Below are 72,089 nucleotides of genomic sequence, written 5' to 3'. Positions count from 1 at the left end.
TCTCATATTTCAAATGAGTACATTTAGTAAGTAAAGATACAATGATCAAGTTTCCCGCTAATTTCTTTTGAAGAACAAACATTATGTCTATCTTGCTAGGTAATTTCTGCCACAAAAAACCAACACAGATAATTCTTCCTTTGGAGCGGTTGATATCCAGTTCTCTATAAAAATCGTGATATCTTTATATTCATTCCCCTGCAATCAATAAGACTATTTAGTTAGAAGAATTGAATGCAAATCAACAAAGGTTATGTTTCAGTGTATTAGAAACTTTTATGAAGGGTATCAACTTCTTGATGATTTACAACCTCTTCTTCATGTTTTCTTTAATATTCATTGACAAAAAATAAAATCATTCTCTGTTTACGGTCAATGTGTAGTTCAAGTTTAAAATACCACTACAAATGTAAAGAGTGTATTACTATTACCAGTCTTCAGTCTCATGGCTTTTAAAATAATTCAAATCCACTATTTCAAATTGGAGATTTGAAAACAATAAAGCATTTTAAAGATAAATTGGATTGGAAAAAAAAGAAGAGAGAAGGAAACTGTCAAATGGCATTAGTCATTACATAAACATATAGAACTTAATTGGGAAAGTTATAGAAAATATAAGGCACCAGTAATGAAGTAAGCATATTGGTGGTTTACCTCAACTTAATTAGTCCCTGTCATGTATAACCTACATAGGTCCTTGATACACCAACCTCTGAACAAACAATTATATAGAGGTTAAAGACATGTGACAAAAATTGAATACCAATATATTGTAAAGCAATCTTTGGCACGGTAATGCAACATACTTATTGAACCAAATAGAGATCACTTTATAATAACATGCTATGAAATCATGGAACTATGAACTTCCAATTTAGCTAATCGTTTTCCGCGCTCTTAGCCTTTTGTTGTGACTGTGTTCGTGTATTTAGATTTGTAACAAAGCAAATTGTACAAATAGAAAAAATTAAACTGATAAATCCTTAGATTTACCTGTTATAATTGTCTTCCGATGATATCCACTGAATTTTGTTGCCTAGCTACATTACCTAATCACCTATCACTGTATCAAGCATTCAAAATATCTTGAAATTGGACCAGTGACTTTAAATTAAATTTAAAAGGCAGAACAGTGGAAAAATAATCACCTACCTATTATTATTGAATCAAACTTACCAAATCAACTATTATCAAGCATGCTCAGTGTCATATCTATACAATTGTACAAATTTGGGTCTGTAACCTTCATTCGGCTAATATTTGTACACGAACTTTGAATTTCCATGAATCACACCCAGGAAGAACATCCCACAACATGTCAAATTGGGTTGCCATTTCAAAGAGCAATGAATAACTGATTGAGCCTCAAATGCAATGGACAATGTAAGCAAATAATCGATATTTATAGGCGGAAATCATAAACAGTAACATACTATTGAAAATATTCTTATTCTACCAAATACAGGGAATAAAAGAATAAGAATTGATTCTTACCAAATCAAGTTTACAAAACAATAAAGGGGATTCTTGCAAAGATTTACAAAACGAATCTCAATTAGAAAGGATCCAAAACCATTGCAAAGTAATCCAAGGACGCCACGCAAGAAGTAGATACAGAAAACCCCAAAATCGTGTATTCCAACAGTGATATAAGCAACGAAAGGATTTTGAAAAATCCCCCGTTTTGGCACTCTACAGTGTTCTTCGAAGCGGTTAATATTTTAAAAATTTGTATAAATAAGGACACAATTTCTCTAACATATCATAACAAGTTAATAACATCTTTAATTTTATTTATCGAGCAGGTTGAGTTAACATGGAATCTTGTTTGAAGATGGTGTTGAAGATAGTGGTATTGCTTTTTGCTGTTATGAGCACACTACTACTTGGAGTTGGAGGTGCTCAAGGGACTGAAATTTCAAAGGATGAACAAAAGGCTTGCTTGCCATTTTTACCATGCTATAGGCCAGCCCCATGTTGCAAACCTTTATTGATGATGAAAATTGCCACGACAGAGAGTGAATTTCCTTCAAGAGACTTCTCAACTGCAAAATCGGAAAAATCCTAAGATTCTCCAAATAATCTCACTCAAGAGATTTCATTTGCATTGATACACTATCATCAAAATCATCATCCTCGTCTCCAGAATCAACATCAGAACCAATATCCGATGACAAATCATCTTCTGCATCCTCAGCTTGCCCCACACCATCTCCACCCTTTAAGTCTCCACAAGCATCCTCAACATAAGCTCGAGTTACTTGCCCCATCTCATCATCTAACTTGCTCCTCCTATGCCCAATCAATTCCCTATCAACCGTAGCTTTCCGTGGGCTCAAAATCACAAGCTCGGCAAGCTTCCGCCGCGCCAAATATAAATCATTAGGCTCAACTAACTCACCTTTCCTATAAGCCTCCCTAAGAAAAACAGTGTGAAGCTTCCCATTATTCCCTCTAGTGGAAATATAGAAAATCCCCTGATGCTGAAGTAAAAACTCCTTCAACTTCTTCGGCAAGTTCATCGCCATCCGAAAATGCGCAATCCTCTCCAAAGTAATCTTCTTCTCCACAGTTAAGGATAACAATTCATGAATGGTAGCAACAGCCCTTTTCTCCATTCTCTTTTGTGCTTCAATGGACCTCAAATCATAGCCAGAAACATCCTCATAAGGTGACCAATAAGGTACCCTTTGCCACTTCCACATTGCAACTCTAAAATACTTGCCAATCTTAAAACCAGGTGGAAAATCAATCAAAAATGAAAACCTAATATCTTCAGCTTCACTACCTCTCTCTCTATAAACTCTCTCCCTAGCATCTTCAATTGCACAAGTTGCTAACTTAGGGTCATATTCAACAAGCTCAATGTACTTGTTTCTAGTTTCTTTAGCATCAACTAAGCGAAAAAATTCAGGATACCTCAAAACAACCGAGTATTCAAAATCATCCGGTAATCCAAGGGCAGAGCGCGCAATCCTCACGTGCTCCAGGCGCAACCGGCGATCATTCGACATCATGAGCATCTTACGGAGGCGTGTGACAGCGTGTGAGAGCTGATCCGCAAGTGCAAGACGCTCCTGTTCAATCTGGAGGATTGCTTTTCGGGTTAACCTGCAGAAGAGAATCCGCTGAACCGGGTGCTCGAAGATTTCGAACACATGTGGGAATTTAAGAATAAACGCGCTTGATTCATGGCGCGTGAAGCCAATTCGAAAAGCTAAGGTTTCAAGACGAGGAATTGCGATTGATTGGTTTGGTTCAGAGAGTATAAGGCTCTGAAATTTGAGAACTTTACGAGTTTTCTTCTCGATTTCCATGTAATTATCGTAACCATGATCGCGAATTCGTAGTTGTTTTTTAGGGATTGATGTGGATTGAGACATTTCTCTAATCGAATTGAAATAGGGATTGGGATTGTATTGCTGGTGATGAATACATTGAGAATTTTCGAGATTTTGCTTTATGAATTTGGTGATTCGAAAATTGAAGATTCGCATTTTTAGGGTTTTAGGGATTTAGGGTTTATGTGATGATTCGGCTATGGAGTGTGAACTGAACTGTGAAGTGAGGTTACTGGTTAGAGCGGAAGGGGTATTTTATGAAATAATTAGAAGTATAGGGGATGTAGAAATATATGAAGTTTTGAGGGGGAGATTGTAAATAATCTCGATTTGTTTGAATTTTTCTCGTTACCCCCTCTTATGTTTCTTTCTTTTCGGAATCTATTTTCTGTAGCGAAAAAATTTCGGATTCCATTTTCTCCTTTCAATCTTTTCAAATTTTGATTTCTTGTTGGTTGGTTTGTACACACCGCTCATTTTGCAACCTAGCATAAAATATTATTTTCTTCTAAATGATCGTAATCAGATTTCTCTATTACAAGAGTAAATTTGAACTTTGTAGCTTCACCACAAACCCAATTAATTATTTCATCTCAATCCTTAGATTTTTTATTCATTGCAAATTGAGCACCCGTGTCTACAACATGCACCTCAGGTTGAACAATTTTAGGCTTCAAATCAACGACCACCTCCGATTCATCAATGCCAGGCTTCAAATCAACTGAATCTTTATCAATTTCAGGTTTGAAAATAGCCACTTTCATTTCATATGACGCTTTGATTCACCAACCATAATACAATTGTAGGGATGGCAATGGGTAGGGTATGGGTAGGGTACTATAGTACCCATCCCCATACCCGCGGATTGAAAAAATACCCGTACCCATCCCCATACCCGCGCGGGTAACAATTTTTGCTCCCGTCCCCATACCCTATGGGTATCTAGGTACCCATACCCATACCCGTTACCCACATTTTTACTAAAAATAAATTGATCAATCATAAAATATCATATAATTTTAATAGAATTAAAAAAAATTAAAGATTTTAATATTGACTAATGAAAATTATAAACAAAATTATTACTAACCTTATGTTAAAGTCCATATTTATGTTAAATATTCACATTATTTTTATATTATGTTATAGATAAACATTTTTATTAAAAATATGTAATAGTTTAGTAGAGTTGTATTGTTTTAAATTGATTTACATATATTATAATATACTAATATAAATAAAATAAATAAATATATATTATGCGGGTATGGGGCGGGGTGGGTACTAAGGTACCCGTACCCGCACCTATACCCGTTCATTTTTGCGGGTACCCTCTGGGTATGGGTCAAATTGCCATCCCTATACAATTGAATGGCTAAACATACAATTAAATGACCAAAATTGGGTTCCAAATATATGTTTCCCGCAGAATTATGCAGCTTCTGCATATTTCAATTCCAGTTTGAAACGTAGAATCCGAAGAAGTTTCGAAAAATAGAAACCAAATTAGTAATTTTGGAAAATATTTTATGAAGTATACCGGTGCAAATTATGAATTTTGAAACTAATAATTTACAAAAAAATATGTTGAAAATGCACATTACCTTATATTTCAAACGAAATTCAAGCCCGTATCTGAGGGAGGGCGACGACCCTAGGTCCATAAAAATAAGTCTAAAATTTGGGTCCCAAAAAAAAAAATTTAGGGGATTAATAGGCCCGACAAAAAATATATACGAAATTCTTAGTTTTTTGTCTGCTGCTTTCTCTCTAGGTGAACATATAATTGTATCAAGTATCAATTATTTTTTTTTTTTTCACCCTCTGGTTCCTAGAAGAAGGGGGCCCTAGTAGTCCAGAGTTCGGGGTGAGTTCTGACATCAATATCAATTATGAATTTTGGTACAGTGATATTTGATATGGTTAATAATTGATGAATTGATACAATGATACGTAAAAGTGTCAATGATTAAATTCTCTATGTGTGTGTATCTCTTACTAATATCAAGTATTCAATTCTCCGTCAAACGGCCTTCGTACTACTTTTTCTGTTTTTCATTACTACAGGCATGCAAATTCTTTTCTTCTCGTAATCTCGCTGCATATCAACACATACACATCGTCTTCCTCTATTTTTCTCTCTACAAGTCTGCAACTCATCAGTCATCCCTAGTTTTCTCTTATATACTCCATCCGTACCACAATATATGTCACTTTGGTACTTTTACGCATAGTAAGAAATGTAATTAATGTTGTATGAAAAAGAAAAATTCTGAGTTGATTTACAAAATTGTCCTTCATTTATGATTAGGAAAAAATAAATTGAAGAATTGAAAGAAGAGGGAGTAATAAATAGTTGAGGGTATAATAGGAAAATAACATTAAATGTTTCATTGGTAATGTAAAATAACTTATAATTTGATACAAATTTTTTTCCTCAAAGTGACGTATAATTTGGTACGGAAGGAGTAACATATTGATGTAAACACAATTATTAGTGACTTTTCATGATTGCATTTAGAAATGGTGGTAGAAATTGATTTGTAAGAGTCACTAGTAGAAAAATGACTTTTGGTTTGGAGATACCACTACCGGTATGTGAATACCAGTAGTGAAATACATTTGACCAAAGGATTCCACTACTGATATTTTGAAAACGGTAGTGGAAAGTTCAGAGACAAGGGATTTCACTACCGGCTTTGCTAAATCCGTAGTGGAAAGTAGACACGGTGGCAATGTCGTAATTACGTGCAAAATTGTTTTAATTATCTTCCACTACCGATCTAGGATTCACCGGTAGTGGAATCCTAATAGTGTTATTAGTTTTTTCATATTCCCACTTTCCACTACCGATCTAGCTTATCACCGGTAGTGGAATCCTAATAGTGTTAATTATATTTTTCATTCTTCCCAATTTCCCTCATTCTGCAAACGCGAAGAAGAACACACTCTCCAATCCAATCGTCCCAATTCTAGTTCTCCCTAATTTGTTCCTCAAATCGTCCCAATTTCTTCAAATCAAACACTCTCCAATCGTTCTCCAATCATTCTCCAATCTCTCCAATCTCCAATCGTCCCAATTTCATTCGCGGTTTCATTCTCCAAACCCTAGACGGAACGACGAACCTGCAAACGCTTAATCGCCTCCAAATCTCTTCGTTTTCATTCGGTAAAGGTATGAATAAATCAAACTTCCCCCAAATTTCATTCGTTTTCGTTTTCATTCGTTTTCTGTTTATGGTTGATCTTGTTTTCATTCGTATTCGTTTTCATTCGTATTCGTTTTCATTCTTTTTCTGTTTATGGTTAATTGCTGGTAAGAAAAACACGCATTTTTCTCATTCAGTACATTTTGGTAGCATTGAATGAAGATTGGATATTCTAAGTTCACGTTTTAAATTGTGAAGGTTTTAAATTGGATATTCGTTTTCATGTGTTTTGGGTTCCTGTTCTTCATCTCTTAGTAAGTTGTTTATGGTTATGGTATCTCTAGCTAAACAATGGTTAAAAGAAGTGAAAAGTATTAAGCAGAAACAGAAAATAGACAACATGTGATTAGAAGAAAGTTAAGGATAATTTTCCTTCTGGTCTTTCTATGTTAATGTTTGTTATGTGACAAAGAAAATGGTTAGTGTTTTTTTTTCCTGATGCTATGTGTTACTGATAGTGACCCAATTTTGGGAGGGTTTTGTGTTTTTTTCTTCCACTAGTTGAATTCAAAGGTGATCTTAAGTAAAGTTACTTTTCACTTTAACACATAATAGTCTGCTTTTGGTATTTATTGGTTGAATAATTGACTTATATTTAGGTAGAATTAATACATAATTGATTCTATCGGCGTGTAGGTAGAATTTGAATTGAATCTTCTAACTGTTTGGTCCATAATTCCATACATGTTCAGCATTATTTCGAGAGATTAGTTTCCGCAGTTATATGTAGAGAATATTGTATTTATTTGGTTTGCTTGAGCCCACTGAGTAGGAGTTTGTCTAGTCTAATTCTATTTTAAAGAGTTTTTGTTTGAGCAATAACAATCCTTTTTATTTTTTCAATTGTTTTTCTGTCAGCAGTTATCATGTAGTTCTGGTACAAAAACAACCCAGATCATGTATGAATTGAGGGTTGATGCTTTTCTTAGATCATGTATGAATTGAGGGTTTCAATGCTTGTGCTTTGCAGGGGTGGAGCTGTTTTCTGTGTTAGGCGGTGGTTGCTGCTCCTACGTGTTGACTGCTGCTGTTTAGGGGCTGGTGTTGCTGTTTTTTGGTGTTGTCCTCTTTGTTTGAAGTTAGAAGGTTCAATCACGGTCTCATCTACAGGTACCGATTCTATTTCAAAACATATATAGAAGCTATAAACTTAGATGCAATTCAAATTACTATGTAAAAATTCTGCTATATGCAAATTCTGTTATAGGCTATGAATTTTTATTAAAATAGGGCGAGAGAATGTTTCGCAATAGTAACAACCTAGTCATTCCTTTAACTTAGAATGCATAAATTTCGAAACGTAGGTATGGACCGTAGTTGGATGAGAGCTAATCGATTAAGTACTGAGTACAGACATGGAGTGATGGAATTTCTACAGTTTGCGGAAAGTAATGCTGAACTAGAACGTCCTCCTCCTGAATTTCCTCCACTTTTTCTATGTCCGTGTATAAATTGTGCAAATAAAGAACCAAAACGTACTAAGAAAGAAATCATGAATCATCTAATTTGTGACGGGATTTGTCAAAATTATACACAATGGATATGGCACGGTGAAGTAGTAGCAACGCCAAGTGTGTCCCATAGAGAAAGTGGTAGTGTGGATATCGATGATCGACTAGAAGACATGATGCGTGATATTGGAGAAGATTCGTTTAAGAGGGCGCATGTGTATGAAACTTTATGCAGTGACAAGGATGAACCATTGTATCCGGGATGCACAAATTTTACCCGTTCTGTCAAATTTGAGATTCTGCAGGGTGATGAGGAATTGGTTATTAGCTTTAGTTTGAGTCTTGGAAGCAGATCAGGTGATGGAATTGGTAATTTGGCTCGGGTGCATCCCACTGTTTTGGACTTGCTGTTTTGGACTGTCATGGAATTGGTAGTTTGAGTTGCTGTTTTGGAATTGGATAGAGCTAGTTTTGATTTTTGTGTATATTAGGGGGCTGTATGCTTGGAATTAGAATAGATATAATTAGTGATAATGTTAAGTTTTGTGATTTTAATGTATTGAATGTGTAACTTGTTAGGAATTGACAATGAATTGTGGAAAATAATATTCGAAATTATGACAATTTTCTTTTGCGTTATTACCTACTAAAAGAACGTATAATTTATGCGCCGGAAGGGCGCCATATATTAATATGCAGGCACAGGAATTAAAAAAAACAAAAAAAAACAAAAAAACAAAAAAAAAAACTAACATACCACTACTGATATTTATAACAATCAGTAGTGAAAACCATACATACCACTACGGGTATTTGTAAATACCCGTAGTGGTATCCTCAATTCTAAAAAAAAAAAATTAAAACCACACATACCACTACCGGTATTTACAAATACCGGTAGTGGAATCCCAGACTCTAAAAAAAAAAAAATGAAAACCACACATACCACTACGGGTATTTGTAAATACCCGTAGTGGTATCCCAGATTCTAAAAAAAAAAAACTGGAAACAATACATACCACTACGGGTATTTGTTAAATACCCGTAGTGGTATCCCAGATTCTAAAAAAAAAAAACTGGAAACAATACATACCACTACGGGTATTTGTTAAATACCCGTAGTGGTATCCCAGATTCTAAAAAAAAAAAACTGGAAACAATACATACCACTACGGGTATTTGTTAATACCAGTAGTGGAATCCTCAATTCTAAAAAAAAAAAATTAAAACCACACATACCACTACCGGTATTTACAAATACCGGTAGTGGAATCCCAGACTATAAAAAAAAAAAATGAAAACTATACATACCACTACGGATATTGAAAATACCCGTAGTGGAATCTCATACATACCACTACGGGTATTTGTAAATACCCGTAGTGGAATCCTCATAAATTTAATTAATAATACAGTAGAAACCTGACATACCACGACGGGTATAAAAAGACCCGTCGTGGAAAGTATTGACTTACAACGACGAGTGTATTTACTACCGGCCGCGGCCAGTAGTGGAATCCCTATTTGGCCGGTAGTGGAATCCCCTTTCTGCACTAGTGAGTATTTTGATATTAAATAAAAAGTTTAATGTTTTTTGAAAATTCAAATTTTTTATACTACAATTATTAATTAGGGTCCAAATTGTAAATTCGCCCTTAGGTCACCAAAATCTTAGAAACGGCCCTGACAAAATTAGTGTAGAATATTTTTATCAAGACTCCAATATTGATTGTAGACGTACCCCCAAAACCCTCAACATAAGGGTTGAGATTGAGTGGGGAAGAAGAAGTGAAAGTATAGTGGATAAAAGTTGATGTGAATGCTTGACTTGCTTTCAAAGCCTTTTTAGGCTAACTCTTAACTAAGTCCCAACAACGGCGAGAGTTTATTTAAAAAAAATAGGTTACAAATTACAACAATTTAAATGATTTACAATTTATTTATATGTTTTTTGAATAAGAAAGATGGATGGATCAAAGAGAACAATTCATAATCAAACAATAACTTGATATTTTTAAAATGTTTAAGAATTACTTTTGAAGTATAATAATAAATTTTATAGATTTTTGTTAACTTAAAATCAAGATAAACTACATTCGTAAAAGCTCATTTGAAGCTCAAACACACATATTTTGATCAATGACGACCATGTCAAATTTATAAGAGTTTAAGCATAGATATTGTCCGTGTAAATTAATTTTATACCGACAAACCAATAAGAATGATTCAACCTTTCATATCATATCATATCATATCAAAAAAATGAAGTTAAGAAAAGTAATGTGACAAAAAACATAATTGTAATTGGTCGCCAGTAGATATTCCTTTTTCTCAATTTATATAAAACGTACATTTTAATCATTTGAAAATTTAACAAAATCATGATGTTATGTGGTTTCACCAAACTTTCTGTCAATATAATTATACACTAAAACTTTTTTCTATCAAAATCTGTTTTAACTGTTCAGACCAAAAAAAACTATTTTAACCGCATAAATTTTGCAACCAAACACAAAAACAGCACTATAACTTACCTAAGGAATCGATTTTTCTTTTATTTTTTTAAATCCATAGAAAATATTTTTTTTACGAACCATAGAAAAGGCTTAGAATATAATATCAGAAATGATCATATATCATGCATTCAAGAAGATAACAACCAGCATCAAATTCATGCAAAATATTCACTTTAGCTATAAGCAAAGTAATAAGCATGAACAACAACATAAAATCCCAAGAGATGAGACCCTTAAATATTGTCTCAGCCTTTTCCAACTCTATAATGTAAACTTTTGATATGTTAAATTTCTAAAGAAAAATAAAATTTAAAATTCTTCTACTTTCAAATTCTTCATCAATATTCATTCAACTCCAAGAGCCTCTTTGACCTTCTTAATGGTGCATGAGATGAGTTCATTAATGCTTTCAACTGATTCATATGCGAACTTACTTGTTGGCTGGCTATCCAGTAAAATTTGTAATTGTAATCCAAATGTGAGCAAGCATCCGTTGTTGTTGTTGTTGTCGTCGTTGTCGCTGCCACTACCGTCACTTGAAGTTTCGATGATGGTGTTGTTACTTGAATGGCCATCCGGAAGAATTGAAAAGCCAGAAGGAAAAAGAGGAACAGATGAAGGATCTCCACCATTCAAAAGCATGCTCAAGGATTGCATGCTGATCGGAGAATACACGATCATCGAGCCAAAACTATCGGTCCATGAATCTTGTAGATATAGCATGTTGCCCGAATTAGCCTAAACAAAAACAAAAATTATTACGACACTGAATAATTTGGTCACACACATAACAATACATATTATTTAATTATTTTAAAAAGAGAAATGTTATGTAGACACACTTTTTGAGACAAAAATACACATTTTTTAATTCTTTTTTTTTCCACTTTTTCTTAATTATGTGCATGTAACCAAATTAAATGTCTAAATGCCAGTGACTATGAAGTATTCCTCTCTAAATAAACACTAAGCATTTCATATGGTTAGTTCATAAACATAATGGGAAAAAGAGCACTTACAAGGATAGAAATTGAATTTCCAATTTCTTCTCCTTTAGCAATGTGGACCATCTCATGCTCACCATTGGACAAAACATCCCATTCACCTCTCATTTGTGCATCACAGAGGAAATCAAACACCATTTTCCGCGACACCGGCATCCAAACAGAAGTTGAAGCACTTAGCACAATGCTACGATTTTCGCCAGAGGCATCCTGAATTAAACGGGACATGAATCTTATGTCGCCATTGCGCAAGTTATTAATGGGAAGGATGTCCCATTGGGAAGCCGACGAAGGACAAATTCCAGACCAGAAGTAATCGGACATATGCTGCGCAAGCTTTGACATGGTTCTCTTGCCAGATGGGCATATGACTGAAAAAGAAAAAGAAGCATGGCCATTAAAACGGGAATCAATTTCATTTTAACCATGTTTGTGAGTAAAAAAGGGTTAAACTATAGCGTAGGCACTTTAAATTGAAGGCATGTCTGGTGTGCAGCATGTTTCAATGTCCTACACTGACGTGACACTGACACATGTTGCATTCAATTATTCCATATTCTCAAATTATTACCAACGTGTCAGTGTCATGTCTATGCTTCATAGATGTTAAGTGAAATAACAAAGTTGCATACCTTCAGGGTCTTGAGACGGTACGGCAGACATGAGGATGGCATGGGATTCACAGTGCCTCTTGAGAGTTGCAACCCATCTATGAGCACCAAATGCCATGCCGGAGTTAACCAATGGACGATAGATTTGGTGGACAGGACTCTCATCATATTGAGAATGATCCACCCAAGTTATCTGCAACATTTTGTAAATTAGGTTCAGTCAATTTTGTTTATTACATAAGTTAGATAAACCATAGTTCATACTTGACAATAACAGAAATGATGAAACCTATGATACACATTTTAAAAGAGCTCTATTGAAAAGATTGAACAGAAAGTTAAAGAAAAAACAAATTTCAAGAAAATACACAGCATAGTTACATGATTACACAGTATAATTAAACAGATATTAGGAATATGTGAAATGTAACCATTTAATTTTGAAAAGTTTTTTAAGAAAAATGATTTATTCATTGTTGTGCATATTTCATTTTGATTTATTCCTGCTTGAAGAAATTTAAGTATATATCAATTGAAGAAATTAATAATATCATCTAAATAGGTTACTTATTTAAAAAGATAAAGATTTGATTCAAAATGAAAGCTCAAGATACATGTATCCGCGCGTGCGAGAGAGTTAAGTAGTTTTGTCATTTTGCGAGAAAAGAGTGCCACGTGTAGTTAAGTCATAAATAATAAATAAAAACGGGGATTTAAATTTAGAGAAATGCTTTTTGCCGCGAAAAACAATCATGAGTTACATAGCATGCAATTTAATTAACACAAACTTTATAACACCAATGCCTCCTTTATTCCACCAAATCTTTAACTTATACTGATTCAGATTGAAGCACGTCGATATTCGTGATTCTAATGAATGGTTATATGTTCGTTAGCAATGCAATTAACAAATTGTACTCTTGTGTAAAAAGTTTGTTTCATTTTAAACGAATTATCGTAAACGAAAAACAATGTATAAAATTTGATTTAGATAAGCAGTAATTAAGTTACCTTGCAAAAACCATTGGGCATGTCCTGCAAAATACAGCCAGAGGGAAGCTTCTTACAGCTCATGTTAGGGTCTCCATTGGGACAATTACGACCAAAGTCGAACGAAAAATCAACGACAGCCCATTTACCATCAGCATGCTGCTTGCAAAACCTGATGAATTTGTATTCTCGAACCGGCACCAAAGGAGTAGGCAATTGAATCTCAGCATGCATCTGAAAAGCATAATCAAATTCCTAATCATTTCCAACTTCCATCCAAATATCACAAAGTCAAGCAAAACAAACCAATACAATGAAGATCTGAAAAATACCAGTTGCATAGATCCATTTCTGGTTCCATCAATTCCATTAGATAATACATCCAATGTTTCAGCTCCAACAATCATAGACGGAAACATCTCCGCCCATCGATCCTATAAATAAATAAATAAATAAAATGTACTCAATAATCATGATCAATCATTAATCACTTCACGTCAATCATAAATCAGTTCACGTTAATCATAAATCATGGTTTAAGATAAATCTCAAATAAATCAGTTAAACTTGATATAAAATCAAGACAGTTAAATTTCATACCGCATCAAGAAATGTTTCAATCAGTGCAGCAGTGTTGGTGCATAACAGCACAGTCTCTCTTGTAGCTTCAGTTACAAAACCATTTGGTTTCGGAGAGTTAAAAGAAGAACGCCTCCGTTCATACTCGTCGTGATTAAACACTTCTTTCTCGTTGTCTGGACTCTTGATCCAGAGAATGGAATCTGGTTCTGCCAACTTGATTAGTTCCTTCATAGCATCTAAGGCACACACTCGAGCCAGTTTCTTCTTCAGTCGAGCATTTTCAGCTCTAAGCTGCTTTTCCTCACAACTGCTGCATGTGATTGGATTTTCCATAGCTTCTTCGTTCATCGTCACCATCACTGTTCTCAGCTCGCAGCAGCTTCTGGTTTTTCTTTTGGTGGTCAGATATTTATTTTGTTGGTGATTAGCCATCTCGTTTAATATTAAGTATTTATACTAGAAAAAAAGACCTAAGTATTTATTTATTAACAAAAATTAACATCACAATTTGTTGATTTTTCTCTTTAGGCCCCATCGTTCTTTTTTCTTCTGAGATTTTACTTTTTTGCCCTTCAATAACTTCGGTTGCTACGAACCAAATTTTTTTTTGTCTTAAAAAAAAAAAATTCGATTTCTGTTAACCGAATTTGAACTAGAAAAAATTTAAACTAGAAAAAACTGAAAACATCCAATTTGTTATGAATAGTTTTGTTGGTCATTGATCCATCATCCATGTTATCATAGGCCCAATGTATTATCTTATATTCTTTCTCATTTTTCTCCTTCATCTCTATTAATATTTACTTATGTTTAGAAATAGTTTTCTAAGAGGTTGCAATTGAAGAAGGTATTTTTCAAGTCCATCTCTCATGATTTGTTCCCCAATTGTATACGACAATTTCGAGTTAGAAAACAAGTATCAAGTTCTTCCAAAATTTGTAGTAGTACATAATCATCAAAATCTTTCATGCTATACGTACGATGGATAATTAATTCAACTAAAGAAGAAACTCAAGCTTGCAAATAATGTTATCAAACGTAACAAATAAAAATAAAATAGGAGTATTTTTTTGGTCTAGTAGGATCGTATTTTTTAATAAAAAAAAATCCAAAGTAAGATAAATTGTATTGTTAAAATTAATCAACAATCCTCTATAACAACCAAGTGTACCAATAATTTAAGTTCTAAAATGATCTCCATTTCTCGCCCCCGGGAGTATTATTTCTCAATCCGGGTCCCTACAAATTCTCACGGTTCCCGCAAAGGTCCATCATCAGTAAAAAAAAGGGTAAAGTAATGTTTACCCCCTCTAATATTAGTGAATTTTGGTTTACCCCCTTCTAATATATCTTTTTCAATTACCACTGGAATGTCAATATTTTTTCCTTTTAGTCTCTCATGGAATATGCTGCCTTAAGATTCCACATAAATCATGACGTAACACGCTTAGTGAAGGGGGTAAACAAAGATTCACTAACATTACAAGGGGAAAAAAGACAGTATTAAGCCACCATATTCAATTTTTATATTTTTAAGGTAGTAAATGCACAATTTTAAAGACAAAATTTTCTTTTTAATTTACTTAACTATTGCCCCAGAGGCATTGTTTAGTATTTTCCATCTTTTATTAACAAACTCACTATAACATAATGCATGTTCTTTTTTTTTTTTTACGTAAGTCTGCATAATAGAAATAAAATAGATCACACATACAGGCGCCGCTAATTATAAAGAGAACAATTCAATCAAACAATAACTTGATATTTTAAAAATGATTTTTTTTAAAAAAATAAAATAAAATTGGCATGTTAGTTTGAGAGGTAGAGTTATTCTTTTAAACTCGTCCTTAACTCTATACTCATTTTTTACCTATCTTTCATGAAGATTCCTGTGAAGATTTGGAAGGTATTGTTAAATTGCAAAGACAATACTTGTGGGGTGGTACTAAAATGGATAGTAAGATTGCATGGGTTGGCCGGAAGAATGTTTGTAAACCTAAAGCCGATGGAGGTCTTGGAGGTAGACCGATGGGTTTTAGAGCGGACTTCATCTTGGTGGAGGGATGTTTCTTTGCTTGGAGGTACAATCGATACTATTGTTGAATATTTAAATTAATTTTGGGTTTGTTAGTTTTGGGCCTTAGGAAGTTTAAGCCCAAACTTAGTAATAAGTAGTAAGTCTAAAGAATGTTCTAGAGATATGTAGAAATAATTAGTAAAAGTTATAATATGTAGTAGTAGAGAGAAGTGTGTAGAACTCTCTCATAGAATTATGTAGAACTCTCTCTTAGAAGTATGTAGAAGAGTCTCTAGGAGTATGTAGAACTCTCCCTTGAAGACTATAAATAGGGGAGAGGTAGTCATTTGTAAACCAAGCAAAAAAATTACAAACACTCAATAATATAAGTAGCATTCCCTTCCAACAAATTTCATATCCTCTCTCAAATACTTAAACACTTTCTCCACCTATTAAAGCTTCCTTCCAACAAAGTGGTATCAAGAGCTTGAAGGTCCTCCTAAAGATGGCGAATAATGGTGTTCCTCTCCAAGTCCCGATGCTCACAAAGAGCAACTACGACAATTGGAGTCTGAGAATGGTGGCTCTCCTTGGCGCACACGACGTGTGGGAGATAGTCGAGAAAGGCCTTGTAATCCCAGAGAATGAAGGTACTCTATCTCAAACTCAAAAGGATAGTTTGAGAGACTCAAGGAAGAGAGACAAGAAGGCTCTCTGTCTAATCTATCAAGGATTAGATGAAGACACGTTCGAGAAGGTCTCGGGAGCAACGGCGGCTAAAGAAGCATGGGAGAAACTTCGAACCTCTTACAAGGGAGTTGATCAAGTGAAGAAGGTACGTCTTCAAACACTAAGAGGAGAGTTTGAAGCTTTGCATATGAAAGAAGGTGAACTTATCTCTGATTACTTCTCAAGAGTTTTGACGGTTACTAATAATCTAAAAAGAAACGGAGAGAAGTATGATGATGTAAGAATCATGGAGAAAGTTCTTAGATCGGTAGATCCAAAGTTTGAGCATATTGTCATTGTCATCGAAGAGACAAAAGATTTGGAGGACATGACAATGGAGCAACTTCTTGGGTCATTGCAAGCTTATGAGGAAAAGAAGAAGAAGAAGGAAGATATCGAGGAGCAAGTACTCAAGACACGAGTCGATTCACCTAGAGAAGAGCATGGTCGAAGCAACCAAAGACGAGGTGGCGCTCGAGAACGTGGACGTGGTCGTGGATATGGAGGCGGACGAGGTTGGAGGCCTAATGATGACAACAACCAAAGAGGAGAAATCTCATCAAGAGGTCGTGGGAGAGGATCTCCAAAACCAAGGTACGATAAGTCACGGGTTAAATGCTATAATTGTGAGAAGTTTGGGCATTATGCTTTCGAATGTAGAGCTTCTGGAAATCATAGAGTTGAAGAGAAGGCCAACTATGTTGAAGAAATAAGGCAAGAAGATGGAACATTATTGTTGGCGCACAAAGATAATGAAAGAGGTGGAGATAATCAATGGTACCTTGATAGCAGTGCAAGCAACCATATGTGTGGGCGAAGAAGCATGTTCGTAGAGTTAGACGAATCAGTGAACGGGAACGTGGCTTTCGGAGATGAATCAAAAGTGGCAGTGAAAGGTAAAGGAAACGTTCTCATCCGCTTGAAAAATGGGGATCATCAATTTATTTCCAATGTTTACTATGTGCCAAACATGAAGAGCAACATCTTGAGTCTAGGACAACTCTTAGAGAAAGGTTATGACATTCAATTGAAGAATAATAACCTTTCTATAAGAGATCATTCAAACAAGTTCATTGCTAAGGTTCCAATGTCAAGAAATAGAATGTTCGTGCTCAACATACAAAATGATGTTGCGCAATGTCTCAAAATGTGCTACAAAGAAGAGTCGTGGCTTTGGCATCTTCGATTTGGGCATCTTAATTTTGGAGGATTAGAGTTGCTCTCTAAGAAGGAAATGGTTAGAGGGTTGCCTTACATCAACCACCCCAATCAAGTATGTGAAGGATGTTTACTTGGAAAGCAGTTCAAAATGAGCTTCCCTAAGGAGTCGAGCTCAAGAGCGCAAAAGCCGTTGGAGCTCATACATACAGATGTGTGCGGTCCGATCAAGCCAAGATCACTCGGTAAGAGTAACTACTTCCTTCTCTTTATTGACGATTTTTCAAGAAAAACATGGGTGTACTTTTTGAAGGAGAAATCAGAAGTGTTTGAAAACTTCAAAAAGTTTAAAGCCCTGGTTGAGAAGGAAAGTGGTCTCGTGATTAAAGCAATAAGATCCGACCGAGGAGGAGAGTTTACTTCAAATGAATTCCTTAAGTATTGTGAAGACAATGGCATTCGACGACAACTGACGGTACCAAGATCCCCCCAACAAAATGGAGTAGCAGAGAGAAAGAACAGGACAATCCTTGAGATGGCGAGGAGCATGCTAAAAAGCAAGAGACTACCAAAGGAACAGTGGGCAGAAGCTGTTGCGTGCGCTGTTTATCTATCAAACCGTTCTCCGACAAGAAGCGTGTTGGGAAAAACACCACAAGAAGCATGGAGTGGAAGAAAGCCTGGAATTTCCCATCTAAGAGTCTTTGGAAGCATAGCTCACGCTCATATACCGGACGAGAAAAGAAGCAAACTGGATGACAAAAGTGAAAAGTACATCTTTATTGGTTACGACGCCAACTCCAAAGGCTATAAGCTCTATAATCCTGATACGAGGAAGACTATCATTAGTCGAAATGTCGTTTTCGATGAAGAAGGAGAGTGGGATTGGAAAACAAGTAATGCGGACTACAACTTCTTTCCACAATTTGAAGAAGATGATGTGGAACCAGAGGAACCAAGAGTAGATCCCGCTACCCCTCCGGCTTCACCAACTCCGAGTTCTGAAGAAGGAGAAAGCTCTAGTGAAAAGACTCCTCACTTTAGAAGTTTGCAAGAGATTTACGAGGTAACCGAAAATCAAGACAATCTTACTCTTTTTTGTCTATTTGCGGATTGCGAGCCCATGAATTTCCAAGAAGCATTTGAGAAGAAGACTTGGAGAACTTCCATGGACGAAGAGATCAAGGCGATAAAGAAGAATGAAACATGGGAGTTGGTCTCACTTCCAAAAGGGCACAAGGTAATAGGTGTAAAGTGGGTGTATAAAGCAAAGAAAAACTCCAAATGAGAAGTTGAAAGATACAAGGCAAGATTGGTGGCAAAAGGATACAGTCAAAGAGCCGGCATCGACTATGACGAGGTATTCGCTCCAGTTGCTCGATTAGAAACTGTTAGACTAATCATTTCATTGGCAGCTCAAAACAAGTGGAAGATACATCAAATGGATGTCAAGTCAGCCTTCTTAAATGGGGTCCTTGACGAAGAAGTCTACATTGAGCAACCACAAGGCTACGAAGTCAAGGGAGAAGAAGAAAAAGTCTTGAAGCTAAAGAAGGCACTCTACGGGTTGAAACAGGCCCCAAGAGCTTGGAATGCTCGAATTGACAAGTATTTCCAAGATAAGAACTTCATCAAATGCCCATATGAGCACGCACTCTATATCAAAGCGCAAGGCGGAGATATTTTGATTGTGTGCTTATATGTAGATGACTTGATCTTCACGGGGAACAATCCAACCATGTTTGAAGAGTTCAAGAAAGAGATGACAAAGGAGTTCGAGATGACCGACATTGGATTAATGTCTTGTTATCTCGGCATTGAAGTGAAACAAGAGGATCATGGAATCCTAATCACTCAGGAAGGTTATGCTAAGGAGGTACTCAAGAAGTTCAAGATGGATTATGCAAACCCAGTTAGCACGCCAATGGAATGTGGAATCAAGCTATCAAAGCACGAGGAAGGTGAAACAGTGGATCCATCACTCTTTAAGAGCTTGGTTGGAAGCTTACGATATTTAACATGTACGAGGCCTGACATCTTGTATGCGGTCAGAGTTGTAAGTCGATACATGGAGCATCCAACAACAACTCATCTGAAGGTAGCAAAGAGGATTCTTCGCTACATCAAAGGTACAACAAACTTAGGCTTGTACTACTCTGTTTTTGATGATTATAAGCTCGTTGGATATAGCGATAGTGATTGGGGAGGAGACGTGGATGACCGAAAAAGCACAAGCGGCTTTGTTTTCTACATTGGAAACACAGCTTTCACATGGATGTCAAAGAAACAATCGATTGTCACTCTTTCCACATGTGAGGCGGAGTACGTGGCGGCCACTTCATGTGTTTGTCATGCAATCTGGTTGCGAAACCTGTTAAAGGAGTTAAGTCTGCCGCAAAAGGAGCCAACCAAGATATTTGTGGACAACAAGTCAGCAATAGCTTTGGCAAAGAACCCGGTGTTCCATGATCGAAGTAAGCACATTAATACACGCTATCACTATATTAGAGAGTGTGTCTCTAACAATGATGTGAAGTTGGAGTACGTGAAGACAGATGACCAAGTAGTTGATATCTTCACCAAGCCTCTCAAGCGTGAACACTTTGTCAAATTAAGATATTTACTTGGAGTAGCAAAATCAAGTTTAAAGGGGGGTGTTGAATATTTAAATTAATTTTGGGTTTGTTAGTTTTGGGCCTTAGGAAGTTTAAACCCAAACTTAGTAATAAGTAGTAAGTCTAAAGAATGTTCTAGAGATATGTAGAAATAACTAGTAGAAGTTATAATATGTAGTAGTAGAGAGAAGTGTGTAGAACTCTCTCATAGAATTATGTAGAACTCTCTCTTAGAAGTATGTAGAAGAGTCTCTAGGAGTATGTAGAACTCTCCCTTGAAGACTATAAATAGGGGAGAGGTAGTCATTTGTAAACCAAGCAAAAAAATTACAAACACTCAATAATATAAGTAGCATTCCCTTCCAACAAGTTTCATATCCTCTCTCAAATACTTAAACACTTTCTCCACCTATTAAAGCTTCCTTCCAACAACTATCTCATAATCACAATGTTACCACCGTAGTGTCAAAATTTCTGTTTTAATTTATTTAACTATTGCCCCGGAGGCATTGTTTAGCATTTTCCATTTTTTTACCAAATAAACTCACTATAACATAATGCATTTTTTTTTAACATAAATATGTATAATAGAAAAAATAGATCATACAGACAGGCGTGTCTGGCTTCTAGTAAATTATAATGAGAACTATTCAATCAAACAATAACTTGATATTTTAAAAATCATTTTTTAAAAAAAAAAATAAAAAAATACGCATAATAGGTATGTTAGCTTGGGAGGTAGAGTGATTCTTTTAAACTCGTCCTTAACTCTATACTCATTTTTTACATATCTTTCATGAAGATTCCTGTGAAGATTTGGGAAGGTATCGTTAAATTGGAAAGACGATTCTTGTGGGGTGATACTAAAAAGGATAGTAAGATTGCATGGGTTAGCCGGAAGAATGTTTGTAAACCTAAAGCCGATGGAGGTCTTGGAGGTAGACCGATGGGTTTTAGAGGGGACTTCATCTTGGTGGAGGGATGTTTCTTTGCTTGGAGGTACAATCGATACTATCTCATAATCACAATGTTACGTGATTTCACAATACTTTCCATCAATATAATCACAAACTACAACTTTCTTCAACAAAATCATTTAACCACATAAATTTTGTAACCAAACACAAAAGATGAAATAAAATCATGCATTCAAGAAGATAACGACCATTAGCAAATCCATGCAATATTCACTTTAGCTATAAGCAAAGTAAGCATGACCAACATAATAATCTTTTGGACAAATTTAATCAAAAAGGCTGAGACAAATCTCTCAAGTAACAAACAAGTCAATAAACGAACCAACCAAACACAAAGCAAAACCAATTAATTGCTTTTTCATGGTTCATTCTTGACTCACGAGTTTTTCATCACAAGAGAGACCCTTAAATTATGTTTCAGCCTTTTCCAACTATAATCTAAAATTACAATACATCCAAAATATATCAACTTTTGATATGTCAAATTTCTAAAGAAAATTAAAATTTAAAAAAGGTTCAAATATTCCATGAATGTAATAAAAAAGTTTTATTTCTAAATCAAATTCTTCATCCTCATGCAACTCCGAGAGCGTCTTTGATCTTCTGAACGGTGCATGCGATGAGATCATTAATGGTATCAACGGAATCGTTTGTTAGCTTACTTGATTGAACATTGGTCAGCACCATTTGTAATCCAGCTGTGAGCAAGCATCCGCCATTGTCATTGTCGCTTCCACTGCTGCTACTTCCGTCACTTGAAGTTCCAACGATGTTGTTGTTACTTGAATGGCCATCCGGAAGAATTGAAAAGCCCGAAGGCGACAGAGCAACAGATGAAGAATCGCCACCGCTCATCACCAAGCTCAAGGAATCCATGTTGATAGGAGAATACACAATCATTGAGCCAGAACTATCAGTCCATGAATCTTGCAGATATAGCCTATTGCCCTCGTTTCCATTCGCAGCCTAAAAAAAGAAGAAAAAAATAATCAAATTGTTGGAAAATAACATATAAGCCGTTCATCGGGTGAAATATTGAGAAAATAAGTGCACATAAAAGTCTAGGCATGAAACTCCTATGTGTCTAGACATTTTGGACAATACTGATGTTTGAGATTCGCAACGAATGATCAAATTATAAGTTACCAAACATGTTATTTATCGAAGGGTGTGCGGTTTGAGAGGTGCAAATAGTAACCTAAATAAACACTAGACATTTCAAAATCATGAACATAATGGAAAAAAGAGCACTTACAGTATTAGCACCGAGGATAGAAACGGAATTTCCAATTGCTTGTCCCGTAGCAATATGGACCATCTCCTGCATTGATCCACCACCGGACAAAACATCCCACTCGCCTCTCAATCGTGCATCACGGAGGAAATCAAATACCCTTTGCCGCGACAATGGCATCCAAACAGAAGTTGCAGCACTTAGCACAATGCTATGATTTTCACCAGAGGGATCCGAAATTTTTCGGGACATGATTCTCACGTCACTGGTGCCCATGTTATTAATGTGAAGCATGTCCCACTTGCAAGCTGACGAAGGACAAACTCCAGACCAGAAGTAATCAGTCATCCGCTGCGCGAGCTTTGACATGCTTCTCTTGCCCTGTGGGCTCATGACTGGAAAAGAAACATACATGCTCATCAAAACGGGAACCAATTTCAATTTTACAATGTTTATGAGTGTAAAAAGTGTTCAATTATTTAGCACGGACACTTTAGATTGAAGGTGTGTTTGGTGTCTGACATGTGTCAATGTCCTACACTGACATGACACAGATACATTACATTCAATTTTATCAAATTATTAATAGTGTCGAAGTGTCAGTGTGATGTCTGTACTTCATAGGTTTTAAGTGAAATAACAAAGTTGCATGCATACCTGCAGATTCATCAGATGATACGGGTGACATGAGGATAGCAAGGGATTCACAGTGCCTCTGGAGAGTTGCAACCCATCTATGAGCACCAAATGCGATACCGGAGTTAACCATTGGACGAAAGATTTGGTGGACAGCACTCTCATCATATTGAGAATGATCCACATAAGTAATCTGCAACATTTAGTAAACTTAGAAGTTAGCAGATTAAAATAGAACTTTGGATAATACTAAAACAACTAGCAAGTATAATGTGCATTAATTAAACAGATATTATGTCAAATGTAAAATGCTTAAACCATTTAATTTTGAAAAGTTTCAAAATTCGTTTGTTGGTTGTTGTGCATATCTCATATGATTTATTGCTGATTGAAGAAATTTAAGAAAATTAATAATATCATCTGATAGGTTACTTATTTAAAAAGGCGGTTAACTAAAAAAGATCTGATACAGAATGAAAGCACAAGATACATGTTTCCGCGCGTGCACGTGTGAAAAAGTCAATAATAAAGACTAGTGATTTAAATTTACCGGATTGTACTCTTATGTAAAAAGTTTATTTTCTTTTAGACAAATTATCGTAAACGAAACACGATTCTAATGACAAACTACAGCACTATCAATGCTTGGTAGTATTGTGAAGGTTATAAAAAACATATTTAAAATCATAGGAAAATCAATGTTTAAAATTTGATTTAGATAAGCAGTTAGTTACCTTGCAAAAACCATTGGACATGTCCTGCAAAATACAGCCAGATGGAAGCTTCTTACTGCTCATGTAAGGGTTACCGTTGGGACCATTCCGACCAAAGTCGATGGAAGCATCAACTACAGCCCAAACACCTTCAGCATGCTGCTTGCAAAACCTGAGGAATCTATATTGCCGAACCGGGACAAATGGAGAAGGCAATTGAATCTCTGCATGCATCTGTAAAGCATAATCGAATTCCTAATTAGTTCCATCCAAATATCGAAAAGACAAGCAAATTAATACAACGAATAGAAACATACCACTTGCATAGATCCATTTCTGGTTCCACCCATTCCATTAGTTAATACATCCAAGGTTGCAGCATGAGCAATCATACATGGAAACATCTCCGACCACCGATCCTATATATTTGACACAAACAATAAATACAACTTATTTAACTAAATTTCTTGTGTACTCGAGAGTCGAAACTAAATGTGCATCATAGTCAAGAATCATAAATCACTTCACTTTAAAAGTAACTTAAAACAAATCATGTTTATTGCGAAAGTTGTGTGACATACCGCATCCATGAATATTTCCGCGAGAGCGGCACTGTTGGTGTATAACAGCCCAGTTTCTCTTGTAGCTTCAGTTACAAAACCATTTGGTTTTGGACTGTTAAAAGGAGAACCAATCCTTGCATACTCGTCATGGTTCAGCATTTCCTTCCCGTTGTCTGGACTCTTAATCCAGAGGTGGGTGTCAGGTTCGGTCATTTTGATTAGCTCATCCATAGCAGCTAATGCGATTTCAATAAGCACAGCTCTCTCCTGCTGGGCATCATTTCCGATCATTCCCATTGGTGATCGCATTACAGAATTTGACGGTGGAGCTCCCATAACTCCATCTCCCATGTCAAATCCCATTGGCAGCGACATGTTGAAATTGCTCGGACCAACAATTCCATTCCTTCCCATACCAAATTCAAAACCTGCATTCGGATTCTGCATAGACATTCCAGTCAATGCAGAGACTGGACGGCCTAGGAACTTGTTGGACAAGGTACACACTCGAGCCAATTCCTCCTTCAGTCGAGCATTCTCAATTCTAATCTGATGTTCCTCCATTGAAATTTGTCCAGGAATTGCCGGGCCGCCACAGTTGCTGCATATTGGATTTGCCATAGCTTCCTTCATCACACTGTTCTCAGCTCGGAGCTTCTCATTTTCCTGCCTAAGAATCATGTTCTCATGACGTTCCAATTGCGTCTGATTCAAGAAAATCAATTCATTTAGTACAGTATATCAATCAATGATGGATCCTTAATTTTTTTTTTTTGTTTTGAAAATATGATGGATCCATAAATTGTAAGTTATAAAAGCAATACTTAAGTATAAATTCTAGTACGGGAACCAAATATATAAATATAACACAGAGACTAATTTCGATGCAACGTCAGTGTAAGACTTTATACATGTCAACCAATCACAAATCATCCTTTGTACGACTTTTAAAACACGTTTTCAATGCACATATGATTAAAGTCAAATTTATTTAAACCGTGTAACGTATATGCTAGAGCAATTAATATAAATCGAAAAAAGTTTGAAATCTCCCAATGTCTAAGTCATACAACCATCACTAATACCAATTGCATCAACAAGCTAAAGATTCAAATTTTACCTTCATTTGGGTTCGTCGATTCTGAAACCAAAATTTGACTTGCTTGTTCTCCAAGCCAAGCTTCTTGCTAAGATCAGCGCGCTGCTTCTCATCAGGATGAGGACACTCCTTGAAGAAACTGAAAACAATCAAGAACAAAAATCAGTATTAAAATCGTCCCTACCTAATAATTCGGTCATAAGCAAAAAACTCGTATAAAAACCACTCATAGATAATTTACAAATTAATACATGAAGTCTAGGGATCCAACTAAAAACGTTATTTCAGCGACCTACAGAGTAATTAAACCATTGATGATTACAAACCACTACCGACAAATTCACGGATCCAACAATATAATTACAAGCCACTGCCGACAAATTCACGGATCTAACAATATAATGACAAACCACTACCGACAAATTCACGGATCGATCCAATTGCAAACTTTTTAAATTCATGACCTAATTAAAAAACCCGATATAGTTATTTCAGAGACCTACAGAGTAATTAAGTAGATAATCAATCATGTAAAGACATACGACACCAACAAATTAACGGATCTAATTGCATACTTTTTAGTTATTTCAGAGACCTACAGAGTAATTAAACCGTAGCTAACCAATCACATTATAATAAAAAGATTGCATAATTGTCGTAAAAACATACTTTTCGAGCTCTTGAATTTGTTGAGGAGTGTGTCTATGATACTTCTTCTTCCTCTTGTTTTGTTGATGATCATCACCAGCATCAAATTCATCACCAGAAGCATCAAAATTTTCACTTCCAGACCTACTTTCAAAATCATCATCCCTCATCCTACCCATCAAACCAGAATCAAAATTTTCTCCAATTAGTCCCATCTCACCATTTGCTTCCATTTTCCTACAATGCAAAATAAATTCACATAAACCACATCAACATAACATAACATGCATAACCAACAAAATGCACAAACTACAAATCATACTCAAAAATCATAATCATTAAAAATAATTAAAATAAAAGAGTGATATTGAAGTATACACAAGTTAGAGATGACTCAACAATGCAAAACAGTGGCTAACAAATGGTTCTATGAAGAACTATGAACAAAAAAAAAAAAAAAAAAACATACCTTTAAACACTACCAAGCTATAACAATTTCCCAACCAAAAAGCAAAAACAAACAAAAACAAAAGTTTATGCACCCTGTTGTACCTCTCTTTTTTTCTCCAGGTTATATTCAGAATATGTCACTATAAGGCTATCACAATTTCCCAAGGCACTTTTCACTTCTGGATTCTTTTACTAAAGTTTGACTTTTTAGACTATATTGAAGACTATATTGAGTTAAAATATACAAAATATTATATTTTTATTTTTATTTTTTTTTTACTAAAATTTAATATTTAATATTATAATAAAGACAAACATTTTAATTTAATATTAATGCATCGTTCTTATCTTCTAGGCTTAATTGCAGTTTTAGTCCCTATATCACTATTTTGCAAAATTGGTCGACTATCAAAATAGGGGACTAAAACTGCAATTGAGCTTATCTTTTACTAGAAAAAATTCAATTTTTTTTATAAAAAGATATAGAATAAAAATAAAAACCGTTAAAATATATGGATAGGAACAGGACAAAAAAACCAAAAAACCCTTTTTCTGATCCAAAGTTCACTTTCATGGGACAGTGACAAATAAGAAGAAAATGGCATAGCCCCAAAATTTTCTTTTGCCATTTTTAACATAAAGACCTGACCAATTTGTCACCATTGAAATATATTTTAAGGAAGAGAACCCAAAAGTGTACCAACAAAATCCATTGCATCAGAAATCAATCAGATAGTACTAACACAAAACAATAGAATAGTTCAGATTGATCAACACTAAAACATAAAACAGAATATACAATATTAAAATAAAGAGACCATTTTACCCTTAAATGAACATAACAAAGAAAAAGAAAATGGGTATTTTTTTTATGAGATGGAAATTGAAAACAACATAGATACGGTGAATAAAATATACCTTTTACTTCGACAGTTCAAGAAAATTCTAAAAGACAATAGTTTTCAGATCCTTCTTCACAAAACAACAATGTCTCTCTGAAATCTCTGTGAAGAGAAAAAGACATAGAAAACAAATAATATATCAATCACTATAACAAAATATAAATTAAATAAACAACTTAAAATTGCTTATTAGAAAAACAAAATAACAGTGATGATTGAATAAGATTGAAATTTTTTGAGTTACATAATAACATAGCTGACTTACAATACGACTTCAACGTTGTAATATCAGAAAGTCAATGATCTTCAACCTATACAATATATGATGAACAAATATTTTTCAATTTCTCACCAACATAAATAAAAAAAAGTTTAATACAAGAAAAAAAATTGACCCTTTGAATTAAAACACAAAACCCATTATGAAATAATCAATCTTGTCATTATTTTAGTTATTTTATTTTTCTTCACACTCAATAGAATGTAAGTACCGTACCTGTCTTGTGATGTTTCTCTCTAAATATTCTTAAGACATGAATTTGTGAGATTTGATGAATATATAGCAAAGAGAGTGAGAAAGGTTTGTGGGACCCACTGACAAAGACAGTGGTGATTTGGTGTGTACTTGACCATGATAGTATTATAAACATTTTTCAATCGAAAATTTCTGAAATTGAGTTTCATGTGATAGTTGAAATTACGCATTTACGTATTCTGGATCTTGTGACTATTTTAAAACAATGTATTTTACTTTATATGTTTAATTACGATTTTTGTTCTTTTATTTCTGAAATTAGATTTTATGTGGAGTTGTAATCACGAATTTACGTATTTTAAACTTCGTTTACTCCTTTACAACAATATAAATTTGATTTGAAAAAAGGATAATTAGCCTTATCGAAGCTTAAAAGGAAACAAAATCCGAAATTTCACCTTTGTGCTTTTTTATTTTATTTTTATACATTATTATTATAATATTTGTTTTTAACTTATAGAAATTTTCAAAAACAAACTTTTAGAAATTTTCATAGATGGTAAGAAAAAAGTTACTTAATTTATTCTTAAATATCAACCACGTATTAAATGATAAGAATAAATGATAATATATTTATTGATATGGAATATTTCGTAAACGTTTTTTTTACACAGAAAAATTCTTTTTTTTTTTGTGTACTAAACTCAGAAAAAATTCTACTAGAAGAAAATGCATTGGCCCCAAATTTTATTTTGCCGTTTTTAACAAAAAGACCTGACCAATTTGTCAGCATTGAAAAATATTTTAAGCAAGAGAACCCAAAAGTGTACCAACAAAATCCATTGCATCAGAAATCAATCAGATAGTACTAACACAAAACAATAGAATAGTTTAGATTGGTCAACACTAAAACAAAAAACAAAATTTACAATATTAAAATAAAGAGACCATTTTACCCTTAGGAAAAAATTAAAGAAAAAACATAAACAAAGATAAAGAAAAAGGGTTTTTTTATATATTTTTTATGACATCGAAATTGATAACAACATAGGTAAGGTGAACAAAAGATACCTTTTACTTCAACGGTATAAGAAAATTATAAAAAACAATACTTTTAGATCCTTCTTCACGAAGCAAGATTGTCTCTTTGAAATCTCTGTAGAAAAGAAAAAGACATAGAAAACATCAATCACTATAACAAAATATAAAATTATTATACGATTAAACAAGACAAAATATAAACAATAGTGATGATTGAATAAGATCGAATAAAATTGAATAAAATAACAACATAGCTGACTTACTATGACTCCAACGTCGTAATCTCGGAAAGTCAATGTTTTTCAAACACCTATATGATATGAACAATTTTGTTTCAATTTCTCACCAACATAAAAATAGTTTAATACAAAGAAAAAGTTAAATATACCCTTTGAATTTGAATTAAAACACAAAACCCATCACAAAATAGTGTAGTACCTGTGCTGTGGTGATTCTCTCTCTAAATATTCTGAGATATGATTTTGTGAGATTTGATAAATATATAGCAAAGAAAAAAAGGAGTGAGAAAGGTTTATGGGGTCCACTGATGAATATATTGTTTTTGTTTTTATCATAAGGTGATTTTTTAGATTACGTTTTTTTTTTTAATGGTGGTGATTTGGTGTGTGCTTGACCATGATAGTATTATAAATATTTTTCAATGGAAAATTACTGAAATTGAGTTTAATGTATTTTTCGATCGAAAATTACTGAAATTGGGCTTCATGTGGTAGTTGTAATTACGCATTTACGTATTTTGGATATCGATGACTATTTAAAAACAATGTATTTTAATTTTTTCGTTTAATTATGATTTTTGTTCTTTTGTTTCTGAAATTAGATTTCATGTGGGTGTTGTAATCACGCATTTCCGTAATTTGGACTTCGCTAACCATTTAAAACAGTATATTCTAATTTTACGCTTAATGTGACATTAGTTATTATTCTATTTTTTAAATTAGTTTCATGTTGATTCAAAAAAAATAAAATAGTTTCATGTTATTATAGTTGTAATTACGCATTTCGTATTTTGGACATCGTTTATCGTCTCAAAACAATGTATATGAATTTTTAGCCTAGATTAATATTTTTGTTTTTCTATTTTTGAAATCGGATTTCATTTTGTAGTTGTAATCAAACATTTACGTATTTTGGACATCGTTGAAGTTACAAATTAATATATTTGAATTTTTAGATATAATTACAATTTTAATTCACTATTTTTATACGAGAAGAGAATTGGTTCATCCATTTTAAAATCATTTTGTTGTAGTCTTTTATTCATATCCTTGGATTTAAAATGAGCATATGTTATGTTTAGATATGATATAATGATATTGAATAATCAACATCTATATGAAATGGTAAAAATCATCTAAAAAAATAAATTTTAATTTATAAAATTATTCAATTAATTTTGTAATTTAAATAATGACATTTAAGTCATTAATCTACATCGAATATTTTATATCAAAAGCACATATATCACGTTTATTAAAACATATCATATCATCATTTTTAAGTTCATGAATCTAAAAAATGGGCCAAAATTTTGTGACTTTAAAATAAAGGACCAATTTGTTAGTAGTTAAAAATATGTAAGCAATTAGTCCAAAAAAAAAATATGTAGACCAAACTTGTGATTAATCATAATGTCATTTTTTATATATATTTCATAATATCATATTTTAATTTTAATTGTCTCATATTAATCAAATGAACCTAGTCCATAACTTCTATCTAAGAAAATAGTTTTTTTTTTTTCTTGTGAATATAGGAAAGATATTTCTTTCGTGATTCTTCTTGGTCCAATATTGTTTTTATTTGGTCAAGAATCATAAATATTTAATATAAGATTTTATTTTTTTTCTATTATTTTTTTCCCTTTTTTATTTTTTCTTTTTTTACATTTTGACAAATTCATAAAAATGAAAGGAAAAAAACCAGCTTTTTGACAATATGAATTTGAAAAAAAAGAATAATTAGCCGTTTTGAAGCTGAAAAGGAAATAATATCCGAAATTTCACCATTGTACTTTTTGTTTATTTTATATTATTATTATATATTTTTTTAACTTATAGAAATTTTCATAGATGGTAAGGAAAAACTTACTTAATTTATTCTTAAATCTCAACCACGTATTAAATGATAAGAATGAATGATAATATATTTATTGATATGGAAGATTTCGTAAACTTTTTTATAAACGTGGAAAAAAAAAAGAAAATAATGAATTCAAATAGAAAAAAGCATAAAGAGAAAAAATTATTTTTTATTCAATAAAATATTCTATTGTTTTGACTCAGAAAATTTCTTTTTTTTTTTTTACCAAACTCATAATTTATTTACTAAACTCAGAAAAAATCTTAAATAAACACTTATTTCATATTTTACACTCTATAATAATAATTAAGAGTATTATTGACAAATAATAACATTTTTTCTTCTCTTCAAAATTGATAATTAAAAATGAATTGAGGGAGTAACAAATTTGCGAACATTATATTTGATGTAACCCTTCTCTTAGAAATTCGCGAACATTATATTATTTTCTCTCATTTTCTTTTATGTTATCGGAAAATTGGTTTTTATAAAAACAACTATAAGTAAAAGAACTTTAAAATTTAAATTATTTTCTACCAAAAAAATAAAAAATTCAAATTCTTTCAAATATTTTTTTTATATTAAAAATCAACCTATATATAAGAATTAACGTAAAAATGTAATTTCTAAATAGTGGATGTGGATGATATGAGAAACCACGTTTTGGGCTATTTCTTTCCTAAAAGAAATTTATTCCGGTAAATCCAATGAGTCATCCCAAAATAAATATAATATCCAATCTGTATATATATCACCAATTACCTTTTATATAGTTTAAATCTATGGAGCATGGTCAAACATTATTTACCTATATTAATTAACATATCATGCTCGATCCCTTGTCAATCGACACCATGCCAAATACTCAGATTATCCAAACTGTTATAATCAAGATATTTTATGCGAGTCCATTTGGTGCCGAAGATAAAATAAAGTAGTGAATTTCGATATGACAAGATAGTAAATAGTAATATGATAAGAGTAACATTCATATGAGCACAACTACAAATAAAAATATTTGAACACACGTATATCATAAATATAATTAGTAAAAGATAAATATATTAGTCACGGTTCATGTGAGCTTAATTCGGTTGGTAAGGGACATTGTATATTATATTCAAGGGTCGGAGGTTCGAATCCAGGACACTTCACTTATTTACTTAAAGGGTGAAATTTCTAACCACTAAATTACTTGACAAAAAAAATAAATTAGTCACATCATTTAATTCTTTTATATTTAATTTGTATTTATTTTTTTATTTATTGATGAGTGTATGCCTAAATACTTTTTATTTGTGCCCAAGTAAGTATTTATCAATAGGATAATTATGGAGAAACAACGATTTTGGTTCCTGGCTCTGCAACTAGGTGTTAAACTAATCCTTTTACTAAAGCAAAAACATAAAATAGTTTCTAACGTTAAAAATGGTTGTTAACTTTTAAAAAAAAAAAAAAATTGAAGCGGTTTTTTTTGGGACATATGGCACGGAAAGTTGGCACATTTGTGGGACAATGATAAATGCCAAAAAATAGTAAAAGTACAAATTAAATCAAGGCATTTATTAACTTATTTTGCAAGTAATTCATATCAAATTCTCCACTATGATGTAAATAATTGTTTATTAGTAAAATGATCAATTTTTGTCTATTATACATAATCCCAACCATTTTTGCAGGTTTGCATATCAAAAGAAGAATTCTGAGCAAAGGAAAGATATTTTAGAATTTTAGGCGCTCGCTAAGCGACCAACCGCGAGAGAAAGTGAGACAAAACAGAAAATTTTTGGGTTCCAAAGCGACTGGTAGCGAGAGCTCTCGCTAAGCGAGAAGAAGCGAGCATGGTTGAAAACAGGCGGTTAGTGGCCACGTGTCAGCAAACCCACCAGTGAAGCAAGGTCTACTCGCTAAGCGAGCTTGTATTTTGAGATCTAGTATAACTATAAATAGACTTCAGAAGCAGACAAACAAACATTCATAACTTTTTACAGATCAAAACAGAGAGAAACTTCAAGCTTAGGTTTTCTAAAGGGATTTTGAAGGTGGATTCATACAAACTCGAGACATCAAGTGTTATGCTCATTCACTTATTCTCTCTTCATCTTTGTAAGCTCACCATGACCATGTGTGGCTAATTTCTCTTGTTGTTGGGATTAGATGTCGCTCATTTATGAGTATGTATTGCTATTAATCATGGTTTTATATATGTTTTAGATTATTTATCACATATTAGTGATTATCCTTGATTGTCATGTTTTACTTTAGGGTTTGAATTGATATAGACATATATTATTTGAATCTAAGAATTAGGATAATCACTTATTGAACTCTAAATTCTAGACATAGATTTAGGTTTAATATTCACTTTTAGTATCGAAACTTAATGCTATTGTATTGATTGACGATCCGAGACATCGTAGTTAATAGGTACAATAGATATATCGGCGTTATCTGGACACAAAAACGTATGACGAGCGATACGTGATAATATTTATAAATAGCTAATATATATAATATATATATATATATATATATATATATATATATATATATATATATATATATATATATATATATATATATATAGGGGAGGGATCAAATTACACCGGTGTAACATTTGAGTAATGTTACACCGCTCAATAACGCTTTAACGGATACAAATTTTATAAAATCCATCGTTGGATTGAAAGCTTATATCGTATAGATCATCTATGTTGAATTGTATAAAAATCTAAAATCGTTTGATATGTTTTTGAGATAGATCAAGATTAACGGTATTCAATAAAAACGCATAAACCATTAATTTTCATCGGTCTCAATAACATATTAAACGATTTTAGATTTTTGTAAAATTCAACATGGATGATCTATACGATATAAACTTTCAATCCAACGGTGGATTTTGTAAAATTTGTATTCGTTAAAGCGTTATTGAGCGGTGTAACATTACTCAAATGTTACACCGGTGTAATTTGATCCCTCCCCATATATATATATATATATATATATATATATATATATATATATATATATATATATATATATATATATATACCTGATTAAGTTAATACATATGAATGAATTAGTGAAGTCTAATCCCGGCAATTCCATCTCTCTTGATATTTTAATCACTTTATCGTTTTTATAATTTCACAAGTTATAGTTTTCATTACCAAACACTTTGAAACCCTTACTTAAAATCATGGTAACTGTTGAACAACATTTAATATCGCACTAGTCTTTGTGGATACAATATATGCAAAATACTTGCATTTGTACTTTAACAGACAAATGGATGGTTAATTAGTATTTTGATCCCTTAAAGAAAAATTTTGGGTTTTACATTGGTCCCTTAAAGAATAAAATTTCCGTTTTGATCCCTTAAATACATCTCTGTTTGTCATGTTGATCCCTTCCGTTAGTTTTTGGGAAAAAATGGAAACTTATGAATAGGTTGCATGTGACTGTCTAATGTGAACCAATATATACAGTGGTCCACCATAAACCTCATTAATATTTTAAATTTTAACTATTTGATCTTTTTGTCACAAAGGATTGATGACTTTCTTGCAACTGTACAAAATCGTTCAAGTAAATAAAGCAAGTAAGTAAGATCGTCTTCACAACACAATTCAATTATCGCAAAATTGGGATCAAAACAATATATTTGGGGGTTTTCAAGTTGTTGGAATTAAAAGCATAAAAGGAACAATTAAAGATCAAGATGAGAAGAATAATTAGGTTGTTTCGAATCTCTTCCCTTTCCCTACTTGATAACCTGTTATTATATTCCACAATTCAAATTAAGTCTGATTCATCACGACGAATCAACTTTTAACTAGTAATAATCACTCTCGTGTCTTGTTACCTTGTTCACTAATAACACACTCCCTAATCCGTTAGGTGAGTTGGGAAATTATGAAAGCATTAAAGATGTGCGTTAATTCAAAAGTCACAACCGCTAGTTATGTATCCCTACAATAACCCTGTTGAATAATTATCATCAATTCGAATATTAAAAGAAACTCCAGTAAACAATTGATATCTAAATCAATTTCACTAATATGTATATTAATAAAAAAAACATTACACAGATGATAATTAAAATTATTAATAAAGACGTAATTGCAATAATATAATAAGCAATTACATAGATCAAGTAGTTCTAGGGAAGTTTATCTACCCAACCTAACCTAAGGAAATTAGTTACTTCTAGGTATAATTAACAGAACAAAAGAGTTAAAAAAAATTTCATAAACCGTAACCTCATTGACGCGCTAGAGTAAAGACTCCCTATGGTGGGGAGTTGCCTTCCCTTGAGACCTCTTTGCTATTCTCTTGAAGTGATTCCCCTTTGAGAGATGTTGTGAATTGTAAGGAATGAATAATTGTGGCTTGGGCTTTTCATCGTGGCACGATGTCTCACATTCATGCGTCGTCACACGATGTCTTCCATTGTGGCACGATGAGTTCAGATTTTTTTCATAAATATTCTAGATTTTCTTCAAATAAATAACGTCTCATCGTGACACGGTGTATTTGCTGATTTTCCTTCAATTTTTGCTCCTTTTTGTATAATTTTTTCTACTTTTGCTTCTTGGTCAAGTAACTTAATTTCCTTAGGTATTTTTCATGCTTTAGCTATCAAAAGACTACTAAAATAACTAAAAACTAACCTAATTTTTTTAACGACAAATATATTATTAATAATAACCGGTCTCTGTACAAGACGAACAGAGGCCGAGAAAAACAGAACTACAAAACAAATGCGTCATATATAAGCGAAACACCAGTGAAAAGCAAATACATACACCACCTAGTAGAGGTTCACCTTTAATCTCATTCTTAGAAGGACACTCCTCAGCCTCCAGACCACCAAAGAGGACCATCAACCTGACCCAAAAAGATGCCACTAAACTCTAACTCCTGATCTCGAATCAAAAGTGATCGGCACATCGCAATCCAAAGAGCAGCTCCAGATCAGTTGCAATTACCACCAAAAAGAGGGAAACATAACACAAACACATAGAGGAACACAAACCAGACGGGAAAAAAATACGCAACTGATAAGGAATCGCATGAACAAAAAAAATAAAACATCACCTCCGTCGGCTCCGAAATAGGACCACCACCACCACCACCACTGATTTCCAAGAATAGGAAACTGAGAGGAACACAAACTAGATGAAAAAAGAAACACACATCAAGCAACAAAAAAGGAATATTACTTTTTTTTTACTACAAAAGGAATAAAACTTAAAACTATCTAAAAACATAATATAAATTCTTGTCATCAAGGATACCCTTGGATGTTGCAGGTCTATTTATCTAACAGTGAACTACCACCAACTATTTTTCTTACTTTTTTTTTCATCTTTTTCTTGTTCATCACCACCTTCATACAAAAATCGCAAAAAATAAAAAGTAAAAAATTTTAGAACCGAGAAAACTGAAAGTGGTACCCTTTCATTTATCAAAGAACATCATAGAGACCTAAGACTTTACATATCTAATAGTAGTTAGAAAATCATGGAGACATGAGATTTTACCAAATATCTTGAATCAAATACGATTATACATATCCAATAGTTAGAAAGCTTAAAAAAGGGAACAAGATTTGTTAGAAATAATATAAAATCATTGATGTGGCTCTATCCTAACAGCTTAAGCTTTTGGGATAATCAGTAATTTGACATGGTATCAGAGCCTCTCCAAGATCCGTTGGGCCACTTGTTATCAGGTTCCCGCTATCGGGTCATCCACCGTTTATATCGACATACCAAGCCTAATAGTGCTGGGCGTGAGGGGGTGTGTTAAGAGTTCATATCGGTTGCGAGATCGCCATGAGTATGTGTCTATAAGCAAGAGGCAATCCTCACTTTATAAGTCGGTTTTGTAAGGATGAGTTATGCCCAAAACTCAATTCTAAGAAGATCAGAGAGATTAACGAGTTGAAAGGAAATTCACAAGAACACACGTAGAACCAATCCAGGAACGCGACAGAGAAAGAGTGTTGGAGACAGATACGTCTCATAGGGTTTGCCAGCATTATAGAAATTCCATAAACATTTGGTAGAAGTAATTAGGATTAAGAAGAGATTAATAAAAAACTTGGTGTTTAGAGATAAGAGGGTTAGGTGAAGAAGTTTATTAGAAGAAGGTTTCGAAGAGATATGAAGGACATATTTTATAGAAAGTTAAAATTGGATTGGAGAGATATGGTAGACGTGCAATGTTGTAACTGTACTGCGATTTTTTTGATTTTGAAGAAAAAATTTTGGGTTTTTCATGAATATCATGAAAATGGTGATGAAGATGGAGAAGGAGAAGAGGAAAGAAGATGAAGAAAAGTAAAATAAATCAAATGTTAGTGGTTCATTATTAGATATCATAGATTTGCAAGATCTAAAGGTATAGGTTTTAAGAAAAAGATCAAATGGTTATAATAATTTTTTTTTTACTAAGATCTATAAGTACCATTTACAGTGTTGATCCACCTTGTGCACTTGGGGTTAAAATTTAACCGAAATGACCTTTTTAGCTAACAGACTAATAGAGATGTCTTTAGGGACTAAAGCGGAACTTGTATTCTTTAAGTGACCGATGTGAAACCAAATTTTTTTAAGCGACCAAAATACTAATTAAGTTTTTTTTTTTAATTTCTTCATCTTCTTCCTCTATTTTTTCAACTTTTCTTCGTACATTAATTTGTTTTTCTTTTCTCATTGTTGTGTGAACATTTATTTTTTTTTTTGTCAAAGTTGTGTGTTGTGTGAACATTATATTAATACTTATTCTTCAATTTAGCAAGACGTGGATACATTGTGTGGATAAAAATGGCCTATACAGAAATTCCAACGCACTAATTCTAGTTGGCAAAGTTCAAACAAGAAAAAGAAACATATAATAACTTAAGAAACACATTAAACTAGGTGAAGTTCCAACATGGCTTTTCCTAAAAGTGAAGCATACGGTCACAATCCAACGTTGTTTGATAATATTGTTTCCCTCACCAAATGCCACCCGATAAGTAACTCCCAATAAAATATTTCCCTAACGTGAATTTTTTAGTATACATTGAATTTAATTTATATGCACCGTCGGTGTAAAGTTATTTTGCACATGCATCCAATAATATACCGACACATCATATAAGGTAATTAAAAACACATGATGTGTCACATTCATTAAATGATGTGGCAACACGTCATTGAATGTATGTGTAAAAAAAATTTACACCACGGTGCACAACAATTAAACTCTTTTATTTAAACCATGACTGATGTGTACAATTTTGACATGCTTATAAATAGTGTTTATTAACATTTTTTTATATTAAATACTACTTGTGTATTTATTAAAATTGATCATCTCAACAGTTTTCCAATACATATTCAAATGAAATGTATACTAAAGTGTTCACCTATTTTTAATAACACGCGATTTTGTTATACAAATAATAAAATCATTTTAATTTACTTAATCACTTGAACTCGATATCCAGTTGATTACTAAGTTTCCATTGTACTCTAATTTTTCTGTCATTTTCTAAACAATTATTTTAGTGATTTAAATTTAACTGTTTTCTAGTGTAGTCAGATTGTTTGTTATACAAATATAGGATCAGGAATAGTAATTTAAGAGACTTGCCGTTGGAACACAGGTTTTGCCAGTACACACACCGTGTATGTATAGTCTGGTTAATTATAAACAAAAATCGACTTTTCAAATTCATTGAAAAACTAATGTATTTGGCCAATATTATAGATCAAATACATTCATTATTGAATGAATCTCAAAAGTATAATTTTGCTTATAAATGAGGAAGTACTATTTATAGCTTCAATGGTGTGCACGTAATTAAAGATCAATTTAATTTTATTTTTTTTGTAAAAACTAGCTGTCATACATGGCACATGTCGTGTTCTGCACCTATCTGTGTCTATTATGCAAATTTATGTAAAAAAAATATGCATTATATTACGGTAAGTTTGTTAATAAAAGACTTTTACAAATAAAAGATATGTCTTATGTTAGGGTGAGTTTGTTAATAAAAGATTTTTGTTGCTAAAAAAAAGAGTCAAGGGTATTGTTGGTATTATGAAAAGTCTACACCAAAAAAAATTTGTATCATCTTTATATATAGGCATAGATAAATAGCAAAAGGTATACATATCGATCTTATACGCTCTATAATTTTGGCATCATATAAATTATAAAAAAAAATAGGATCTTATGTACAAAAAAAAAATCATATTAAAATAATAAAATCATATTCACAAAAAAAAAAAAAATCAATTTGTCATGTTATAACAAAAAAGTGGGGTGACGAAATTTCAAAAAAAAAAAGAAAAAGAAAGTGGGGTGACGTGGTGAAAAACATGATTAATATTGATTGGCGTGTACTATTATTTTACTCACTTTTAAGATTTATTAAATAACTCACTCCCTCAGTCTTAAAATATAAGGACTAATTGACAACTGCACGCACATCAATACTTAATTTTGATTACAAATATATTTAATTGTGTATTAATAAAAATTATAGAAATTTGCCATTTTGAAAATACTCGTTGAAACAAATCAAACAAGATCTTATATGATAATATTTACATTTATATATTTTTAGAAAAATACGGTCAAAACAAGACATATGAATAGTGCATTTAGTCAAATGAAATCTTATAAAATGGGACGGAGAGAGTATGCATCAATTATTCAATGAACCTACGAAGTCAACTGTTTCTTATAAAATGACTGAAGGTAATATAAAAATATTGCTCTCAAAAGTCGTACATTCGACATTTCAAAAGTAAAATTGTTGTATTGTACTGTACAATATAATAATATGAATTTTTTGATCATGAAGGTGTTCTTGGACCCTAAGGAGAGGAACAATACCGAATACAAGCTGGAAATATTTACTGCAGTTTACAGAAAACTTTCAGGCAAAGATGTTGTGTTTGAGTATCCTGTTACTGAGGCTTAGGTTCTAGTTTTCCCCTATCAGATCTCAGGTTCATCAGGATATGACAGCTCCATTGTCCCATTATTTCATATATACTGGCCATAACTCTTACCTAACAGGAAATCAACTCAGCAGTGATTGTAGTGATGTTCCTATTATAAAGGCATTGAAAAGAGGTGTAAGAGTTGTTGAGCTTGATATTTGGCCTAATTCCAACAAAGATGATGTTATTGTTCTAAGAGTGTGAGGGAGAATTCAAAACAATTGCTGAAATCCAAATCGAAGGATTCTGATGAAGATGAATGGGGAAAAGTAGTCAACGATGTTGTTAGTACACAAAATGAAGATGATAAGGGTGATTTTGAGTCAAATCAACACAATGATGATGATGATGAATCAAATGATGATGAATAGGAAACAAATCAGGAGAGTGAATATAAGCGTCTAATCGCTATTCGTGCTGGAAAACCTAAGGGTAGTCTTAAGTAAGCCTTAAAAGTTGAAGATGATAAAGTGAGACGCCTTAGCTTAAGCGAACAACAGATTGAAAAGGCTTCTGAGTCGCTCGGAACTGATCTTATCAGATTCACCCAGAAAAACTTTTTGAGGATATATCCGAAGGGTACACGGGTGACCTCGTCCAACTACAAGCCATTTGTTAGCTGGATGCATGGTGCTCAAATAGTTGCATTCAATATGCAAGGTTATGGAAGAAATCTTTGGTTGATGCATGGAATGTTTAGATCCAATGGAGGATGTGGTTATGTGAAAAAGCCAGATTTTCTTATGAATGTAGGTCCTAATAATGAGGTATTCAATCCTAAAGTTAAGTTGGAAGTGAAGAAGACTCTTAAGGTGAAAATATATTGAGTATGGATTTCAAACAAACTCACTTTGACTCATATTCTCCACCAGATTTTTATGTCAGGTTTGGCATAGCTGGAGTACCAGCTGATGTAACAATGAAGAAAACAAAGATAATAGAAGATAATTGGACACCAACTTGGGAACAAGAGTTTAAATTCCCTTTAACCTTACCGGAACTGGCTTTGCTTAGAGTGGAAGTGCATGAATATGACATGTCTGAGACAGATGATTTTGGAGGCCAAACTTGTTTACCAATCGCTGATTCGATTTTATTTAAGCTGTTCTTTTGTACTAATTGGAGTATGTTTCTTTTATTATGAAGAAGAATGTTGCAACTTTTTTCTCATATTAAACTTTGTTTTTTCCTGTTTGGATTTTGATCATGTGGATTTGGCTTAAACTTTCAAAAGATGTATATGTTCTGTGACTTTGTTCATTTGATTAATGATTATTACTATTTTTGCGAATGCCAACAAAATCTAATCTGACAACCGGAGGTATCCTCACTTCAGACTCTCATTTTTGCATGTTTGGTTGTGGAGGCATTAAATCAGCTCAACACTTATTTCTATCTTGTAGTACTTTTGGTTCTCTCTGGTCATTAGTCCATTCATGGATTGATTTCTCGTCGGTGGATTCTCATGATCTATTTTATCATTTTCTTCAGTTTACTTACTCATCAGGTGGTTTGCGAGTGCAACAGTCCTTCTTGCAACTCATATGGCTCGTTTGTGTGTGGGTTGTGTGGAACGGAAGAAATCAGAGACTATTCATAAACTCATAATCATCCCTCGCTAAACTTTTGGACAAAATCAAACTATTTTTCATATCATTGGTTGAAGTCAACCAACTCTTCTTTAGTTGCAAATTATCATAGCTGGTGGTCGAGCCTGTTTACCTGTTTGAGCCCGTTTACCTGTTTGAGCATTGATTAATCATTTATGTTATTATTCAGTTTTTAGCGACTCTTTGTAATCCCTTATGGTCTTTTCGGCACACCTTGTGTGGAGAAGATTTTTCGATTATTAATATCTACATTTCATTTTTGCTTTTTCAAAAAAAAATAATCTAATTTTAAGTTCATTAACATGTGCTATAATAGCATGTTAACAAGACGCTTATTATTTTTTCTAGTACAAACGCTTAAATATTTTCTATAAATAAATAAATGATTTAATTTATATACCTCGACAATATAATTATTTCTATACATGCATTCAATCAAATTACATCGTATAGATACTTGTAAAAATATTTTAGGAATTTATGATAATTAAACTTTTTTTTTCGATCAATAATAATATTATTCTTGTTACGTTATCTTGTGCAAACTTTGAAGTTAAATTTATTAGGAGACTTGGTTGCTCATACGCTAGCTAGGAGAGCTAATTCTTTAACTAGCTTTCATAGATTTGAGATTATTCATTTATATATTTAACTTTTGATGATTAATGAAATACATTAAATTTGTTTAATAATAACAATTAAACTTTTAAATAAAAAGTAATTAGTCGAAAAGTAATTTTGTTTTTTTTACAAGAGAACTTTTTTTAATTAAAAATTAGTCAAAAAAAAAAACTTTTGAATTAATTAAATATTTAATTATTTATTGAACTTACAATCTACTACTACTGGAAGCTTGTAATTGAGGTGACAGTTACATTCTACAAACCCGAAACCTGTCTTCTTCCACTACTTCCTCATCGTGTCTTTGTTTTCTTCATTTCACCGTTTCAGATTTAACACCAAACCCATCTTTCATTTTCTCTAAATTTCCAAACTTTCTTTGTTGGGTTTTTCATAGATAGATAGAGAAAAAAAATGTCTGGGAGAGATCTAGAGAGAGAAGGGGCAAACAAGAACAATTATTCTTCTTCTTATGTTCCTCCTCCTAGTTCACATGTTTATGATCATGAAACTAGTTGGACATCATGGATTGTTCCTTTGTTTGTTGTTGCTAATCTTGTTGTTTTTGTTTTAGCTATGTATATTAATAATTGTCCTAGTAAAAATCCTGGTTTTCAAGGTGATTGTGTTTTGAAGTTTCTTGGGAGATTCTCTTTTCAGCCTCTTAAACAGAATCCTTTGTTTGGTCCTTCTTCTTCAACGTAAGAGTTAAATTTCTGTTTTTTTTTGTTCTTCCTTCAATACCCATGTTTTAGTCTTACATGTTGTTTTTAGTTCTAATTTATTGTTAATTTAGTTGATTTTGGTATTGTTTTTAGTTTGGATTATTGCGGTTGCGGCGTGGTTATTGATATTGTAGAAAATTGCAGTTAAATGCAGCTGATATGGCTTCAATTGCAATCGCGCTCTGGTAGCAACGACATAATGAAATCATTATGTGGTGGCTCAGATCGCGGTTGCGAAACATTTTTGAGACCTTGTTTAGTAGTTAATCATGAACTTAGTAGAATTGGCTTTGATTTTGATTTTGTTTTAGCTTAGGTGTGGTTCCATGAAAATTTGTTTTGGTTTAGTGAATTGGATTTGGGGGTCTTATTTTTTCTGATTATACCTTGATCCAGGTTTCATGTCAATGTTATAGTACTTGGATTTAGTTGATTCTAAGAGACGAATTTATTGGCTTTAATTTGTCTTGGTAAACACTATGTGAACTTGGTGAAGTTTTCATTTTTGATGTATATATATTTATGCTCATACATGAATTGATTGAATCAATGTATTTGTTGAATTTTGTTTCACAATCCTATTAGTTTGTGTGAGGCGTTCTCGATATAGTCCCTGAATGTATCGAAATTACACAAACATCCTGAAACATGTCTTAGTAATTTTATGAATAAACAGACTAATGACAAACATGTTTTGGTATCTTTTTGTAATTTTGATTCATCCAGAGACTATTGAGGTTGTGCCTCATACATTTAAGGACAAGAATGACCGTTTACTCGAAAAAGAATGTGTAAAACTGTTAGGATTTTTAGTACTTAATTTAATCTTCAAGGTATGTTAGAGTTAGCTGAACTCCTATGTTGCATAGTAGTATAGATTTTTGGACAACTTTTAATCATCAAATTTTTTGTTGATTTTTGCAGACTAGCGAAGATGGGAGCCCTTAAGTGGGATGATGTTGTGAATCATCACCAAGGATGGAGACTCGTGACATGCATTTGGTTACATGCTGGAATTATTCATTTGGCAGCAAACATGATTAGTCTGGTCTTCATTGGCATTCGCCTTGAACAACAATTTGGGTTCGGTATATCTCTATTTTTATCGTCCGTCCGTTGAATAAGATCTATTTGATGATGAGATTATCAATAAACAGAACTGTTTCGGTATTCAAGTTCTGCATTATAAAGGTTTATGACTAAACATTTTGTAAAAATATTTGCAGTGAGGATAGGAATCATTTACCTAGTATCTGGATTTGGTGGGAGTGTTTTGTCTTCTCTATTCATTAGAAACAACATCTCTGTTGGTGCTTCGGGCGCTCTATTTGGACTTCTTGGAGCAATGCTTTCAGAACTTATCACAAACTGGAGTATTTATACCAATAAAGTGAGTGTATTTAATCATTATTTGATCCATGTTCTATTCATTCATTTTGTATGCTTTATATTTCTATAATTTGAAAAACACTTATGAATGGTTATCAGTATCTCATGATACTTGCAAGTCGTATGTCGGATTGATAACCATTTCTCTAACACTCAAATTTGTTTCTGTTCCACTAATTAGATTTAACATCTTATATCTAGGTAGTGTTTGTTTTATATACTATAGTAGGATTAAATTTCATTTCTAACACCATTTTTCTGTATCTTGTAGGTAGCTGCTTTGATCACACTTCTGTTTATTATCGTCATCAATCTTGCGATTGGAATGTTGCCACATGTTGACAATTTTGCACATATCGGGGGATTCCTGACAGGCTTTCTCCTTGGTTTCATTTTCCTTCCGCGTCCTCAATTTGGGTGGTTAGCGCAACGCCACGTTCCTGCTGGTGCTCGCCTCAAGTCTAAGTACAAGGTTTACCAATATGTTCTATGGATAGTATCTGTTATTCTATTGATTGCCGGGTAAGTTCCTTTTTTGAATCCTCATTAGCAATATAACTGATAGGACTATTAGCAGATCCAATAACCCGTGTTTAGGACTATTCATGGTTCGGTTCAGTAAGAAAAACTGAATTTTTACAACAGTTTGATAAAACTGATCCGAACTGTTGAAGTTGTTTGGAGTCCCACATTGCTCAGGTTCCCGGACTGACCTGAACTTGTTTAAAGGCTTGGTCCACGGATTCTATCCTAAGCCAAACCGGAACTACCTTTACAGAAAAATGAACTATACCTTTTTGAACTGAACTGATTCTTTGTGAACCAAATATTAGGACTGCAAAAATAGTTAAAAATCAAACTGAAAATAACCAAATTTGTGACAGATAGTTCATGATCCCAAGAATTCCGGTTCAAGTTTGTCTACTGCTATCACAATTTGGTTCTTTTCGCCTTGGTGTAGATTTTTGTTTTTTAAACAGTTCTACTCGTGTTACAACACGAGTCTTGAGAGAATACCACATATTAGTTAAATAATGGAAGTGGTGACATGTGACTGAACAAAACAGAATTTTCTTATTATTGCTAAAAAATTAAATGTGATTTTTAAAGATTTTATAAATTATCTTGATCTATTGTTAGGAAAATTAAAGGTGGTTGTTATATTTTGCTTATCTACTCTATCCAACCAATGCTAATTCTGTCATTTGTTTTGCTGTGTTTACAATTCTCATTGACCCATTCATTTCTCTAGTTATCAAAAAGTAGGTGTTATATCTAATCACTGAATTTATCTGTTGAATGGTAGGTTATCCATTGCTTTAGTGATGCTATTACGAGGCGAAAACGGATATGATCACTGCCATTGGTGTCGGTATCTAACATGTGTTCCAACTTCTAAATGGAAATGCGACGAGAGTTAAGTGAAAGGGCATGAGCTGTTCTTGTGTTCTCTTATGTATAGCTATGACTCTTACAAATTGGTTTTTTGTTTGTTAATTCCTTATAAGAATCAGTTATTAGTGTGTCCTTGGATTTATGTGAGCAAACATACATATATTATATAAAGAAATTTATTTGTACATGAAGTTTCTATTTCAATAATATTTTCTACCTGGATTTCCTGTTTTCTAGTTCTTGAAAATTGGTTCTCCCCTCGTATCATTCATTAATCTAGTTTGAATGAGTTGAGCCAGGACTTGAATCCTAAATCTTTACTCCTTAAAATCCTTACACCCTTAGCTCAAACCAGTTGAGCTACCCACTCCACCTATTCTTTTCCGCTTTTGATAATACATATTAAATTCACAATAATGGTTTAAAATAAAGTTTACCAACAAACTTATGTATAAACCTTGTATTCATAGTGTCAACCCTAGCACCTTATGTCTCAATTATTCTCCTTAATTTTGTATCAGCTAATAAGAGAGTCCTAAAGGGCCCATTTAATAAAAATAAAATTTCGGATCTATATTTTTCCCAAAAAAAGTTCAAGAATTTGGAGAACTTTTTTCTAAAAAGAAATTGAAAAACAAAATGTTTTCTCTTTAGGCCCCGTATGGTGCTTTCCCCCCGGATTTTACTTTTTTGCCCTTCAATAAAAACTTCGTTTGCTATGAACCGAATTTTTTTTGCCTTGAAAAAAATTCGGTTTCTGTTAACCGAATTTTCCCTAAATTGGAATATTTGGGGTATAAAAGATACATGGGAGGCTTAGAGAGAAAACATAAAAAAAAAAAAAAATTGATAAAGTTAGGGGCTTGGAGCCAAACGGGCTTACATGAAAAGGGCTAATATAAAATGGGGCCAATTAACTTTAGAAAAAGAGTTTTACTTTTCGCACCACCTGTCTTACATGCGTGCCCCCAATATTCCAAATTTAACCCTCTCTCTACTTAGAAAGCGAGTGTGTTAATAGAAAAAATTTGGGAAAAAAGAATTCTCTTTCTAGATAGAAAACTGCAAAGTGAGTTTGCTTTTTAGAATGCAAACTTTTTTTTCATGATTTTTTTCATCTAAGGGGGGCGCAAACATTGTGTTTGAGATAAAAATATTGTCATTCGCTACTTAAAGTGCGAAAAGTGCTCGCATTCTAAAAAGCGAGAGGGTTAGTTTGGTCATTTTAGGGATAACTGAGGAATTTTAGGGGGTGCGAAAAGCAAATCCCTTAGAAAAATTCTCTTTATGCCCCTCAATATGCTCTAAAGCCCCTCAAATTTTTAAAGCATGTTAAGGGACCTTAGAGCATATTGACGGACCTAAAGAAAAAAAAATCTTAACTTTAGAGGAATTTAGGCCCCTTCATTTGAGGGTTGGGCTCAAATGATTTGAACCCTTAAAATTAACACCTCTAGTTAAATAGCGAGTGTGTAAAATTGCAAAAACTGGCAAAAAAAAAAAAAACAGTTTGCTATAAAAAAACAATCTTCCATGCAATCAAACAGTGTTGACATGTGGCCTAATGTGATTGGCTACGTGAATTGTATAAGAGGGGACCAATTTGTGTAACAGAAATTCAACCATTCACTTATTCTTTCAAAAAAAAAATTTCTTATGTTATTTTTTCATATCTGTCCTGCCGGTGTTCTTTGGTCACCATGATTGGGATAATATGGTAATCGGTGAGGGACGTTTTTTTGGCCAAGTTGTGAACGATATGACTAACCGAAACGGGTGCCACTCAAATGGTACTTTCCCATTCATATCAAACTAGACGGTGAAGCAGCTAAGCTGGCTTTTGTACTTGCAGGCCAAACCCTTCCATTTGACACCTGAAAATCTCTAAAAGAGAGATTCCATTTAGATCTTTATTGTTATATTTAATTAGAAGTCAAGATGGTTGATTGAGCATATTTCTATATTAACGAAGAAGTGGAGATGCTCGATGTAGTCTCTAAAATTGATGTAATTTTTATGTCTAATTTTTTAATAAAATCTTTATATTCAATTTAACGACCATATCCCTTTCCTTATCGTTTCTGTTGCCAATATTAATGTAACATAAGGGCTTGCTGGTTAGCATATGAAACCCTTCAAAGTTTGCTGCCTAGGTGGCGAACCATGTTATAGTTCGTTGCTTAACTAGCGAACACCACCAAGACCAGAAGTGGACAGGTTCTATTTTGCGTGTTATTGAATCTATTTTGATAAATTTAAATACAAAATAGTGTATACATACATAAACCAATTTAAATATGCATACATACAAAAACTACAGTATTAATTATCTATACATAAAAAACTATCCAAAAATTATTACAGACGCACAACATCAATGCGTAGGTGAACCCGCTCTACTGAATAAACGTCAGGATCTAGATGACCCTGAAATGGGTTTTGGAAAGTCGACCGCCGAGCCTGACCCTCCTCCTTCTCCTCCTCCTCCTCCTCCTCAGGTTGAGCCTCATGCATGTCTTCATCCTCATGAACCTCTTGTTCCATATCTTGATCATGATCCTCCTCATCTGTCACCTCTACCTTCAAGGCCTCAACCTCCGATAGCTCGAGCTCAGGATGGTGCCGACGATAACGTTGAGGCTTAGGCGGACACTCAACCTCCCTTTTTGTCGTAGAAGATGCGCATGGTGCACAAGTCATGAGTAACATTATAATGAATATGAATTTTCTATAAGGACATTGAAAACCATTTGATATGTTACCGAGACCCAACAAGATTAATGGTTTATGGAGTTTTATTGAATACCGTTAATCTTGATGAATTTGAGTAACATATCAAATGATTTTTTTTCAATTTCTTTTAAAAAAAATTATGGATGATCTATGTGATATAAACTTTCAATCCAGCGATGAATTTTGTAAAATTCGTATTTGTTATAATGTTATTCATGACTTGTGCTCCATGCACCACTTGAACCACTCTTTGATGTTAGACATGACCATATCATATATATACAATAGAATCAACCAAGTTTCAGCACCAGAGTGGTTCGCTGCCTAACTAGCGAACGCTTAACAGTTGGTTTGCTACTTAGCCATCGAACATAACCAATAAAAAAAATGAACATGCAAGTGTTGATTCGAGCAAATGTGCACTAACCTCTTGTTTGTCAGCTTTGGTCTTCACTTGTTAAGGACTTTTGAACACAAATGCAAAGGCTGTGGATTTGGTGAGGATTTCGAGTTTTTGGGGTTTTGGAGGGATCTTTATTTTTTTGTAAACTGTTGAAATGAGGTGGAAGGTGGTTGGGCTCGTGCTATACAGTGAAGGGGTTTACTTTCTAAAATGCGAACTAGGAGAAGGGTGTTCACTACCTACATAGTGAGTCTTATTATTTTTTTCAAATCGGGGTGTTGTTTCATCTGAGAGGCATGAAGGGTGTAGACGTTGAGGTTGGGCCAAAAAAATATTTCACTTGCTACATAAGCAGCGAGCTGAGTTTGCTATTTAGATAGCGAGGGGCATATTTTAGGGAGCATGTAAGAAATTATGTTGAGAAGAAAAGAAGAACTCTTATATGAGATGTTTCTCATTATATGAAGTAGTTACACATTTACTCTCTCCGTCCCAAATTATAAAGGAAAAATTCCCATTTTTTTTGTCCCAAATTATAAGAGAAAAAATTATTTTCAAGAATGTTTTTTCCTTATTTTCATAAAATTAATTGCAAATTGCATTTAATTTCTTCCCTCTCTCATTTTCCCAATAAACAACAATCAATAAAAATTGTTTTTACATCTTCCTATGCAATTTATTCGAAGAAAAACTCACAAAAACATACTTCAAATTCTCATATTTTACTTTTTCTTAATAAGTGTGATTTTTTTATTTTCTCTTATAATTTGGGACGGAGGGAGTATATTCTATAACCTTATGGTCCATCTTCATTATGTTTGGTGGTTGTTGGATATGTTCTTACTCATTCTTGAATGCTTCCATCGTGCATGCACTTTATTCTCTTTGGTAATGTACATTAATTAGTTAATGAAACTATTGATAAAGCTTTCTGCAAAGGATGGGTCATATATACTTATTGATTTTTACAAACATATGTGACACCTTCATTATGATTCACCTGCCCTCTTTCCTTTTACAGTTTCTCTTGGTGCTATATGCAGGTGAAAATTAATTCAATTATTTTCTAGTGGTTAATACTTGATCTTATATATTCACTCTTTTTAGTTGTTAAAACAAAAAATATTTGAATGTAAAGTGGTTTATGCTTCGCGTAAAAATGAGTTAAATATTAAAATTTGAGTGTAAAAATTATATTTCAAATTAAAAGCTACAAATCATAGCTTTATATTAGAATAAATTTTAAAGATAAAATAAATTATAATCGACATCATCCAAGCATGTAAAATCAATTCTACACTTCCAGACTCAATTTTGCATTTGTTGGAACAATCAGTAATAAAAGAGAAATAAGGAATAAACGCAAACAATGAACACATGTAGTTTGATAACTGAGTTCTTCAAAGTGTAGGTACGTTTCTGATTGTAGAGTTGCTATAGTTCATTTATATTAGCTCAGATAATAAAAATAATACTTTGATCGAGATAATAAAAATAATATCCCTGAACAGTACTGCAGGATGTTACCAAAACACTCGCTATGTTAGCTCAGCTTTTGGGCAGCTCTCAACCCTCTTTTTGAGACATATGAGCCATACTCAAGACCATTATCTGGTATTAATTTACAAAATCAATTTATTTGGATATACATGATTGATAAAAGCAAATGATTTTGTAATAATGAAATTCATCACATTTTACAATTCCATTTGATATAAGAGAAAATAGAGTCCAAGTTGGATAGATGTTGTGGTCCAAAACTAAATAAGAAAAAACAAAATCCAATGGCAGAAAACAAATACTACTTCTACATCACTCTCATAATCAATTGTCTTCAACTACATGCTGTAGAGAGTATTCAAGGCAAAATTAACTCACATTCATAATAAAAACAAGAAATTTAAAAACAGAACAAAACAAAACAAACCAAAATGGAACGTTAAAAAACAAAGGAAGGAGAGTAGACATGTTGTCACATTATATCACTTTTGTCCTTTTGTTTAATGCCCATATCTGTAAATTGGACCACCGAAAGGCTAAACTAGAAAGCAAGCTAGGATAAAATTACTATGAATTTAACATATAGGGTTAATAAAACTAGCATGATTTCACATTGATAAAAAAAAATAAAAAAATAGGACATTTAATTACAAATAAAACAAATACAAATAAGAATACTATGTATGAATTTTTCTTTTTTGGTATTAACCCTTTGGCTTCCCATAGGACCTGATAATTCGAAAACCGACTGCAAATTAAATAAAGTCTGGACAAAAATTATTCCTAAAACTTTAGTAGTACAGTTTATAGCTTAGTGTTAAACCAGAAGCCTCCTTTGCCTCATTTTTATGTTCATGTGACATTGTCCTCAATTCATAATCAATAGTATATTGAAAACCAGAATTGATTGCTGAAAATACTCAAAACAAGTTATAATATTTCAACATAACAAAGCTAAGTCAAACAAAATCATGAGTCAACCATGGGGCCTTTGATAATGTAAAGACAAACACTATTTGAGTACATGTCAAATACTTACATCCTAAAACTACTTTAATACACACAAGAAAGAAAAAAAAACCACAACAAAACAATGTCTCTTCAAATCAAGTTCCTTTTTCTAGGGTTAAATATATTTTTAGTCCTATAAAAATAACATTTTTTTTGTTTTCGGGTCCTATACTCACTTTTTAATCCATACAATTATGAAACTTTAGGTTTTAGTTCCTGAACAAATATAGATAGTTCTATAATTTGTAGGGATCGAAAAGTGAATAAAAGAACTAAAAAAATAGTTGATATAGTTATAAGGACTAAAAATATATTTAATTTTTAAAACTTGCAATGTCACCTTAAATTTGTACTCCCAATTCCGTTCAAGCTACTTGTGGTTGGATAAACCTTGCTCTTAAAATCAAAATCCTTATCTGAATTAGACCCTGATTCCCAAAGACCTTGAATAGACCTAGTAGTTGAACCACATCTCTCAAACTCTAGCCTTTGTCTTGGAGCACTTTGTGACCTAACCTTAGCCCTAGAAGATTGAGTATTTGCCATGTAACTAGGATAGCCAGAGTAACCACTAAAAACACCCCATGAGCACTCACTTTTAGTAGGTGTAAAAGGACCTCTCCTTGAAACACTTTCAATTCTCGACGAAGCCGAAAATGCCTGCGGACTATTCTCGGCTGTTCGTGAAGAAGCTACTTCTTCTTTTCCTTTATGATGTTTCATAGAAGAAAGACTTGGATTGTGAGGTTTAGACAAACGTTTCGACGGTGACTCGTGTACCATAAAATTCTCACTATTGTAATCACAAGATGAATAATGATGCTGAAAAGATGTGCTAGTACTATGATGTGAGTTCAAATTTGGCTTCCATGTATCTACTTCAAGAATTTTGTCACTCTTTTCATCATCAAATTGTACTTTTTTCAATGAAGCGTCGCCGGTTTGGTTCCATGAGTTTTCTTCCATCCAACCGTCTAACCAATTCGAACCAAACCGGGCTCGTTCTAAGTTCATGTCTCTAAAATTTGCATTGGAACTACATCTCTGCAAGTTCAAAATGAAAATTCAATTCAAGGTACAACTAAAATAATAGATTCACCATTTCCAAGAAAATAGAATACAAAAGCTAGTGTTGCTTGGAGTACAAATTTGTCATGTAAACCATTTATGGATCACGTAAATTAAATCAATTATTATGGGAATGAATCATGAATACCTTGAGGATGGAAGATCCGTCAAATTTTGTACTATAGACACGAAGTGGGTGATCATAATCATCAGGGACCTATAATTATTCGAAGAAAAAAAAAATCAAATGATTATGGTTATTTTATCAAAGTAATGAACTATTGATCAAACAACAATCTTCGAGCAAATCACAAATTAGTCCTTGAAGTTGTAGGCGTTAGACAATTTGGTCTCTAACGTTAACAAAATTCTAAATGATGCCTAAATTGAAAATCTTCACATTAGTCACGATTAGATGATCAATTTAGTCTTTGAAATTGTCACGGATTTTTCAATTTCATTGATCACTTCAACTTCTATAATTTTAGAGACTAAATTTGAAAATCACTCACAATCTTTTAAGTTGTGACAAGTTGTAAAGTTATGTTACATCATTACACCCAATAAAAAGAAAAAAAAAAAATTTGTTGCATTACATCAGATTCAAAATTGCAACAATTGGTGGGGTGATGGAAAAAATTAAACAAAAAAATACAGAAAGGAAAGTTAAAAGAAAGTGAGACACCATTACATAGCCTTTCCAACAAGTTAGCATAAACTTTTTTACTAAAGTATCAAGACAACAAATAAAAGAAGAGAATAATATTGATGTTTTGTCAATGTAAACTTTTTACATAATCAATCCATTAGAAACCGTCGCTTAATTATATGACTTTTAAGTTAGATACGAAGAAAAAATTAGATACGGTGAAAGTCAAACTTACAGGATAATAAGAAAGTGGAGACTTGAAAGAGTGCGTATTGTTATCGGAAATGGGCACTCGACTTGCACGTGCTCGAGACTGAAGTCGCACCAATGTTTGCATGCGTCTTAGCATATCAGCTGTTTGTTTTCTTACAATGTGACCTCTCACCAATGCTTGCAACTTCACCAATGCTTTAAGTGCTCTTAATGCCCTCCTTGCCTTCCAAAATCATACACAAATTATTAGTAAAAAATTTAAAAAAATTATGTAACAATTTAATAATGGAATTGATTGATCCAATAGAGTTCTTCATAGGGAAAAAGAAAAATTCACATGAAGCCTAAGAAAGTTGTCTGTGATAAAATTAGGCAGACAATAGTGGTTAGAATTTCATCTTTTAATATGAATAAGTGAAAGTATCAGGGTTCGAACTTCAATCTCTGCATATTATATATGATATGTCTAAAATAAAATATAAGGAACAAATAAGTATGGAATGTTGTAAAGGTGAAGTATATTAAAAGGGAAAAAGACATAAAGAGAGAAAATGGGGTTGAAGCTTATGGGCATAATCATTAACAAACACTAATACATAGTGGAAAGTCCTCCATTATGATGCTCTTTTTTATTCATTGAAGCTTCTTATGTTACATTTTCCTCACCTTGATAAAAGGTGAAAAAAGTATTAGCTTTTTTTGGTGTAAAAGAAACAAAATTAACTTAACAAACAAGATTTCAGTTTTTCAAAAAGCATTACAGCCTAACTATAGGCCCGTGTGTCCTTAAAATAAGCTGCTTTCCCTCAAGTAAAGACTAGAATATCATTTTATAAAGTATGGTAAAATAAACTATTCTTTTACCCCCACAAAGTATGTTTTTGAGAGTCTAATCTAATCTAAATTCATACAATTAGGAAATCACATGATTAAGCTCAAAATAGAATAATCTACAATTTTATGCAGTAAAAAAAAAAATCTACATTTTGACTTTAGTAAGTAAAATTTTAAAATATAAAAACCAAAATGTAAATCTTTTAATTTATCAACAATTGCGTTGAGGTCTAGTACAAGTGATTGATACGCAGAATGTGAGTATTGTACAAACATAAAAATATCGAGTTTGATTCCTACCAATAAAACAAAAGATCAAGATATGTGTGAACGCATTGAACAAAATTGACTTCAAGGTTTTCATTATCAAGCCAAGAAGAATTAAAGTTTAGCACATAGGAGTACATATCAATGTACCTCATATACTCATGTCCTACCAAAAACGAACCTAGTAGCTATGAATCTCCAATTACATTGATTAATAAGGAAACCTAATAATCTATATAGCACTTTGGACCATATCTTAAAAATGGTTGATGATGTGGTGTCGTTGTACCATTTCATATTTTGTGTAATTTTTTATGTACATAGGGACATACCTCTTTGGTCCCGGAAAGGAAAGTATCATAACTCACCAAATACTTAGGTCTATTTTTTTTATTAATTAATAAACATTAGGTGGGGCTATATATCTATCTTATGGTATTATATTCATTATTCATACACACAAATTAAATTGCCTGTTTTCCCTTCTTTAATTGTTATGGTCCTTGTATATATTCTCACCCACTCATATTTCATTAAAAAAAAAAATGGGGTCATTTTCAGCTGAATCATTTAGCTTTGGACTCCTCACATGATCCTACTATGATGCTTTGTAACATTTTTTAATTTGGTATCAGAATAACAGTGACATGCCGTGAATTTTTAAAAACTACACTTTATAACTTCTATAAAATTATGGCTTATGGCGGATCATCATGATTCTAACATAATTACCATGATACTAAATATAAGTAACATATAGTGATAAAAAAAAAAGGAATTTAGATTCCCTTCCGTTAAGGGATTCTGCTTTCAAGCCGTTGATAAATCAATGTTTGTTAAATCAAGATGAGACAGTTTAAAAATATATAAATTTTACTTTGATTTAATAATTCAAAATATCAAGCTTGCATTTAAACAATTTGATCTAAATCAAAATGCCATTAATATTTCCACCGAGTGAATATTGAGTTTTTAGAACAGATTAGGTCTAACTATTTATTTTTTTTGTGCAAGATTAGGTCTAACTATTTAAAGAAAGTATTGTGAGATAAGCCTAGCTAATTTTACCTTGATGAAATTTAGTAAGAACAATAGTACATAACAGAACACATTTCAAAACATAATAAAAGTGACTACACACAAAAATTGCAGCCAACACGTGATAGAAATACAGGTTGCACTGACTACCATAACACTAGAACAAGAAGAAAAAAATACTCATATAAATATACAATAATTTTGGTGAACATACATCACAATTTTTAATGTTCATGGCACATGCTAGGAAGAGTTGATTACACTAATTTCAACATATTATTTTATAGTATAGGAGTATTTTTATTTATTTTTTTAACATAAATGAAATAGCAAAGCAATTATAAATTTACGCACGTAAGTGAGAAAGTCGAATTCGAACTCCGATCATAATATTCAGCCTAACAATTTCAACAATTTTTATCAATTGCACTAAAATTTGTAATCTTATATTTAACTTTTTAGTCAATGTTCTTATAATCATAAAATATCTGTAAATCTCAAAATTAAGTAATTAACGAAAAATTAATATACATAATAACAAAAATAACACTACTATCACATGAAGCAACTATTGAAATGATAGATAATACATGCATCCAAAACTAATGCTCCTCGCAACAACGCACATCTCGTCTTTGTTCGATGTGTCAAAATCAATATTTTGGTGCGTACAAAAGTATAAAAATTAAGTATGGTTAAACAAAAATAAGTCCAATAACACTATTGTAAGCCAAATTTGTCGGTGGAATTGGAACCAAAATCACTGTACACCATACACCCACGTATATATTATTTACCCAACAATAGTTAGTATTGAATATAATAAGGAGGAGGACCACGGTTCGATCCCCGTAATCGTAATTGGGATGGAACTGAAACCATTTAATGTCAGAACTGACATTGAACATGATTAGATGATAGTGACATTCGCATTGCTGAAATTGGGGTTCGAATCTTAAACGCTTAGTCACTATGTCACTTAACAAAAAATGTTAAAAGTGTTATATCCTAAATACATTAATTAAAAAACTAAATATAATAAAATTATATTAAAATTTGTATAATAAATTTTTAAAAATTAAAAAAAAATTACTTTTACTATGATTTTTTTAAAATAATACTTCAAAAATACTCTAACTAGCAAGATCCAAAAAGAAATAAACGAATTTTATTTTGAAGGAGACAAAGTGTTGGTGTTGGCAAAAGAGCATATGTTGCTTTCATGGATAGTTGAAAAATCAAAGAGAAAAAAGAACACGCGTTGAAAAATTAATGAAGCAATAGTATGATTATTAGAATATAAAAATACAACAAAAATTCTATTTCAACTAGAAAAATGAATGGGCGGAAAGGAAACAGAGAAATAATCAAAGAGTCAACAAAGTACAGTACTGATGTGGGAATGAGCTAAATTAATGCAGCATGCTTACGAAAAAATCAACAGTTAGTCTTTGAATTTTCCTCACTTTTTAGATATATAGTAGTACTATATACTATAAAAATTATAGAGATAGATCAAATATGTAGAGTAGTGGTTCGAAATTCCGATTATCTCATTTATCCATCGGGTGAAATTTCTAAATATAATAGTATCCTTTTAATTATATTTTGTGCTCAAATCTTATCCGAGAATACATGCTAAGGAAGTAAATGTAAATTTTAAAAAAAAAAATTGTGCATTTTTATTTTTGATTAAAAATTAAATTTCTTTTATTTTGACACAAAATATTAAATTTTTTATATTATTAAATATAAATTTTTTATATTAAGATATTTTATCATATACCCTTACAACAAATGTTAACATGACTGAATTTTATTTTAAATAATCAATTTAATATTTAATCTTGTTTTTACTTGATTAAATTAGTTCATAAAATAAATAACTAACAAAGAAGATATATTATTACTAATTTGACAATAAATTAAACTTATATAGAACAAATGAATGTTTGCCCACTTTGGTTTTAGAATTACTTAATTTTTATTTTTTACAAACATTTTCTTTCAAATTTTAACAATGAAGAATACTACGAATTCAATTATACTCCCTCAGTAACACTATATAAACAAAAAGAGCAAATACATATACAATGAATCTAAAAAATGATTTTTGCTTATATATAGTGTTACGGAGGGAGTAACGCAAAGAAATGAAAACATAAAACAAAAATTGTGACATACCAAGTAACCTCGGAACGCCGACTGTATCTTCCCGGCAGCATCAATTTCCTCTTGCAACCATCTCCGGTGAAGCACCGGAGTTGCATTTTTTCCAGCTCCGGTGTTACTAGTCAATCTAACAACCTCAGCAGCAGCATGAGCAGCAGCAAGTGCGGCCTCAGCAACGGCAGCAGTAGCAGCAGCAACAGCAATGGCATGTTTATTGGCATCGTAATTTCCGGCGAAAGGAGAAGAAGAAGGGTCAGAAGAATTTTTGTTGTTATGTAATGTGTGTGAGTTTGTTTTGTCTCTTGTGTTGTTCTTTGCGAAACTCCAGCTTCTTTTGTCTTTTTTTGCGGTGGTTTTGGTGGATTCTTGTGGTTGATTGCGGTGTTTTTTACCGCCGAAGAGTCGCCGGAGAAAGTTCATGGTGGTGTTTAAGTCATTAAGAGAGAGAAAGTGTGAAAAGGGGATAGAGAAGAGAAGAGAAAAGGAATGGGATGGAAGAGAGTTAGTTGCAAAGATTGAAGAAGTTGAAACACTTAAATTGAGGAGTTTGGAATATGTTCCATGCTTTGTTTATTGTCACGCACTATTCAATGTATCTCTTCACCACGCGCTATTGAAAATTTAAAATAAAATAAAAATGAATGAATTGGTAAAATATTATGGTAAATATGTACTACCAAAAATAATATTATGGTAAAAAAAGAAAATTAAATGAATGGAGGTAACTCATCAAATAAGTTTATTGAAGCTTAAAACGACCATCAGATTATGTATTATCGCAGTGAATGAATCATCTAGTTATGATATCTTAGATCATCCTCAAATCACATTCTCACACTCAAACCAACATCATCTCTAATAGTCATTAAATCCCTCCACTAAGTAGACACATTTCTCCCATCTACTTTGACTATGTTTGAGAAGACCAATAAACTAGCTTATAACTTATAAGTTAAAAACTATATTTGGTAACAGTTTTTAAAAGAGGTCTTATAGCTTACTTTACTAGCTTATAGGTTGTTTTTCAAACCCTATTTCAACTAGCTTATAGCTTATCATATTTTCTTCCAATTTTACCACTATCATCTTACTTGAAAAAAATTAAATATTAATTTTTTATGTCATTTCACACTTATAAGCTAGTTCAGCCGCTAATTTTACCAAAAACTACAAATTCAATCAACTAGTTTATTCGCTATAAGCTAGCTTATAAACTATCCGTTATAAGCTAATTTATCAGCTATCAGCTATTTTTTACCAAACAGAGTTTTTGATTTCACCAACTGAATAATGCTAGCAACACACTCTTTAACAAACACACTCCAACACACTCTCTTTTATTGGTTGAAATTCACATGGGTCCCATAAAAAATGTGGACCCATATAACTTTTATGGGACCCATATAAATTTTAACCAATAGAAAAAAAGTGTGTTAGAGTGTGTTTGTTAAAGAGTGTGTTGCTAGCACTCCTCTCACCAACTTCCAGCCCATACTTTGCCACTAACACCTTAAACCACAGAATCTCCTCCTAATTCACATACAACCTCCAACACTAGTTACCCAACAAAGAAAAGTTAAATTCCTGAATTCGATCCACACCTAAACTCCCATCTTTCTTATGTAAACACACATGGTTCCAACTAATCCAATTAACTTTCCTAGTTTCCTCACCTTCACCCCCACAAAAAATCTTAAAAAAGAGATTTAAAGGAAGAAATTATACTTGTTGGAGCTTTGAAAAATGAAAAAATAATAAACCGAAATCAAAGATAAGACAAATTTTAGCAACATAAGACGACCATCCATCGACATATATCTACTCCTCCAACAAGAAAGGTTTTTACGAATTCCATCGACCAACGGACACCAAAAATCTAACCAACGGAGATTACCTCCATTTTGGAAGAACCAAATAAATAAAAGAAACCCTCCCAATCTTACGATTCAAAGCAAAAGCCACATCCACCATCGGTTTACTTACAAGTTACAACTATATTTACCAGCATAGATAAGAAAAAGTAAATTTTTTTTAAAAAAAAATGTGCAATTAATTATAAACTTAGTTCCAAATTCTAAATTGCAAGTGGTTAAGTTTTTTTTTAAAAAAAAACTAGATATCATATGTGCGCAACTTCAAAAACTAACTAATTTATCGAATCTTGTAAAACTCAAATGAACGGTCATCTCCATTAAACCAGAAGAAACACACGATGGTCATGAGTAGTGGTGAATGGTTCTTATTTGTCTCATGTTGATACAAGGCCCAAATATTCTAACACTAAGGTCCATTAATTTATTCTTGGTACCGAAATGAGAACCACATATATCTCCTGGCTTAAGTAACAAAATAAAAACAAGAAATCATTAATTGTTCTTGGCATTTCTTTTACAAACTCTTTAATATTTTGGCTTACTATATTTATTTATTTTTGGATGATTGTCCGTAGCTGTGTTTGTTGTGTGATTTTGAGAAAAAAAAAATTGTCAGATCAAAAATAGATTACATGTGGTTCGTTTAGACGACTCTTTTAAAAAATAATATTATAAAGAGTAAATTAAAATTCGCTAACATTGCAAGTAAACATTATTTAACCCGAAATTACGATTCACCCAAAAAAATTAACTAAATATTTCACTAATGTGCTTGTAGATGTACTATGCCAAATGTTATCTTTTTCTTCCAATGAGTGTACCAAATTGATATCACTTCTTAATGGGTAAGGTCCTCTTTAGGTACCCATTGAAGATGCTATTAGTAATTACACTTGTGGTGTATATAACTAATAAAACTTCTGATTAGAGGTAGTAACTCAATGAGTTTTGTGATTTATTGTTGCTTATAATTGGGTTTGAGTTTCTACCAAACCAACTTGATTTTGCTTTGATGTGAAATTATTTTCTTGGCAACCATATTGATTAGTATAAGTTACATCATTACATGCTATACAAGAGTTAATGATTAGTTCCATAACTGTTCCAAAGTACACAAATGATGAAAGAGTTGATTTGCAATATTGCAAATTGCAATGCAGGAGATGATATGAATCAGTAATGAAAATTAGGTATCAAGGAGAAAAAGGCACATCAATTGGGTAGCATTACTATTATTGTTCCATTAATAATGTTCATCTAACCCATCACTGCTGCTAACATATACTACTACTATGATCATTATGACACAAAACTAGTGAATAATTATTATTGTTAATATTTTTTTTTTACAATAAATTTCACTTTAATTAATCAATTTAAAGGAGTATTTTATAAAGTCATACTTTGTTCCTATTGAAACAATTGAAACATTGATTAGCACATACTTGATTCATCACCATACATCTATAGAAGTTGCAGCTTCATTAACTATAACACCTCAAACAATTTATGAAGCATCAACATTCATCGAAGATGTACGTCTATGTCCGACAACGATACATATGATAACATTGAATTATGTTATTGTCTCATATGAACCATATATACAATTCACTTGCTTCTTTTTTTTCAATGTGACTAATCACCGGAGAAACAATTGTAGAGCATATAAGGTGAATTTTGTTCTTCCAACAAAATTTTCTCAATATTCATAGTCCTGCAAATGCACGATTTTATCGTCGTAATAGAAAATATTGATCTACAGAGACTAAGAATTACTTTGATAGACCTGCAAGTAGTAATTTTGTAGGATATATGATTTTTTTTAATTTGTTTTGATTTTAAAACGATAAAATAAAACATCCTAGAGCCATGAATTTCACCACAAGAATATAATTCCAAATTCAATATTTTTTATTTGCTATGAAAAATCAGTTATCATGGTGCGGTAAGTACTATATATATGACACGTACCTTCTCTATGGGTACAATTTGGGATTTAGATTCTTTATATTAAAAAAATTCTATATTCATCTATATTTAGTTTATTTTTAAGGTTAATTTTGTTATTACCACAAATGATATTATCTCTCTTCATTCTCTCTCCTTGCATTTTCACACCAAGTGAATGCAGGGGAATTTATGATTTTTGAATGTAGAGAATCCAAATCCGACAATTTGCATCTATAACAATATATAAAGGGGATAAGGGAGTTTGAGCTGTATTTTTTTTGGTTCATTTTGCCCTTAACTTCCTTTATGGTTTTTTAATTATTCCATAATTGCCCTTAACTTCCTCTTTTTTTTTTTATGGTTTTTTCATCTATATCTATTCTATACTATAAATAATATATAAAAAGAATACATGAGTTTTTGGGTAGAATTTTCATAATACCAACATTACCCTTGCTTTTTTTTAGTAGCAACAAAAATCTTTTATTAACAAATTCACCATAACATAAGGCGTATCTTTTTTTTTGGGTACATAAGTTAGACACAGGCATGCGCGGAACGCGCCTGCCTGGCCCGCTAGTAAAGATAAAATAAATACTTATATTTTAGTGGATTTACCACTTCATCTAAGACAAACCTCAAACACATGGTACTTGACCAAATTATATAGTTCAAAAATCGACGCCTTCCCCAAAGAAAACATTATGCAGAGTAGTTGATTAATTTGTTTGGTTACACACTTACACACATGGAGAAGAGTTTAATTGTTGTGCACCGTCGGTGTAATTTTTTTTTACACATACATCCAATGATGCGTTGCCACATCATTTAATGAATGTGACGCATCATGTGTTTTTAATTACCATACATGATGTGTCGGTATATTATTGGACGCATGTGCAAAATAACTTTACAGCGACAGTGCATATAAATTAAATTCTACGAAGAATGGAATGGTATATATTTCATAATATTGACAATGAAAAAATCATTAACATTTTCGGAATGTGAAAACTCATAAAGGACAACTGTAATTTTATGTATTGAATTTTTCTTATCATTATAGGTATGTATTCTATAAATATTTGCAATATTTTTTTAGTCAAAAAATTTGAAAAAATATCTAAAAGAAAAAAAAAACATTTTTTCATTATTGTGAAAGAGTTTTTATATATTGGGATAATTTGAAAAAAATAATTACTGCACAACTTTTGAGGCCACATATCCTTTCATTAAGGTAATCCACCAAATTTATCAAAAGAATTTTTTGGTAATCCTAGGATTAGCCAAATTTTCTTAGGATACCTAGGATTAGCCAATTTTATTAAAAAGGTTAGATACTTAGGATTAGCCAAATTTATCAACAAGGTGCCGCTTCGTTTCATTTGTTCTGCAGAGTTCTATTTTGGAATGCAATGTCCTGTCAACTGAGCTAAGCTTATGAGACGTTTCGTTGTCAAATATAGATTATAAATATCAAACAATTGGCTTCTATAAGTTAGTAGTTACTGTCCAAGTAAAGAGTTGATGAACCAATGAAGATACTTTAACACTTGTTTTGAACAAAACATTTCAGAAGCTCTGGAATTTGGATTGTTGTTTTTACAATTAAACTGAATTTGCATTCAACCAAATTTCCTTTAACTATCCCCAAAAAGCATAAAATAAAAATACAAAAGAATAACAACTTAGCAAAAGTAAAAAAGATAAAACAAAACCAATGAAACAAAGGTGATGGAGCTATAAAAAGAACTAAAATAAAGTAGCAGCCCTAATGGACTAAAAATAGTGTACTTAACTAAAACTTTCTCCACCTCCAACATGAATTAAGATATTTTTATATGAAATAATATAAATTTTAAACCGTTTAAAAGTATACTTCTGAACAATTTATCGTCCAGAAATACACTTCTAAAATTTTTATAAGCCAAGGGAGTGATAAATATTAAATAGTGCCCTAACTAGAAATGTCATTAGAGGCAGGAGAGGTCCAATACTTTTTCACAGCAAATAAAAGTTTCTCCCTTTCAAGAGGCCCATCTTCATGGTCCACAATTTGACTCTCCCAATCTAAGCCATTGATTATGCTCTTTACTTTGACCAATATATCAACATCATCTCTAATTATTACACTTCCTTCTGGTCTAAGAACCCTATCCATCTCTAGCAATATGTCTTCCAATTCACATCTACAAAGCATAAATAGGTTAATTAGATTTTAATATCTTTTAAACCATGTTTTAAATAAATTAGTGTAACTTCGGTAAAAAAAAAAAATCATTAGTGTAATTTTAAAGAATATTTAATTCTTATACACCGTCAATATAAAACACTTTTACACCTTCCTTACTATATGGTTTGATATGTTTTGTAAATTATTATAACAAAGTCCATTTGATGCATGTCTTAAAAAATTTGTACTTTCATTACATAGAAATTAATCTCTTTGTAAAATTAGTTGACATTTTTGGTTAATTATTAACTTGACAACATATAACACAAAATAAAATGTATATACCTGTCATTATAAAGGCTAAACAAAGAATCAGCATGAATTAAGTCATAAGTTCTAGGATAAGTAGACATAGCTTCACACCTGCAAAAAAAAAAAAAAAAAAATCAATTAAAATCCAACCCTTTAAAAAAAAAAAAATCATCAAAACAAAGATAGAGAAGAATTTACTAACCAATTATGATACATTCCAATCAACCCTCTTTCATAAATTGCTCCAAGTGTATCAACTTTAGCTTGAATAGGAACCACATTCATAACCCAAATAGGATATTTAACAAGTGAAGCTGCAAATCCACCTAAATAAGCATTCATATCTAATAAGTTGCGGTATCTACCAGCTTTTCCAAGTTGATTATTAACTTTTTTGTAATATGATATTCTTTTGTTCCATAATTCATTGTCTTTTGAGAATGTTTGTGGTGTAACACTTTTTATGGTTCCTTTTGAAATCCTTGGTGGGGTTGATTTTAGTCTTTGTGGCCAATTGTTTAATGCTCCACCAGATGTTTCTTCTTCGTTGGATACTTCAGGATGTGGATTTAAACATGTTTGCATGTTTGTGTACCTAAAAGTGATCAAAATAAATAAACAAATAAATTAATTAAACATGAAAAATATTTAATTGATAGAAATTGAGTACAAGGACCAACATTTGTTAGTGGAAATTAAAGGGACTTAAGCGGTTTGTTATAATTTGTTATTTAGTGTTGTTTTTAGTTTCATGCAATATTTTTATCAGAGGTCGAACCTCAATTCCTACATAAACATAATATATGCAAATGCAATCTTGCTATCAACTGAGTTATGCTCACGAGAACTATAAACAACTTGTTAACTTAAGTCCATCGAGTGGTTGTAGGTTAAATAAACCACTTTAATGAAAATTAAGATTTGATGAAATTCAAGTTGATTGGATGTCAATAGTATAAAAGTAATTTATACTACACCCGATTCTTTTTATAAGAAAGAATTGACTTTTTAAATTTATTAAATAATTAATGTATTTAGTTTATATTATGAACTAAATACATCAAATATTCAATAAAATTTAAAAATGACTTGTTTCTTATAAAAAAGAATCAGAGAGTAATAACTAAGCTCTTTTTTTAACTTTTTTTAACCATAGCCAAATAAAAAAAGATAAAATGCTTGTCACTTCTCGCATTCTATTCAAGACATGTCATCTTACTTAGATCAATAGACTTCTATGTACAAAAAATATGCAATTAAAAAGGAGACATTACTCGAGAAATTAGTCTCTTTAACAAATTCCGATTGAAAAATCAAACAAAAAGAGGATAGAAAAATGAAGAACATACCAAGCTTTGTCAGGGTTACTCTCCTCTTGGCAAAAAGGTCTCTTTTGAGTGACTTTGCAATTTAGATGATTTTTGGGTTTTTGCCAAATAGCAATATCACCTTTCTCAACTAATTTGTTCCAACAAAGGCTTTTAGCTACATTCTCAATTTTGGTTTGTTCTTCATTCAAATCTTCCTTTGTTCTTTCCCATCCTTTCCAATATTTCTTCCAATGAATTGGTGGCCCAGATAAAATCCAATACCCACCAGGTCGTAGAATTCTATCAACTTCATTTAGATAAAGTCCATCTAATTCAACAAAGTCAAAAAACAACATAAGATAATGTGTTGGTTGCATCATAAATCATTCTTTACTTTCTATAAAGAAGAAATTATTGTTTTTCAATATATGAAATATGTTTGAATTAGTCTTTAGATAGTCCATATTTCAATGGCCAAAAAATGTTACACATGCTACAAAATTTAGAAGTTGTTCTTGTCCTTCAACAATTAAATACATAGATTGTATATTCAATAGTATATCCAACAATTCATGCATAGTTGTTGGATCGAGATCAAATGGGTCATATTTTAAACTCGGAATTTCAATGTTTCAGAAAGTAAAACATGATTGAAATATGGACTGTTTGGGCTTAATTCAACGGTCACTAATTTTTTTAACTGACTGGATTGTTGGCCGCAGTAAATCTAAATTCATAAACAAAAGCCTTTTAAATTTAACTAAAATGTTTAAAACACATGAATCATGATGACTAAAACCAAAAACAATATTTCTCAATAAAAAAACAAAATATTTTGCATTTCAAAACTAAAACCAAAAATAAAATCATAGAGGGACTTTTTTGAACCAAACAAACTAAATCATAGAGGGACTTAAAAGTGAAAATAGTATATATTTACATAATATACAAAATAGGTATTTCAACTTTTAAAAAAAATAATAATTTCTTTTGATGAGTATTTGGTGAGTGAGAATTCATACCATATTCAGCCCAAGGAATAAGACAACGAGAGCAATGTGCCATATCAAATGCTCTAGAAGGGAAAGGCAATCTTTTTGAGGCTAAGACACCAATAATTGCAGGAACACCTCTTTCAAGTGCAAATTGAACTTGTGCTTCATGAGTGTCTCTTGGTGCAATTGATACTGTTAGTATGTTACGTGATAGAAGATATGCTCCCCAACTAGCAACCTGCATATATGGTTACAATTGGCCTAATTAATTGCATTTTTCACATATTAAAATTTAGTTTTTGTATATAATTGAAATTCTAATTGCTAGTCTACTTAACCCAAAAAATAGCATAAGTGCATTCTCAAAAATCTCTTAACTTATACTTGCTGCAGCCCTATATGTATAAGAAGTTTACTTTGATGTATGTAAACAACATTATAATCTAGATACATTAACTATACAATGAATCTAAAAAGCAAACATTATACTAGTATGTAGACAACATTATAAGATCTCATTTGACTAAATGCACTACTCATATGTCTTGTTTTGACCGTATTTTTCTAAAAGTATATAAATGTAAATATTATCATATAAGATTTTGTTTGATTTGTTTTGACGAGTATTTTCAAAATATCAAATTTTTATAATTTTTATTAATACACAATTAAAGATATTTGTGATCAAAATTATGCGTTGATTGCACAACTAGTTCTTATATTTTGGGACGTAGGGAGTATATGAAATAGAAAGCGGTTGAAAATCGCTAAGGAATAAACAAAAGATGACAAAAATAAAGTAAAATAAAAGAAAGCTTTTATCATGAACATCATCATCACTACATGTTTAGCAAAATTGTAGGGATGATGTCCTAGGGAAAACCTCTCAATCATGTGACAAGCACGTGTGCATGTAATTTAAATATTAGTATTTTTTTTGGGGAATATTTTTAAATATTGTTTTAATTCATGTAATACAGTATTAAATTGAATATAGTAATATTTAGTAATAAGCCACTAAATTTGGTTTAGTGGTGAGGGGTTTGGATAGTATGTTATAGGTCCTGGATTCGATTCTCAGTTTATTTAAAAAATAAAAAAAATAAAAAATTAGTAATGCATTCAAGAAAAATTAAGTGTGCTTATTGGTCAGTGCTTGATCAGAGAAAAGCGTCGTTAAGTAAAAGCACACTATGCTAAAAAATAAAAAAAAAATAAAACTAGGTTGGGTTAGGTTGGGTTATGCCCATTTATATTTTACTATTAATATAATATAATGTTTATAATTAATAAAATTGTATTTTTTTCTTATAAAATTGTTTTTTATAAGATACAATAGCTGGTAAATAGTTTTTTTATTCGTAAAAATAATCTTTAAATATTTATTAATTTAATCACTAAAAGTATCACTACATTCACATTTTCAAATGTATCATAGAAACTTCTATCCTTAATCTCTTTATATTTTACGCACTTAAGAAGAGCTAAATTCTTAGTTGTGGAGCTGGAAGAGTTAAATGAGTGTGTTGACAAATATAATCTTGGATTCAATTCTTAAATAAATTATCGGTAACAATTAACATACTAACATTAATTATTTTTTTAGAAAAAATCTAATGTTTATTTATTTATTTATTTATTTATCTTTTTGACAAAATTTAAAGTGTTTTATTTATTTATAAATGGCAGAAGTTTAGAATATATGATGAGATATATAGTCAATGATCTATATACCCATATTACCCGGGAAAGCACATTCCTAGCTAGGTCCATTCCTAATTCCTAGTACTATTGTAGATGCACTTGCACCACATAATAAGATCTTTTAAAAAACTCTTCTACTTTTTTCTATAAATTAGGGAGAAAAAAATAAAGAAAAAAGACAAATTGTCTGATGGAATTGCTATTCTATGATGAATTTAATATTATTTTTATGGTATTCCTATGCTATGATTTTTTCTAGGCACCGCTAAAATGCAAAATAAAGTGTCAGCAATTTTCGATTTTTTGTCCCTCATTTGTTACTCTTTCATAAATGGCTCAAACTGTTGATGAAAGAAAGGGCACAGACAAAAACTACGCATATCCTTGTATCTTGATGTGACGAAATAGTCATAAAAATCATGCAGAATGTAATTGACTTTTTTTATAGCACAAAATAGTAATGATAAAAAAAATTCAATAACTTAGTATGATGTTATTAAGTAAAATGGTGAAATAGTATAATATGGAGGCCAGGGAAAGACGGATTGGATAGAGAGATGATGTTTATTCTACTCGTTACCACTAAACGACAAAGCCAAGAGCAGAAGGAGGGACTTGAACCCTCAATCTCAGCCTTGGCAAGGCTATGCTCTATCATTAAGTTATTTCAAAAAATAAGAACATGAATAATGTAAGACAATGATTTATCCTTGTTTTGGGCCCATTCATTAAGAACATGAATTAACTAAAAACTATTTAAAAGAAAAAAAAAACAATTTACTACATACCCCATTACAATAATAATAACCCAAAAACCTACCCCATAACAAGACAAATGCCCTCTCAATTTCAACTTTTGGAACCTTATGGCAGTCATGTTCATATTCCTATTTAATAGATAAGAGATAAACCTTACTTAAGTACATATCAATAACAAAAAAACCTTCCTTAGTTAGTACTTTAGTACTAAAATGTAGGGTTACTTGTGGGTTTAATTTAATTTACAATAATTAGATTAGATTAGATCTACAAGTTGTGAACAAAATAAATCCTTTTAAAAATTCCAAATTTATTAGAACTTTTTTTACTGTGTAATAGGTAAAAAGTTTTCATCGTCATTTAGTTGGACTAACGTTAATCAGATCAAATCATCTACCATTTGAATCACTCTTAATAACTAATAAATGTATTTTCTAATAAAATATTAAAATTATTTAAGTTCTTATGATTAATAAAAATGCGAAAATTATCAATGGTCCATCTTTGTCCTATAACTAGAATGTGAAAGTGAAAGCAAGTAATATTTTAAAGTTGTGGCCCGAAAACAACAAAATAACAGCATCATTCTTATCCTAAAAGTAAAATATACCATACGATTAAAATAAATAAATGCAAAGACAACGACAAAGAAAAGAATTCATCCAAATAAAAGACAACGACAAAGACGTTTCAAGACAAAAACGTCATCTTTCACACAAGTTTGTTTTCTAACAAAATAACAATATTTCTCAGTCGAAAAAAATTAGCTAAAGTTTTTCCTAAAAACAAGTATTAGTACCCTCTTCAATCATCTCATAAAAATGGAAAAATGTGTGCAGCAAAATACACGTGCACACGGGGTCAGCTGTAAATTATACATTATTTTACAATAAACTATTTTTATTAGATGTAGTCGGTGAAACAGTAATGTAAAATTATTAATAAATAAAAATATACTAATAAAAAACACTATTGAATTATTTCCGTGATCTTAGCTCAGTTGGTAGGAACATCACACAATTTATGTATAAGTTGGGATTCGAATGCTGTACATTCCATTTATTCACCATAAGGTAGAATTTCTAGTCATTAAAGTGGCGTATCCGGGATTCGAACTCTGACTTCAACACTTGATGTACCTACCAACTGAATTAAGTCGATAGAATACTCGATTAAGGGAACACATTTTTTAAGTCGGGGTACACTTACTAGCTGGCACTCCTCAAAAAAGAACTTAATGGGCATAGACACCATTAATTCCTATTAAATATATATTCCTATTAAAATTGAAACATATCAAATGACAAAGTCGTTTAAAAAAATCTCTCCTATTTTCGATAAACAAACAACAATGTTTGTTCACCATAAAAGCCAAAAATAACGTGATAATTAAGTTTTTTTTTTCTTTCACCATAAGTTTAATTTAGTTAAGAAGTCCAGTTATGACATTAAGTCGTTTCGCTCCTTTTGATCGCAGTTGAATTAATTTTTCAATTTCAATGACAAAATATTCAGAAATATCAAATTCAAATTTTAGACAAATAATTTTTAATCAGAATTTATTTATCTACTAGAGTCATTTTCTCTAAAAATCGAAGATTTATAAAACCAAAAGATATCTAAAAATTATACTTTAACTATTAGTTGTCTCGAGTATATCAAAGTGTTCAATATGATCTCTCACCTATTAGATTAGTCTTTTAGGTTAGACTCTCATCATCTACATAAATTCTAGCATTAACCGACAAAAATATCAAAATTGTTAAATCGATGTTATGATAAAGATTTGAATTCCAACTCATCTTCATCGTTGTACTAAGTTTTCAATAATTATTGTCATTTTATTTATCAACTTAAAAAAACTCGAAAATAAGATAAAGAAAAAGACTTACCCCACAACCAGTATCAACAGCAGTTCTAACAGAACCATCTTGAAGATTAATAAGCTTAGCAATATCATCAATATATTTATCAGCACCATTTGGAAACATAGTACCACCACCAGGAAAACGGAATCTATCACCGTCAAAACGGATCCAATTTTGCACAGCTTTTTCAACCGTTAAATGACGGTAAGGTACATTAGCATACCAAGCCATATCTCTACTTATAGGCCATGGAAATGGATTCTTATAACCATTTGGTGCTGGAACACGACACTTTAGTATCTCATTTTTCTTAGGACAGTGTCTTTCTCTATAAATCATTTTGTCGCGCGTGTATTTTAACGATCGCGCGTGGTCTTCACATGGGGTGTAGTCTGTTAGTTTTGGGGTGCAAGATGGATAATGATGGGTTTGTGAGAGTGTTGTTAGGTTGTGGTGTGAGAAGAAATCTAAGTGGGTTGTTTTTGTTTTTTGACTTTGTTTTGTTATTTTTGGATTTTGATTTGGGTTTTGTTGGATACATTGTGGTGTTATTTTGTTTTTTTGGAGATTTTTGCTTGTGTTGGCTTTTGTTGTGGTGTTTTGGTATGAGCCTAAGAGGTATGAAAGGATGCAAAGAAGAGCTAAGAAAGAGTATAGATTGGTTTTTTTGCAATTGAAAAATGAGTTGGATTTAGAGGGTTTGAAGGGTTTTGGTGAGGTTGTGGTATTGTTTGGCATGGTGAAGTTTTGAGTATGGTGGAGATGGGTTTGGTGATGATTTTTTATATAGATTGAGAAGGTTTGGTAGTGATGAATGATTATGTGTGTTTTTGAGAAAATGTTTGTGTGAGGAGAATCTTTTTGAAGGGATGGAATTGGGTGAGATGGGGCCGGATTTTGGGGGAAAAGGAAATATGTGGGGAGGGTGGGGGTCCCTATATGGGCCAATGGGATTGCTTGTTACTGTGGTATGGTATTGACTACCTTTAATTGTTATTTTATTATTGGTAAGATTTGGAGTACATTGAAAACTGAGGGAAACAACTGTATATTCAATTCTTAATGTGTTGTCACTAATCTTCCACTCTTTCATATATTCTTCTTGTTTGGATAGATGTTAAGGGTGATGCATGTTGGTTGAGATTCATTTCAACACAAGTGAGAATTGCATTTACCAATGCACTTCAAATTAATTTTGAGTAGTTGTGTTGGTTTTATATTTTGGTCATCTTTAGTTTAATACTCCCTCGGTCGTTTATTATAAGCTTCTATCGAGGTTTTTCACGTATATTAAAAAAAAATTGTAGTGTAATTAATATGTATTTTTTAGTGTTACAATTACTATATTATCCAATGTAAAGTAGAGTTATGTTTGAAAAAGTAGTAATAAATGTGTCTAGGGATTTGAAAATGGATTTATATTTAGGGACAAATTTTA

At 32.1% G+C, this 72,089-nt stretch overlaps 6 protein-coding genes, 1 long non-coding RNA gene and 1 pseudogene across 8 annotated transcripts; 3 read left to right on the top strand and 5 right to left on the bottom strand.

Annotated features, from left to right (window-relative positions):
- Positions 1-1,469: 1,469 nt before the first annotated feature.
- LOC123905947 (protein ROOT PRIMORDIUM DEFECTIVE 1) lies at positions 1,470-3,696 on the bottom strand. The gene has a single exon (XM_045955753.1). The coding sequence runs from the start codon at positions 3,495-3,497 to the stop codon at positions 2,085-2,087; it is 1,413 nt and encodes a 470-aa protein (XP_045811709.1). The 5' UTR covers positions 3,498-3,696; the 3' UTR covers positions 1,470-2,084.
- Positions 3,697-6,130: 2,434 nt separating this feature from the next.
- LOC123905946 lies at positions 6,131-8,276 on the top strand. The gene is made up of 3 exons (XR_006808650.1): positions 6,131-6,516; positions 7,521-7,660; positions 7,855-8,276. It is a non-coding gene; the product is annotated as an uncharacterized LOC123905946 (long non-coding RNA).
- Positions 8,277-10,862: 2,586 nt separating this feature from the next.
- LOC123904814 (homeobox-leucine zipper protein HDG1-like) lies at positions 10,863-14,061 on the bottom strand. The gene is made up of 6 exons (XM_045954425.1): positions 13,723-14,061; positions 13,455-13,556; positions 13,144-13,356; positions 12,154-12,325; positions 11,537-11,892; positions 10,863-11,255 (listed from the first exon to the last, which is right to left on the bottom strand). Exons 1-6 carry the CDS (start codon positions 14,059-14,061, stop codon positions 10,863-10,865), a joined length of 1,575 nt encoding a protein of 524 aa, XP_045810381.1.
- A 7,712-nt stretch (positions 14,062-21,773) lies between these two features.
- On the bottom strand, positions 21,774-26,326 carry LOC123904813 (homeobox-leucine zipper protein ROC6-like). The gene is made up of 8 exons (XM_045954424.1): positions 26,115-26,326; positions 25,467-25,584; positions 24,365-25,051; positions 24,101-24,202; positions 23,805-24,017; positions 23,092-23,263; positions 22,433-22,829; positions 21,774-22,140 (listed from the first exon to the last, which is right to left on the bottom strand). Exons 1-8 carry the CDS (start codon positions 26,324-26,326, stop codon positions 21,774-21,776), a joined length of 2,268 nt encoding a protein of 755 aa, XP_045810380.1.
- A 13,601-nt stretch (positions 26,327-39,927) lies between these two features.
- On the top strand, positions 39,928-41,219 carry LOC123904812 (annotated as a pseudogene).
- A 1,307-nt stretch (positions 41,220-42,526) lies between these two features.
- Positions 42,527-46,051, top strand: LOC123905945 (RHOMBOID-like protein 2). Its single transcript, XM_045955752.1, has 5 exons — positions 42,527-43,007; positions 43,956-44,119; positions 44,258-44,421; positions 44,692-44,942; positions 45,727-46,051. The coding sequence occupies exons 1-5, from the start codon at positions 42,721-42,723 to the stop codon at positions 45,839-45,841; spliced, it is 981 nt and encodes a 326-aa protein (XP_045811708.1). The 5' UTR covers positions 42,527-42,720; the 3' UTR covers positions 45,842-46,051.
- Positions 46,052-51,362: 5,311 nt separating this feature from the next.
- Positions 51,363-58,261, bottom strand: LOC123905944 (protein IQ-DOMAIN 23-like). 2 transcript variants are annotated; one of them, XM_045955751.1, is made up of 5 exons: positions 57,716-58,232; positions 53,415-53,615; positions 52,679-52,747; positions 51,782-52,506; positions 51,363-51,587 (listed from the first exon to the last, which is right to left on the bottom strand). In XM_045955751.1, exons 1-4 carry the CDS (start codon positions 58,121-58,123, stop codon positions 51,799-51,801), a joined length of 1,386 nt encoding a protein of 461 aa, XP_045811707.1. In that variant the 5' UTR covers positions 58,124-58,232; the 3' UTR covers positions 51,363-51,587; positions 51,782-51,798. The 2 variants fall into 2 exon arrangements, with proteins under 2 accessions (XP_045811707.1, XP_045811706.1); XM_045955750.1 differs by having other exon boundaries at positions 51,363-52,506; positions 57,716-58,261.
- Positions 58,262-63,072: 4,811 nt separating this feature from the next.
- LOC123905943 (probable methyltransferase PMT16) lies at positions 63,073-71,523 on the bottom strand. Its single transcript, XM_045955749.1, has 6 exons — positions 70,676-71,523; positions 66,348-66,558; positions 65,365-65,653; positions 64,218-64,610; positions 64,049-64,126; positions 63,073-63,719 (listed from the first exon to the last, which is right to left on the bottom strand). The coding sequence occupies exons 1-6, from the start codon at positions 71,387-71,389 to the stop codon at positions 63,488-63,490; spliced, it is 1,917 nt and encodes a 638-aa protein (XP_045811705.1). The 5' UTR covers positions 71,390-71,523; the 3' UTR covers positions 63,073-63,487.
- Positions 71,524-72,089: the final 566 nt, after the last annotated feature.

This window comes from Trifolium pratense, linkage group LG2 (genome assembly GCF_020283565.1).
Source record: "Trifolium pratense cultivar HEN17-A07 linkage group LG2, ARS_RC_1.1, whole genome shotgun sequence".
NCBI lineage: Eukaryota > Viridiplantae > Streptophyta > Magnoliopsida > Fabales > Fabaceae > Trifolium > Trifolium pratense.
The sequence above is the reverse complement of the archived record's forward strand: the minus strand, read 5'-3'. Positions and strand labels throughout refer to the sequence as shown.

Coding starts and splice junctions, on each gene's coding strand:
- LOC123904814 (XM_045954425.1), bottom strand. CDS start 14,061: ATGGTGACGATGAACGAAGAAGCTATGGAAAATCCAATCACATGCAGC. Junction 13,557..13,722: donor TTGAAACATTTCTTGATGCG/GTATGAAATTTA, acceptor ATTTATTTATAG/GATCGATGGGCGGAGATGTT. Junction 11,893..12,153: donor ACCGTCTCAAGACCCTGAAG/GTATGCAACTTT, acceptor TTTCTTTTTCAG/TCATATGCCCATCTGGCAAG.
- LOC123905944 (XM_045955750.1), bottom strand. CDS start 58,123: ATGAACTTTCTCCGGCGACTCTTCGGCGGTAAAAAACACCGCAATCAA. Junction 52,748..53,414: donor CTCCACTTTCTTATTATCCT/GTAAGTTTGACT, acceptor GAATAATTATAG/GTCCCTGATGATTATGATCA. Junction 52,507..52,678: donor ACGGATCTTCCATCCTCAAG/GTATTCATGATT, acceptor TTGAACTTGCAG/AGATGTAGTTCCAATGCAAA.
- LOC123905945 (XM_045955752.1), top strand. CDS start 42,721: ATGTCTGGGAGAGATCTAGAGAGAGAAGGGGCAAACAAGAACAATTAT. Junction 44,120..44,257: donor TGAACAACAATTTGGGTTCG/GTATATCTCTAT, acceptor AAATATTTGCAG/TGAGGATAGGAATCATTTAC. Junction 44,943..45,726: donor GTTATTCTATTGATTGCCGG/GTAAGTTCCTTT, acceptor GTTGAATGGTAG/GTTATCCATTGCTTTAGTGA.
- LOC123905943 (XM_045955749.1), bottom strand. CDS start 71,389: ATGCCAAACAATACCACAACCTCACCAAAACCCTTCAAACCCTCTAAA. Junction 66,559..70,675: donor CTGTTGATACTGGTTGTGGG/GTAAGTCTTTTT, acceptor CCATATATGCAG/GTTGCTAGTTGGGGAGCATA. Junction 64,127..64,217: donor ATTGGAATGTATCATAATTG/GTTAGTAAATTC, acceptor TTTTTTTTGCAG/GTGTGAAGCTATGTCTACTT.
- LOC123905947 (XM_045955753.1), bottom strand. CDS start 3,497: ATGCGAATCTTCAATTTTCGAATCACCAAATTCATAAAGCAAAATCTC.
- LOC123904813 (XM_045954424.1), bottom strand. CDS start 26,326: ATGGAAGCAAATGGTGAGATGGGACTAATTGGAGAAAATTTTGATTCT. Junction 25,585..26,114: donor CAAATTCAAGAGCTCGAAAA/GTATGTTTTTAC, acceptor GATTGTTTTCAG/TTTCTTCAAGGAGTGTCCTC. Junction 24,018..24,100: donor GAAATGGATCTATGCAAGTG/GTATGTTTCTAT, acceptor TATGCTTTACAG/ATGCATGCAGAGATTCAATT.